This window comes from Toxorhynchites rutilus, chromosome 3, assembly GCF_029784135.1.
Source record: "Toxorhynchites rutilus septentrionalis strain SRP chromosome 3, ASM2978413v1, whole genome shotgun sequence".
NCBI lineage: Eukaryota > Metazoa > Arthropoda > Insecta > Diptera > Culicidae > Toxorhynchites > Toxorhynchites rutilus.
The window spans coordinates 247325129-247397217 of record NC_073746.1 but is presented as its reverse complement, the minus strand read 5'-3'; the positions used below and the strand labels follow the sequence as shown (position 1 = coordinate 247397217).

General features: G+C 38.1%; 1 protein-coding gene across 1 annotated transcript; it reads left to right on the top strand.

The window, feature by feature from the left end:
- Nucleotides 1–36430: 36430 nt before the first annotated feature.
- On the top strand, nt 36431–71705 carry LOC129774109 (cathepsin M-like). The gene is made up of 4 exons (XM_055777809.1): nt 36431–36554; nt 71157–71203; nt 71284–71441; nt 71507–71705. The coding sequence occupies exons 1-4, from the start codon at nt 36431–36433 to the stop codon at nt 71703–71705; spliced, it is 528 nt and encodes a 175-aa protein (XP_055633784.1).
- The last annotated feature ends 384 nt before the right edge of the window (nt 71706–72089 follow it).

The following is a 72089-nucleotide window of genomic DNA, read 5'->3' as shown; positions in this document are numbered from 1 at the left end:
CAAAATTGTATATAATCGAATCACATATGATCGAGTCTGTATATAATCGAGTCCGACCTGTAGTACCATATATTTGAGTCCTTATATGGTACACCATAGGATCTATGGTGAAAAATGCACCTTCTTGTTTTTTTCACGCCATTTTCAATAGCTTTGAGACAAATATATGGAAAAAATACTGGAAGTACATCTTACTAAGGTGTATCGATAAATATCTTCAAACAATTTTTTCATCAAAAAATGTAATTTAAAAAAAATTAAATATGCGGTACAAAAAAATTTAATATATTTTCTGACATTTCGAAATTTTGCTTCTGTTCTAATTTCAATTTAAATACGTTCGTATGTGTCTTTTTTTTTCTGCTGCATTATTATTTTTATTTTGAAATCGATTATTTTATTGTATTCGTGGTTTTCAATTGTAAGATTAAAATTTTAAAAAAATTATTAAAAAGGATGTTTTTAAAAGTTTTTCTCATTAATCCGAATGATCTTTCCACAAGGACTTTTTTCACAGAGCTCTATCGTACTGCTGACTCCTTTGAATTTGGTAAACCATCTAAATCCAATGTAAAGATAATCTCATATATTTCAAGATATAATAAAAAAAATCTGTGCACAGCAATGCTCTAAATATACTGACAAAATTTAGACAAATAAAAAACAAAATTTGAATAAATATCAGAGCAGTACTGGGTCTCTAAATTCAAAATAAATTAAAAATGCCCAAAAGCCAAAAAAAAATTTTTTTCGCGCAATCCTCTTCAAACTTCAAGAAAAAAGTACGCTACATGTGGAAAAAAAACAATACATACGAATGCATTAAAATAAAAATTTGAGCAAAAGTGGATCTCAAAGTAATATTTCTTTCAAAATTTCGAAATGCCTGAAAATATATATAATTTTTTTTGTACCGCGAAAAACACTCTAAAAATTCTGAAAAAAATTCACATATACCTAAAATAGACGCAGGATGAAATTTGAATACAAACTAGAGTAATTTAAAATTAAAATGAAAATTAATTAAATTTTTTTTAATGTTTGATTTTTTGATGAAGAAATCGTTTGAAAATATTGATCGATACACCTTAGTAAGATGTACTTCCAGTTTTTTTTCCATATTTTTGTCTCAAAGCTATTGAGAATGGCGTGAAAAAACGAGAAGGTGCATTTCTCACCATAGATCCTATGGTGTACCATATAAGGACTCAAATATATGGTACTACTGCCAAAATGTTTTATTTAGCACTCTATACAATATTTTCCATACAGCTGGTGATTTGGCTTGAGAGCACATTTTACTCCCTTACCCAGCCAGACCCTTTGAGAATATAAAAAAAAATGTTTGTACCTCGAAACACTGAAAAAAATCTAAAAAAAATCACACATATCTAGAAAAGCCGTAGAAATACATTTAAATATGAATTAGAGTAGTACTGAATCTCTAAACGCCAAAAAAAATTTCAAAGTTTCAATTTTTTTTGGTACTTCTATTTTTGAATAATTTTTTTTGCTAATTTTTATTGATACACTGTAGTAAGATGCACATTCAGTATTTTTTTTTTCAAATTTTTATCTCGAAGCTTTTGAGGATGGCGTGAAATAAACGAAAAAGTACGTTTTCCACTATAGATCCTTCGTCAAACCACATAGAGGCTCCAATAAACCGCCAAAATTTCTTATTTAATATTCTATACAATATTTGCCATACAGCTGGTGATTTGGTTTGGGGACACTTTTTACTCCCTTACCCGGCCAGGCCCTTTCGGCATTACTCGAGAATTAATCAAGAAAACGAAACCAAGTTTGACATGTGAATGTTTTAGGATGCAATAAATGTTTTAACGGTGGTTATATACTCCTCCCCCTCTCTTAGGGGGGCTGCCATGCTAATGGAACACCATTTTTTTAATTACTCGAGAACTAATCAAGTAAATGAAACGAAATTTGACATGTGGAGGTTTGAGGGTGCAATAAGTGATTCTATGGTGGTTAGATACTCCTCCTCCCTCTCTTAGGAGGGGGAGGCTGCCATACAAATGAAACACACATTTCTGCATTACTCGAGAATTAATCAAGCAAATGAAACCAAATTAGGTACCGTTCTGAATCATATTTCGGACGCTTAAGGCATATGATGCAGAAAACAGATCCTAACTTTATGCACAGGTATTATTTAGTTGATATTTTTAATAAATTATTTCAATATGCTTTTAAGCTTTCTGCCTTGGTACCTATTTGATTGAAAACATAAAAAATCATCGAATAAAATGCTTTTCAAATCAAGCGAATAAAAATGAAACTTCAGACACCATTTATAAAAAATCAAATTTCGGACACTTTATTTTGTAATTTTTTGAACGAAAATTACATCACACTTGATTATATTGTATAGTCAACTGCGAAACACATACCAAGCAATCACAGTAACCTGATAACGATGACGAGAACTGATGAAACACGAAAGAAATTTAAATATTGATGAAGGGGTAAATTCTACGTGCTCACGCTAAGCAAACGTCAAACACAACCGATAATGAGTGGATTTTTGATTTTGGATGGATTTTTTCCTGCTATATAATCATTCAAATGTAATTCTCAAATGAAGTGATAGTGAAAACAAGGGATTACTCTAAAGAAGCAATTGTGATATTAATTTTATAGTTATACCATCAGTGCATTAAGCATTTCAAGATATTAGAACAAAGTGTCCGAAATATGATTCAGAACGGTATATGGAAGTTTTAGGGCGCAATAAATGTTTTCACGATGGTTTGACAATCCACTCCCCTCTCTAAGGGGAGGCTCCCATACAAATGAAACACAAATTTCTGCATAATCCGAGAACCAATCAAGCAAACGAAACCAAATTTGGCATGTGGAGGTTTTAGGATACTATAAATGTTTCTATGGTGGTTCGACACTCCTCCCCGTCTCTTAGGGTGGGCTGCCATACAAATGAAAAACAAATTTCTGCATAACTCGAAAACTAATCAAGAAAATAGAGCCAAATTTGGCATGCGAGGATTTTAGGGGGCACGAAACGTTTCTATGGTGAATAGACACTCCTCCCTCATCTCTAAGGGGAGAAGAGGGGAGGGGTCTGTCTTTATTCTATCATATTTTCTGTATCAAACATTTATTCCATGTAACAGAGAAACATGTTATTTGCAAGTGGTTGAAAAATCTTGAACGAGAATTGTGTCTGAAAATAATCTAATTTTATAATGATGAGCTTTGGTAGAAGTACTAGGAATTTTATAGTAAAAGGTTAAGTCAACGGGGTCGATTAAAAGATCAATCAATGAACAGTTCTGCGATTGGGCTCATGAACTTGCGCTTAGTACGAAAACGTGAATGTTTGAAGGTATTGATAACAAAAAAACAAATGTTGGACGGGACGAAGTTTGCCGGGTCAGCTAGTAACATATATAACCATTGAAACAATCAGAAAAGTTGGTACATTATTTGTACGTTTACACTATATCATACTCCTTCGCCATAAGGAAAATCATTGAACCTGGAAGCCGTGTTGAAATGATTTATTATTCCGCTTATCCCGGTACTGCCGTTGAAAGCCGTTGAGCGGCCATTCGAAGTAGATCAGCTCCGCTTTAGCATCCACTTTTCCCTTTATTGGACATTGTCAAACGCCGCATGCTCGCGGGCAATTTACGTCTTGTTGTGACAAATTTATGCCTATTTAATTTATACTTGCATTGATACACACCAATGCATAAATTTATTTATGAATAAAAAACGATCAGACTCGATCGGCCATCTCTTCGCTTCGCCTCGCTTCATCCTCAACCGGCTCGGGCAAAGATGAACTTTTGCACGAGCTGTGAAAAGGTTATTTGTGGCTGGAATTCATAACTAAATCATTGCCATTGGGGCAGATGACGGCAACAACCAAAACATTGGGACCCGTTCCGAGCACGCGAGCGAGCGCTATTGGTGGCAATAAGTTCTTCGCTGCTGCCAATTTTATGAGCCCCTCGGATCGATCCGTGGGGCTAACGCCTGTCAAATTCCTTTAAATTGTTGCCCCGAAGCTATGAGTACCTGTGAACATGATTCCGCATTTCGCTATGGTCGTATGTTTTAATCAATCGCACGCTCCGGCAGAGAATGGTTGTGGCAAGTGTTGGGAAAATATACTGCCGGCAGCAATTTTGCCCGTTGCAGCGGGTGGTGGCGGCCAACCAATGGGTCAATAATTCAGCGGGAAATTATTGGACGCCAAAAGGTGGCGAAGCGCTGTGGATATCGGATCAAATGTTATAAAAACAAAACCAACATGTAGATATGGTTTACAACCTGTTTACGACCGCTGAAGGATCGAATGCATTCTATTTCCGATTATCGGACCCTACCGGGGCACGAAGGCCAATTTATGCGTATCGAATGCAACTTTCTGAAATGCATTAATAATTAGGTTGTTAAAGTAACAGTCGGGGGTGTGTGCCCAATAAATGTGATATTTGAGAAATGGTTTATCATGGCATGACCCCTCTTTAATCATCCGAGTAGCGCTGTAGCACCAGACGACCGGTTCACACGAGGCACTGTGCCTTGGCGGACAGATTGATTTCTCGGTCTGAGACAAGCGCTCGTAAATTTGTGTAAGTGATCTTATTGACGGGGAAACTGAAAGCTGACGAGGGGTTCCTACCTCTTAGATTTTCTTCCTCAATGGATCCAATTGAGGGTTGCCACATTCAATTCTGTAAAATTTTCTGAAAAAATCTGTATATCTGTATTTTTAGCAAAAACAATCTGTATAAAAAATATGCAAAGAAAAATAATGAACAAAATAAAATTAAGGTTTATTTTCCTTTTGAATTATTCGCATTAATCCAACAAAATAATACATAAAAAAGTTTTTCTCATAATCCTCTGAATTGGATTTTGTTGAACTTTGTCTTCAAATTTTTCTTCAATTTCATCCTTGAAGCTACGTCTTGAGCCACATAGTTCTTCGCTCTCAAAATAGATTCTATAATTGTGGGAGCTAAGCGATTTCCGGACTTTGTTTTGTTGGCACTGTATAGCGAAAATATTTGCTTAAGACACGCTGATGAATGTTATCACAAAGTGTCTTACAAACGACCTTAGCAATGGATGCAACAATTTCTCATCAGGCCTTTTGACATCCATCAGCTCGGACTAAGTTATATCTGAGTCACTAAATTTTTGCCCTATAAGATTCCTCTTGAGTAGCCTGAATTCGTTATCCAAGTCTTGTCTATTACCTGCTTCAACGAATGGAGGAAATTGGCGCATCAAATCATTAAGGTTTGGTAGCTTGACAAAATTTTGAGTGATAAACTCGCAGTTTCGATAACCGGGCAGCTGAAATCAAATCGCTTTGAAATCTGTTTCACGAGTTCAATATAGAAGTCACGAAAATCGATATGAAGGTCAGCTTTCTAGACGAATCCAATCGTTTTTCAGCTTCTTCTTCTGTATTGATATCAACGTAAACATCCTTAGGCTTCTCCAGAAAGTCTTTAAAATATTTCACATCAAGGTCAGCATTAGCGAATCGTTGCACGTAGCTCTCCAAACATAAGTTACCCAAATTATAATTATATTTTGACTGAAAAGGGGGATTGACGTTATTTATGAGCAGTAGAACAAAGTTTAGGAACAGCATAATCGGTTTAGTAATAGGATCGTTTAAATAATTCAGTATACGATTGGCAGATTGATTATGGTCATACTTAACTTGGAACTAAAAGAATAATTTAAGCTCTTCAAATCGCTTAAGAAAGCTATCTCTTTGCTTTGCGTTCAACGTTTTTGTAAATCAAGGAATCTACTATGTACGTACTGTAATAAATCCAATATTTAAAATTAAATTTTGAAAAACCGGAAGTGGGTTATATTTGGGATATAACCGCAACCGTGGACGTAGGACTAACGTTGGCTTAGCAATCAATAAGTAACAAGCATATAACTCTTAGACATTACATCTTTCGAATGAAGTGATTATCATACCACTTCGTTAAGCCGGAAAATAATTACTAACTCTCAAAGGAGGAATCGAATCCTCCTCGGAAAGCATTCGATAATAGAACTGCTGATTTCATCAAACAATGCGGTTCGGTTCAATTTGGGTGCAGAAACGAAATGGAATTGGGAGAGAACAGCATAATGCATAGGCGTGTGAGCGTGACCTTCCGTACTTCACATCGCAATACAATTAAAAGGATTTCCGAGCGGGCGCCAGCTTATATACGGATTTGTGTGATTTCAATAGCCTGTTTTTGAAGCTTTTTCTAATCTATTGCAATAAGTTTTCGGGTCAATGAACAACAATCATATACATTTGATGGAAATCTTGTCTTTCGAATGAAATGATTATCATACCAATCCCAACCTTCATACCAACCTTCAGCCGACAAATTGGCGTTCAAAACCTTGCAATCCAAGCGTCACTCTCTGGTTTTCGAAACTATGATCTTACACCCTGGTACAGAAATAAAAGACGTAGTCCTTCGTCAGAAATCTGTAAGTTCTATATATTTATTGAAAATCTGTAATTCTGTGTAAAGAGATTCGGTATCTGAAATTTGGCGAAAAATCTGTAAAATACAGAATATTCTGTGTATGTGTCAACCCTGTTTCAATTTGTGGATCCACGTCATATTAACAAATTCCACATATGGTCGATGTTAAGTCAGACCGGACCATGTGACGTTTTTATCGTTTCGAGAAGAACGAGTTTGAAGTTTGGTGCTATGAAGGGTTTCCATTGAGCGTTCAAAACAATTTCGATAAGTTATTTCTGATGTACGCGTTATTTTCCAAATCTGATCCAAAGCTTACAAAATGTTTAACCTAATGCAATCTATAACTCGAAATTTTTAGTTTTGCGACTTCGTTCGCTCTGACTTAACACCGACCATATGATTCAACATAAGTGCTTAAAATTCGTTTAGCACAGAGCGATTTCACACCAAAGTAGCCGAAATACAATTGATTGAAAATGAATGGACCCCGATGAAAAATAATATTTATTTTAAGGGATCCATAAAACAAGAAAAGAAAATGTAAATACAAATGACATGAAACATTGCAACATCGAGATCATTGAGATCACAAAATTTTGAGAGCTAATGATTGTATCCTTTTTTGTATGCATGGCAGTACTCTCACAATTTTGTAATTTGAATGTTTCATGTTCATCTCTTCTTTCTTTTTTTTCTTATGGTCTAATGGTCCCTTTATGGACAATAAAGATCTGAATTTAGTGTATTGCACAAAAAAATTGAAAAAAAAAACATTTTTAAATTTCAAAAAAATCAAATAAAAAAATTATAGAAGGTTGTGTCCAAGATACGACCGCATTGTTGACGTAGAACTACGATTCTACGCTTCTGTTAATATTACTGGTCTCGAAAAAAGTTGCATTACTTCCTCATGCTCAAAGTAAGCGCAGCTGTTATCCTTAGTGGAGAAAGTTTTGCTACTGGCAAGCGAAACCAAATCACATACAAAATTGCAGAACGAAATTTGTTTCTTGGTGACTAAATAAACTGAATAAACTTTTACTGTTAAGCTCAACAACCTCGAAAAGAGTAGGATTGCTTCATTATGATCGAGATTAGCGCAAATGCAATCCTAGTTGGAGGCAGTTTTACGACTGGCACGCGAATCCAAATAACTTTTAACATTCCAGTACGACATTCAAGATGTTTGATATTCCCCAAATAATTTTTAGTGACAGGGCCAATGCACACGGGAGCAGATACAAATGGGGTTTCAGCGTAGCGAAGATGCACTATTTTTACGTACGGGTTATGAAGCACGCACGTACGCACACAAATATCTATATATCGATGGTTTGAGCCAACTAAATATACACATATTTATCTCCGTTTTGCGCTCTTCTCAACAGAAGCCCTTCCTGTTAATATTGCCGGTCTAGATTAGCTTAGCTTTCATCCTTTGTGGAGGGAGTTTGCGAAACCAAAATTCCAGAACATTTATTCTCTTGATGGGGGATTTATTTTCTTGATGGACATATGATGAAGTCGCTAATTGTGGATAATGGAAATCCAACGTGCCCCACGATTTTATTTTAGTCTTATAAATGCCCTAGACTAATGAAGGAGAGGTGTGATAACTGCCTAATTGTTTTCTAGCTTTTAGAACATTATTATGTTTAATCACAATTAAACCGTTTAACTTAAAAAGTTTTTTTTACTTATTTTATTTTGTAGTTTTTAGTACATTATCTGTTTCATTAGAATATTCCTCTACAAAAAACCATTGTACTGTATTCTATCAGTCAAAACATTTCATTTGATACCGATATTGAGTGGATTGCAGAAAATACATAGTGTGTTCTCCAAGTCAAGTTCGTTCGTTTGATACACATATCTCAATCAACTTTTTTTTTAGATGATATGGAATCAATTTCTATTAATGTCTATTAATGTGGGACAACCCTAGAAAAAGTGTAAAATGTGCCGAATCAACAAATCAACAAGACTTATATTGTTAATTACTTTTTCCCCAACCTTATGTTTAGTTTGGCCGCCTTAAGTTTCAATCACGGATTGCAGGCGTTAAGGCATACTTTCAACGAGGTTTCTGATATGTAGGGAATTGATATAAATACAGGCTTTTTCCAAAGCTTCAATTAATTTGACGTGGTTGGTGATATCTTCATTGCCGACATTTTGATCCAAAATGACCAAATTTTCTATTGGGATTAAGTTCAGAATTTGTGGTGACCATTCAAATAGATTAATACGTGAAGCACGAAAGTACGCAGTGGTTTTGTGGGCGGTATGCTTAGGATCGTTGTCTTGTTGAAAAATGAACTTCTTCTCTAAGCCAAATATTAGCGCCGAGTCTTATGTAATATTAGGTTGGAGAAAAAGTAATCCATCATTTTCTCGGTAGCTGGCTTTACTGATCAATATCTCGCGTAATATCAAGTTCAAGCTCGTTGTAAAGGTGAAACTTTACACAAAAAAAAAATTGCTTTTGCTGTTTTTAGTTTGTTCCATTCAGTTGTGAGTAACAATGGAAGTCAACAAAGAGAAAATTCGGTACATTTTACACTTTTTCTTTTATAAAGGCGAAAATGCAAGCTAGGCCGCTGAAATTGTGAATTGTGTTGATGGTGTCGATTCTGTAGCTGGAAAATACGAAATTCATCTCCGAAAAATATCCCATTTTCATTGACACTCTAATATACACCCAGGTTTTTTTTACGCGAAGGATACGTACCTCGTAAAAAAATCCGCGTTCATTCGAAAATCCGCGTAAAAAAACAACATTAATTGAAAAATCCGCTTAAAGAAACCACGTTAATTGGAAAATCCGCGAAAAAAAACTCGTAAAAAAACCACGTAAAAACCTGGATGTACAGGCATTCCATGCTAAACCGATATAATGGTGCCCAGATTTTCGTTCAAATTAGTAGATTTTTTTTCTTTATCACAAAATATAAGACTCGTATTTTTTATTATTTCATTAGGGAGCCCATTTCCATTTTAAGGTGGTCCGAAAAACAATGTTTCTCCTTTTTCTGAAAATTATTTTTTCTCCTAAAATCCATAACTTTTGAACTAAAGGAACGATTCGGATATTCGATATATCTAATTAAATCCAATAAGCTCTGAAGGTGCATGCTAGTCTAGTCGCATAGGAATATTGAACGAAGACCGAAAACATGTTAACTTCGAAAAATCATAACTCAAAAACGATGAGATCACATCTCTGATTTTGGATACGTTATGTAAAAATATCTAAACTTTCAAGGAAATGTATGAACAAATACAGCGCCTTCCATCTAAAAACCATGTAAACTATAAAATACAAATACAATTAATAACTACAAAAACAAAATTCTTTTTTTTTTGAGTATAATATTTTTTCAAAAAAGACTAGCTCATTAACTTCAGTTTGACATGTCAATCATCTAAAACAGTCCAGTTCAAAAGTTATAAAGTTTCGAAAAAAAAGCCATGGATTGAAATGGATTTTTCTTCCGAAATGGAAGTGAAGTGACGAACCAGCCAAAGTGTTGAAAGTTACTATAAAAAAAACTATAAAAAACAAATGCTGAATAATTACCAAATCAAAATCCAATTTTTTGCAAGTGTTATATTTTTTCAAAGAATACTAGCTAATTAGCTTTAATTTGATATGTTGAATGATTTTACGGTTTTCAACAAAATTAAACTTTGACGGCTGGGCGACGCTAGTGAGTGAAGTCCGATTAAAGAGGGGAGGAGGTGGCGGAGGTGGTTCTATTCTAGTGTAGAGGCGCGAATTTCTGAAGTTTTTCCGAGTTCCAAAAAAAAACAAATAATATTTTTAGCATCAATTATATCATTATTTGTTTGTCTATAATTTAACAATAAAACAAAAATTAAACGGAAAAAATATTCGTGAGTAAAATAGTTACAAGCTGTGATAAAGTGAGAGGGTTCGAAAAAAAAGTTGTGCCATGGCGTACACGATTCTGGTTATTCGAAACAAAAAAATCGAATAGATTCTGGATCAGTAAAGATGTCGATAGCGCATGATCCTCGGACAAGTCAAAAACATGTTTTCTGAAAAAAAAAATGGCGGTCGTATGATTTGTCTCTTCAAACTCGATATAAATGGGTTCAGTAGAACTTGAGATATTGTGTACGCAAGTTTGAAAAAACTAGTTTCGAGAAAAGCGCGTTTGAAGTTAATTGTTATAGCCGTACTAGATTAGATACCGCATCACTAAAATGGTTATAACTCGGTAAAAATGGGATTTTCAAAATGTCTGTTCTAAGGAATTTTCCTAAACGCCTAAACATCAGAAATATGAAATATGAAAAATTTCAAGACTAGAATACTGCATTAAGCTGTAATATTGCATAGGGTAATTTTCGTTTTTAAGAAAGTCTCGTTCGAAAATTCAAGATGACCATTTTCATAGGCACTCTATGTGACCGTATACCAGGGATGCCAGGTGATTTTTTTCAAATGTCTCCACTGTCACATCGTACGAGAAAATGTCTTCAAATGTCTTCACTATCACATCGGAGGAAACTATAATTTATAATTTGCTTTTGAACAAAGTTTCATAGCTTATTCAATGTTTATTATGATTGGTATTGTTATATAACGCATTTCATTAAAGTTACCTTGATGTTTTGAAGTTTATTTCAACAAATGCATGTTGTTGCAACAAAGAATATATTGCGCAACTGCGAACTAAGTTTAACTAAATGATAACAAAATGAAATGATAGTTGGCTTGATAATCCGTCGATTGAGTGAATATAGCCCCAGTTCTACTACAAAAACGGAACTGTGATAGCTGTAATAACCTCGATCTATTGTATAGTATAGACCCAGTGATACAATCATTCGAATTCTTGAGCGCAAATGAACTAATGTCTTCTAGAAACAATATGTATTCAGAGTTCTCCAGAATGTGGAGTAAAAGTCGCTTTGTTGCTGAATCCATTCTATATGTTTGTGGATTTTCTACTTGGAAAAGTTTGTCTCCGTTGATTGCTATGAACAAAAGTAAACAAGTGACACTGATGAGAAAAGTCAGCGAATAACACTGATACAAAGGCCCTACTTTTGACGATATCTTCGGCCAATAGTTAGAATTTCATGAAAATAATATCTCTCGAAAACCCACACGTACGCTAGTATACTGTAATGCCTTCACAGTAAGTCAATTGTCTTCAAGTTGAACACATGTCTTCAAACCTGGTATCTCTGCCTTATACCTACATTCTACGACTACGTCAAAAACAAACTTTTTATGCTACGTCGGATTGCAAAAGAAGTTTCGAATAAATAAACATCCGACGGACCCCTCGAACTGAGAAAAGAACTCCTGCCAACCTGCCCGTGTGCTCGTATGCAACTAATCGATGTGATGACGGAGAATCACATTTCAGAGAAGGGGAAAGCAATGATCGCACATCGAGTGAACTAGCAGCGTCCATCCACAATTGGATATAGATCTGGTCGAAGTGCCGAGGGCACAGTATCGTAGTATCGAAGCGATAGCGAGAAAGAGCCGACAAGTTAAATATTTTGACAGCAATCGGTAATTTATGATTCGAAACTAAAGATTCGACAGGGAAATCAATTAGACTAGGAACTGGCAACGATGAGAGTCAGCAAGTAGGGGAGAAGAAATATAAGTAACGAGTTTTTTTTTGCATTCCACCGTGAAAAATGTACGGGAACGAGGAGACGCAGACAGCTACCAGCGTGTGAGCAGGAGTTTCATTGGAATTTTGCAATTTTGCTCAAGGTTGCATTCCGCTGGCGCAACAACCGCAGACCTCGGGGTTCGTATGGAAATATTAATTAAAATAAGAATTGAAACCGTCCCCAAGGAGGCGTAACGGGCATGCAAGATTCCACCCAATATGTGCACCGAAATTTAATTATCGCAAATTTATGTACAGAAGCAGAGAGAAATCTTTATCAATTTTTAGCGTAATTTGCTTTAATTAATTAGCAGACGATAAGCCGAAAGTGATCATATGCATTTAAAAAATCGGTGCGCTTATCTCGAATAATTTGCATCCCACGGAGGATTCTCCCTGAATCGGTGCATTATGCTGTCGGGCAAGTTGGGTCGACGCAAGGTTCGATGGTTTCATATTCGAAGCTCGCTGTGGATTTACGCAATCTTAACAAATGTTATTGGTTGCGTACTCATTTTCAAGAAGGATTAATTGCGATTGTATTATTAAATCCTTGTTGCGGAATGATTTCTGCTTTGTTCGATGTTCGTGTATGAGCGAGGTCATTCAGAATCCTTTCAGCTACTGTCTTAAGGCGGAGACCCCGATATGGAGAATCCTAAAATTTCACTTACCATACAAATGAAACAGAAATTTCTGCATAACTCGAGAACTAATCAAGCAAATGGATCCAAATTTAGCATGTGGAGGTTTTAGGGGGTAAGAAACGTTTCTATGGTGAGCAGACATTCTTCCCCTCTCTCGAAGGAGGGGGGCTGCCATCAGGGTTGCCACATATACAGAATATTCTGTATTTTACAGATTCTTTGCCAAATTTCAGATACAGAATCTGTATATACAGAATTACAGATATTGAGCAAAAATCCAGAATTCACAGATTTTTTTGAAATTCAATTTTAAATATTAAATTTATTACAGTTCATACATAGATACCATGATTTACAACAAAGTTATAACAAAGCACACGAATGATGTATAGGAAAATGTATGGAAAATGGAAACACTAATAGTTTTCATGAATTTTAACAATTTAAACACCATGGGATTGTAATGTACAGCATATCAAAGAAATCTTAGGGAATTTCCAATTCATTTGGTATGTAAATCGCCAAAATCCGTTCGCGGCAAAAAGAGTTATTAACGTTAACGTTCTACGTCAAAAAAGATATTTGATGACATTCATCAGGCCTTCCCATCAGGCCATTTAGCCCCTCTTGTATAGTTTTTATGTCAATGATATGGATGATTGTCTAACTAGAAACTGCACGCTGAGACAACTTGCAGACGATGGAGTTATTTCCATCACGGGTACTAATCCCGCCATTCTGCAAAAATCCTTGCAAGATACCCTGAACAACCTGTTCACGTGGGCTCTAAAGCTGAGTATCGAATTCTCTACGGAGAAATCCGAAATGGTCGTTTTTTCTAGGAAGCACGAACCCGCCCAATTCCAGCTTCACCTATCCGGTAAAGCGATCAGGCACTCGATGTTTTTCAAATACCTTGGAGTATATTTTGACTCTAAATGTACCTGGGACTTTGGCAGGCGTACTCCCACTAAAAGATCGCTTCAATTTATTATCTCTTCGGTTCTTCATCCGATGTAAGGTTATGAACCCATTGGTGATCGGAAATTTTGAGCAGCTGATCGAGCTAAATTCTCACTCTGGATTCATGAGCCCATATCATGAATTCATCTCCATGCAGGTTGATCCTTCTTCGTATATTCCCAACCGTGTTTGTTTTCCTGACTACATCAATTCCTCTATACATTTTGATCTGTCCATGAAGCAAGATATCCATGAATATTCAGATTATCAACGATCGAGAATCGCTCCAACGATCTTCGATACAAAGTATGGGGGTATCAATTGTGATAATATGTACTTTACTGATGGGTCCACTATAAACGAGTTCACAGGATTTGGAGTGTTCAACGAATTTTTTAGCACCTCCCACAGTCTTCAGAATCCTTGCTCAGTGTATATTGCTGAATTGGCAGCGATACACTGGGCGCTGGACAGCGTCGCCTCACGACCTGTTGAACACTATTACATTGTAACGGATAGTCTTAGCTCTGTCGAAGCTATCCGTTCAGTGAGGCCGGAAAAGCACTCGCCGTACTTCCTTGAGAGAATACGAGAAATTTTGAGAGCTTTATCCAGACGCTGTTATGTCATTACCTTTGTCTGGGTCCCTTCACATTGCTCAATTCCGGGTAATGAGAGGGCTGACTCATTAGCAAAGGTAGGTGCAATTGAAGGCGATATTTATCAGCGTCAAATCGCCTTCAATGAATTTTATTCTTTAGTCCGCAAAAATACCATAGTTAACTGGCAACGCAAATGGAACGAAGATGAATTGGGCCGGTGGCTCCACTCGATTATCCCTAAGGTTAGCCTCAAACCATGGTTCAAAAGTCTGGACTTGAGTCGGGACTTTATTCGCACCTTCTCCCGACTCATGTCCAATCACTGTTCGTTAGACGCGCTACTCTTTCGTTTCAATCTGGCCGGCAGCAATATCTGCGTTTGTGGCCGAGGCTACCACGACATCGAACACGTTGTTTGGTCGTGTGAGGTGTATCTTGTTGCCAGATCGAATTTAGAGAACTCCCTTCGGGCTAGAGGAAGGCAGCCCAATGTGCCGGTGAGAGATGTGTTGGCTCGGTTAGACCTTGATTACATGTCCCAAATATATGTTTTCCTTAAATCTATCGATGTTCGTGTGTGATTATCCTTATATCCTTATACCCTCCATTTCTTCCTTTGTGAGTAATTGGTCCGCTTGCTATGAACAGGAGAATGAAATGTAAATTCACAATAGATGTACGAATAGATTTAAGAATTGAGTGTGTGTGATTATCAACATTGTTATAATTTCCTTATACCCCATCCTTTTCCTGAGAAAAATATGTCACCCTTCTAATCTCGAGTTCACCGCGAGTAATCGGTTTCCCACATTACTAACCATAGATTTAAGAAAATTGTTCATATATATAGTTTTAAAAATATATTTAAGATTTTTTCGGCCATTTTTTTTCCCATCAGGCCATTTAGCCCCTCTTGTATAGTTTTTATGTCAATGATATGGATGATTGTCTAACTAGAAACTGCACGCTGAGACAACTTGCAGACGATGGAGTTATTTCCATCACGGGTACTAATCCCGCCATTCTGCAAAAATCCTTGCAAGATACCCTGAACAACCTGTTCACGTGGGCTCTAAAGCTGAGTATCGAATTCTCTACGGAGAAATCCGAAATGGTCGTTTTTTCTAGGAAGCACGAACCCGCCCAATTCCAGCTTCACCTATCCGGTAAAGCGATCAGGCACTCGATGTTTTTCAAATACCTTGGAGTATATTTTGACTCTAAATGTACCTGGGACTTTGGCAGGCGTACTCCCACTAAAAGATCGCTTCAATTTATTATCTCTTCGGTTCTTCATCCGATGTAAGGTTATGAACCCATTGGTGATCGGAAATTTTGAGCAGCTGATCGAGCTAAATTCTCACTCTGGATTCATGAGCCCATATCATGAATTCATCTCCATGCAGGTTGATCCTTCTTCGTATATTCCCAACCGTGTTTGTTTTCCTGACTACATCAATTCCTCTATACATTTTGATCTGTCCATGAAGCAAGATATCCATGAATATTCAGATTATCAACGATCGAGAATCGCTCCAACGATCTTCGATACAAAGTATGGGGGTATCAATTGTGATAATATGTACTTTACTGATGGGTCCACTATAAACGAGTTCACAGGATTTGGAGTGTTCAACGAATTTTTTAGCACCTCCCACAGTCTTCAGAATCCTTGCTCAGTGTATATTGCTGAATTGGCAGCGATACACTGGGCGCTGGACAGCGTCGCCTCACGACCTGTTGAACACTATTACATTGTAACGGATAGTCTTAGCTCTGTCGAAGCTATCCGTTCAGTGAGGCCGGAAAAGCACTCGCCGTACTTCCTTGAGAGAATACGAGAAATTTTGAGAGCTTTATCCAGACGCTGTTATGTCATTACCTTTGTCTGGGTCCCTTCACATTGCTCAATTCCGGGTAATGAGAGGGCTGACTCATTAGCAAAGGTAGGTGCAATTGAAGGCGATATTTATCAGCGTCAAATCGCCTTCAATGAATTTTATTCTTTAGTCCGCAAAAATACCATAGTTAACTGGCAACGCAAATGGAACGAAGATGAATTGGGCCGGTGGCTCCACTCGATTATCCCTAAGGTTAGCCTCAAACCATGGTTCAAAAGTCTGGACTTGAGTCGGGACTTTATTCGCACCTTCTCCCGACTCATGTCCAATCACTGTTCGTTAGACGCGCTACTCTTTCGTTTCAATCTGGCCGGCAGCAATATCTGCGTTTGTGGCCGAGGCTACCACGACATCGAACACGTTGTTTGGTCGTGTGAGGTGTATCTTGTTGCCAGATCGAATTTAGAGAACTCCCTTCGGACTAGAGGAAGGCAGCCCAATGTGCCGGTGAGAGATGTGTTGGCTCGGTTAGACCTTGATTACATGTCCCAAATATATGTTTTCCTTAAATCTATCGATGTTCGTGTGTGATTATCCTTATATCCTTATACCCTCCATTTCTTCCTTTGTGAGTAATTGGTCCGCTTGCTATGAACAGGAGAATGAAATGTAAATTCACAATAGATGTACGAATAGATTTAAGAATTGAGTGTGTGTGATTATCAACATTGTTATAATTTCCTTATACCCCATCCTTTTCCTGAGAAAAATATGTCACCCTTCTAATCTCGAGTTCACCGCGAGTAATCGGTTTCCCACATTACTAACCATAGATTTAAGAAAATTGTTCATATATATAGTTTTAAAAATATATTTAAGATTTCGGCTCCTTTAAAGTTATGCAACTGAGCCTGTAAAAATAAACGAATTTATAAAAAAAAAAAAAAATGTACCTGGGGAATACACATTGCGTATTTGAAACAGAAATGCCAGCAAAGAATCAATTTTCTCCAAACAATAACCGGAACATGGTGGGGTGCCCATCCAGGAGACCTCATTCAGTTGTACAAAACAACGATATTATCAGTGTTGGAATATGGCAGTTTTTGCTTCCGATCAGCTGCCAGGATTCATATTCTCAAGCTGGAGAGAATACAATATCGTTGCTTGCGTATAGCAATGGGGTGTTTGCATTCGACACATACGATGAGTCTCGAAGTCTTGGCAGGAGTACCCCCGCTTACTCTTCGATTCACAGAATTATCCAGATTTCTCAGATTTCTCATCCGTTGTAAGATCATGAATCCATTGGTGATTGATAACTTCGAAAATTTACTCCAACTGACTCCTCAGTCAAGTTTTATGTCTTTGTACCATGATTTCCTTACCCATGAAGTGCACCCTTCACCGGGCATCTCCAACCAATTTTGCTTCCCATACTTTTGCAATTCCTCTGTCAATTTTGATCTGTCCATGCGACAAAAAATCCATGGAATCCCAGATCATCTACGCTCCGATTCTATTCCGCCGATATTTTCGGCAGAATATGGGAAAGTTAGATCTGATAAAATGTTCTCTACTGACGGTTCATTCATAAACGGGTCCACTGGCTTCGGCATCTTCAATGAAAATTCCAGTGGCTCTTTCAAACTCAAAGATCCTTGTTCCGTGTATGTCGCTGAACTGGGTGCGATATACTACGCACTAGGAATCATTGAACCATTGCCCATCGACCATTATTTTATTTTTTCAGACAGTCTCAGCTCAATAGAGGCAATTCGTTCAATGAAAGTTGATAAACGCTCATCTTATTTCCTAACAAGAATAAGACATCTATTGAGTGTTTTGGTCGAAAAATTATTCATGATTACCTTAGCATGGGTTCCCTCTCATTGCTCGATTCCGGGGAATGAGAAAGCGGACTCGCTAGCTAAGGTGGGCGCTTTAGAAGGCACACTTTTTGAAAGGCAAATTGCTTATAACGAATTTTTTAAGATGCCTCGTCAGCACACACTCGTTAGTTGGCAGCGCATGTGGAGTGAAGATGAGTTCGGTCGTTGGTTACACACGATTATCCTTAAGGTCTCGACGAGTGCTTGGTTCAAGGGGTTGAATGTAGGTCGTGATTTCATTCGCGTGATATCTCGGCTTATGTCCAATCACTACAACCTAAACGCGCATCTCTATCGCATTGGGCTCGCAGCAAACAATCTTTGTGATTGTGGCGATGGCTACCACGACATCGAGCATATTGTCTGGTCGTGTATCCGGTTCCATGCTGCTCGCTCTCAGCTCTCTAGAGCACTGAGAGCAAAAGGCAGACAATCGGATATCCCCGTCCGGGATATCTTAGGTAGCCGTGATCCTGATATTCTGCTTCATCTATACCTGTTCCTCAGAAACGCCGATGTCAACGTTTAATGATGTTTCCTTCGTTGTGTCCCTGTTTCATATCCTTCCTATCCGATCTATAAACTTTTACTTAGTCGTGGCAATACATACACACACTCTTTACAGATGCACGGGCCAAAGGTTGTGCAGTCCACTGATCATTCAACAAGAGCCAAAGGTTGTACCGCTCATGACAACTCTACACGAGCTGATGATTGCGCCGGCTAGTGACCATTCTATCCTGGATTCCTCGAGTCGAGAAGACGCACCACGCTAGATATGGGGTACAGACTAGGGGGCGTTGCTGATTAATGGTCAGCTGCATCCCAAAAGGAAGTATCCCGTGTCGGGCACACGTACAGAGCATTGGAGACAGCAACATCACAATTACGAAAACACTTGTAATACTAACCTCGAGCCAACCGCGAGTAATCGGTTACATATTACTAACATAGTTATAAGGCAATCATTGTCGAAATATTGAACTCCCGGCCCCGTCAGGTTGACGCCATATGAGCCTTAATAAAAATATATATTTTGGATAAAAACAGACGGGAGGGTAATGTCGGGGACATAACCGGAGTGACGTAGGACTATACAAAGGGGACAGCTTTTGTTAAATATATATTTTAAATATATTGTTTTATTTTCTTCTCCTACGTAAATAATTACCTATCTACCTGAAAAATGGATTAGTTTACTGTTTACTCTTTATGAATATGTTGATGGTTCTGAAAAGAACCTTTGGTGTTGTGTTTTTGTTATCACTCGATATTCCCATCTTGTTCGGTTAAACCTTCCTGTTTAGCTATTGCGTTTGCCACTCGCCACAGCTTTCACAGTTGGAAAATTTCTTCCCATCCAGCTTGTGACATGTTGTTCAGTAAATTACATTTAATGCGACGTGCCGGAGAAACACTTTGCCACTCACTGAAACTAATTGTTGCCTTGATGAGCGCCGAACCGAAGCTGCTCTGTTCTTGATGCGGGTTTTCTGATTGTAGTGAGCAGCTTTGCAAGCACTCCAACGGCCGAAACTCTATAATCGCTGTTAGGTATACTGGTGCTCCGGTACCAATCCGATCGGCCTAGTTACCCTTGCGGAGCAATCAGTGAATGTGACCAACAGGGAACTGGAGACCTGCACGGTTCGAGTGAGACTTTGCCTTTCTCTTAACTTGTCCTCCTTTGTTACGTCCACGATGCCGATGCCGTACAACCACACGGGTTTACGGTTTGAAAGAAAATAAGATATTTTTTTGGGGTCCGCGTGTTTTATACTCTAGCGGTACACACTCACAAGATAGAGACAAATCGGCAGACTCAGCCAGAGGGGCGAGTCCAACGAGACGAACGAATGAACGTTAAAAGGGAGCGATGGCAAAAAATACATTCATTACGATTTGTTCGCTCGTTGGATTCACATGCAGGTTAAAAAGGGTCCTTTTCAGGATCACAAAATTATCTTCAATCTAAAGAGTTTATTGTTTTGTTATCACTCGATATCCCCATCTTGTTCGGCTAAACCTTCCTGTTTAGCGATTTGTTGCCACTCGCCACAGCTTTCACAGTTGGAAAATTTCTTCCCATCCAGCTTTGTGACATGTTGTACAGTAAGTTACATTCAATGCGACGTGCCGAAGCGCCACTCAGTGTCGCATTGAAGGCGATTTTAACCTGTAATTGAACATTTGCGATGACAGTGGTACAGTGTCGACTTTCAATGTGGGGTCATAATTTGGATCTCTATGTTTACAAAAATGTCCAACTAAATAAGTCGCATTACATGTCCGTCCAATTAGCTAAATGTCGAACTAATTGTAAATTACTGTACTTTCAATCTGGAAACAATTTAAGAATTGGTGAAAATTGAATAATCAGGAAAGTCCCCAACTATCAATAAGCTCAGAACAACTGCCAAATTCACATACTCATCAGATCCTGGCAAACAAATTAAGAAAAAATCAATTTGTGTTTTATTATTATTTTGGATAATGTTTTAGAAAGCATTGAACTGTATTTCCTAAACTCTTTTTTGGAAGGTTTAATGGCCCTGAAAAGCGCCTTGTTTTATGGAATGGTTCCAATTTAGAAAACTTTGTACTCGTGGTTTTGAAAAAAAAACCATTTCGAACGCCCTCGATGCCGCCTTGTTCTGGATTTGCCACCAAAGCAGTTTGTATAAAGAACAAACTTTTTTCTTCTGCTTCCTGATGCCGTTTTGCGATTGCGTTTGCCACTCGTCACTCACTGCAACTGCCTGTTGTCTTGATGTCCACTGAACCGAATGTGTTCTGTTCCGAATGCGGGTTTTCTTATCGTCGCGAGCAGCTTTGCCAGCTAACTCGATCACTTCGGCGGCCGAAACTATATAACGCCGGCTAGGTGGACTGGTGCACTGGTACTAACGCGCTCGGCCTAGCTACCCTTGCGGGGAACTCCAGATCAACACGGTTCGAGCGCGATTTTGCCTTTCCCTTCACTTTTCCTCCTTTACCATGTCCAGACATGGCTGCTTGGGTTGGTTTGTTGATATGTTGTGATGCGAACCGATGTGGTGTACGGTTTGAATGAGAATGATCGTTACGGCAGCGGAGCGGGGATTCTTAAGCTGACTGGCTGGCTCGAGAATTATGCATGTGTGAGACTGCGACCAATGTTTCGTTCATATTTTTCTTTTTCCTTTCCAATCATGCTTCATTCTATTTCGCTGCTGCTCTGGTTGCCCGTTTTGGTCGGTACGATTTGAGGAGCACAAAATGGACCAATCAAAAATGGGCCCATAGTGCATTTTGACAATGCTTGATATTTCACAATTATTCAATTATTTATCTCAAGAAAAATGAAATGTTATTCGTTATGATAGATGCGTAGATATATTTCCTATCAATTGATGCAAAAACCTTTGCGATCTATTGAGAAATGCTCGAGTTATAAGCGTTCCAAATCTTGCATTTTTTCCTACTTGTTCAGTGCCTAGATTTCCATTTCACCCCCTATATCTTCCGGTTAGACGTAGTCCTACGTCAAAAAAAAAATCAGCAAGTGTTGAGCGAATATTTTTGCTTTACAGTTCCAACAAAATAAAGTCCGGAAATCGGTTGGTTGCCACAATTATGGACTTTATTTTGAGAGCGAGGAACCATGTATCGGTTCAAGGAGGAGCGTCAAAGATGAAGTTGAAGGAAAATTTTAAGGCAAAGTACAACAAAACCATTTAAAAACATCGTACAATTTAGAGGCGAAAAACTTTCCTATGATCTATTTTGTTTTATTGACACGACTTTAACAACCCATAAATAAGAAAAATAAGTTCAAATTGAAAATAAATTTTTATTTTCATTTTTTTCCTCTAGCTTCCCGATACAGATTTTTATACAGATTTTTTGGCTAAAAATACAGATGTACAGATTTTTTCAGAAAATTTTACAGATTTAAATGTGGCAACCCTGGCTGCCACATAATTGGAACACAAATGTCCGCATAACTCGAAAACAAATCAAGAAAATGGAGCCAAATTTAGCATATGAATGTTTGAGGAGGAAAAACACGTTTCTATGCTAAATAGACACTTCTCCCCCCTCTCGAAGGGAGGGCTGTCACACACATGAAACAAAAATTTCTGCATAGCTCGAAAACTCAAGCAAATGAAGCCAAATTTGATATGTGAAGGTGCTAGGGGGCAATGTATGTTTCTATGGTGATTAGACACTCCTCCACCATCTCTAAGGGGGGGCTGCCATACGAATGAAACACAAATTTCTGCATACCTCGAAAACCAATCAAGCAAATGAAGCCAAATTTGGCATATGAAGATTTTAGAGGACAAGAAACGATTTCTAGGTAGTTCAACACTCCTCCCCCTCTCTAAGGGAAGGCCGCCACACAAATGAAACACAAAGAGAACTAATCAAGCAAACGAAACCAAATTTGGCATGTAGAGGTTTTAGGGTGCAATAAATATTTCTATGATCGTTAGACACTCCTTCCCCCTCTCTAAGGGGGGGGGGCTGCCATACGAATGAAAGACAATTTTTTGCATACTTCGAAAACCAATCAAGTAAATGAAGCCAAATTTGGCATGTGAAGGTTTTAGGGGGCAAGAAACATTTCTGTGGTGAGTAAAGGGTATGTCACATCAAATTGCATCACGGAAAAAACGCTGTAGAAATTCGCCCAGTAGACCGATCCTTTTGAAAATTTTAGACAGTAAAATAAAAACTATTAAACAACTTTTGGCATTTTCTTTTTATTCATACTTCGAGCCCAAGCCCGTATGCTCGCACCTTCCTCTTTACCCCGTCCATAAGGTTCTGTACAACGTCAGGTTGTAGTTTCTTTTTAACAGAAATCCATTTTCTCTTGAAGTCCGCCTCCGATTTGACAACTTTTGGGTTCTTCCGGAGGGCCTGCTTCATAATCGCCCAATATTTCTCTATTGGGCGAAGCTCCGGCGCGTTGGGCGGGTTCATTTCCTTTGGCACGAAGGTGACCTCGTTGGCTTCGTACCACTCCAACACGTCCTTTGAATAGTGGCACGAAGCGAGATCCGGCCAGAAGATGGTCGGGCCCTCGTGCTGCTTCAATAGTGGTAGTAAGCGCTTCTGTAGGCACTCCTTAAGGTAAACCTGCCCGTTTACCGTGCCGGTCATCACGAAGGGGGCGCTCCGCTTTCCGCAAGAGCAGATCGCTTGCCACACCATGTACTTTTTGGCAAACTTGGATAGTTTCTGCTTGCGAATCTCCTCCGGAACGCTGAATTTGTCCTCTGCGGAGAAGAACAACAGGCCCGGCAGCTGACGAAAATCCGCTTTGACGTAGGTTTCGTCGTCCATTGCCAGGCAATGCGCCTTCATCAGCATTTCGGTGTACAGCTTTCGGGCTCGCGTCTTCCCCACCATGTTTTGCCTTTCGTCGTGGTTAGGAGCCTTCTGAACCTTGTATGTACGCAGGCCCTCCCGCTGCTTGGTCCGCTGAACGAATGAACTTGACAAATTCAGCTTATTGGCGACATCCCGGACCGAACTTCTCGGGGATTCCAAAAAATTAAAACACATATTTCAATCAAACATATTCCAACCAAACCAAAATTTTCGGAAAACCCTGCAAAAAATAGTAAAATTTGCGAAAATTCAATTCCGTATGTTCTACATTTTCATAGTGATAAGCGTTGTCAGTGTATTTGATGTTTGCGTCAATGAAATTGATCTTTGCTCGAAAATGGAAATTGATTTTAATGTGATAAAACTCACTCCTATAGTTTCTTCTATCTATATAAATAAAAATGGATCGCCGAATGTGTTGATAAGGGCAAAACTCGAGGACGGAATTGTCTGATTTAGGGCTGTCTTTATTTTATCATATTTTCTGAATCAAACATTTATTCCATGTAACGGAGAAACATGTTATTTGCAAGTGGTTGGAAAACTTGAACGAGAATTGTGTCTGAATATAATCCCCTAATAATAATATTAAAATGACGAGTTTTGGTAGAAGTACTAGGAATTTTATAGTGAAAGGTAATTTTAAAGGGTAGATTAGAAGATCAAGCAATGAACAGTTCTGCGATTGGACTCATGAACGTGCGCTTAATAAGAAAACGTGAATGTGATAACGAAAAATAAATTTTGTGTGGGACGAAATTTGCCGGGACAGCTAGTTAATAATAAATATTGATCATTAATAAACTAGGTATTCCCATGAAGAACATAAGTCATCAACCACTAGTTCCACTCGTTGCGTTGAATCGGAACAAAAACCATTGCTACAAATCGATGACGACCGGCGGTGAAGAGAAATGGAGGAGAACTCCGTTGTTAAATTCCTCCTCACGTGCCGACTATTGCTACAAATTGTAGCAAATCGATTGCCAGCGCGAGATGTCCAACTCAATTAGGCTGCCGTTGGGAAGCCTATGCAGCAGCAGCGAAAAAAAGTGTACTCTCTCGATCGGAAAGGTGGTGTCTTGCATGAATTAGCACTGTTAGTGCCATTTTTGCTTTGACTCTTCCAGATGGAAACCTTTCGAAGCCACGACACGGAGTGATCGCGGAGCGGAGGAAAGCTGGAGGGCGGTTCGGAAGCAGAAACACGTAAAATAGTAATAATAATTGCAATCGCGACCAGATCTCACGAACGCGCACTTTGAGTAGGTATGGTGGAAAAGGAAGGTGCGGGCTTTCGTGAATTGTGGATTTTTGAAGGCAGCGTGGCGTCAGGAGCTCGTGCGGGTGTGGCCCACTGTGTGGTCACGGTAAAGGCGGCAACGGCGAATGGGTCTACAAGAAGCGGAGTTGAGATATAAATCAAATTTGATGTCAATTTATGTTCTTTCAATTATTAATATAATTCAATTTAGAAAATAGTTTTCTTCGGGGGGTTTACCAGGAGACACGAACACTGGGGATGGGGCGAGTTAATGGGTGATTTGCATGAGAGTGCACAATTAGTGTGGTTCATGATGCATTTAACTTTAATTCAACTGTGTTACATTCATTTAAACGATTCAACGCGGAACGGAATGATTGACTTATGGCCAGTTACCATGATATGTTTGTGAGGGTGGAACGATTATGTCATATGTGTTCCACAAATGAAAACATTTGCTATCGGTCATTTTATAACGTTGAGCAAACCCAACTATACAAACCCTTCTTTCTTGAGTGGCACTCTCGCCATCTCAACGTAGGTATCACTTGCGCCCTTTTCAATGATGGTACTTAGTTGAGATTTCTTTTGCCAAATCACACGCCTTAAATGAATTCTGAATGGCAAGTTCTAAAATACGGGTTACCACAGTGCAAATCGGAAGAAATTTATTTGACGAAAAATCCCACGACCAGACATTGACAATAGTTAATGTGTGACATTAATCACTCGGCCATGAGAGCACGCTATACAAACCCGATAATCTCTGAAATGAATTTGTACGCTTCGATCAACTCTTGAAGAAATAATACTTGATGATTTTTAAAACTAAAATTCGAAATATATTTTCTCACTTTCCAGAAATTACCGAAGAATTTAGCCTGTCATTTGGCAGGACGAAACCACTTTTCCACCCGGAACTTCTTGGATGTGGTAAAAATATGAAAGCTATAACTACGCTTATTATATTGAATTATTGTGTAACGTAAGAACTCCACGGCATTCAATACCACGTGAGACTAAATAAAACACTTATTGTTCTTACTTATAGCGTAGGGGGCGATGGGCCTAATCCGACCCCCTCAATTGCAACGACACACAAACTTTTTTCACAGAAAATTCTTGTTCCTTAGCTGCTTCGGCATTGAAATGTATAAAGCAACTCTTAAACTATGTTTTCTACTTCTCGGTGTCATTCATGAGTGCTTAAAAAGGGAAAAACAGAGACCAAAACGGAAGTCCCTTTTAAGACACCTTCAGAAACGATGGTCCTAAATAATTTGATATTTAATTAATCCATTTAATATTAAATACTTATATATCTCAAAATAGACCCCCCCCCTTTCCCGTTTCCCTTCCATATTTTTCATATATTATATTACCAGCTGACCCGGCTTTCTATTTTACAAATCTGCAGGTGCAGATGGAATTTTTCCAGCCCTGATTCAAAAAGGAGAATCAAAATTCCACCTCTAATCGATATTTTTAAGGCAAGTCTGATACTAGAGTACATTTCTTCGATTAGGAGACTTGTTAAAGTAATTTTCATTCCAAAAGCGGGGAATCGTGACAAATCACTCCCAAAGGCATTCAGACCAATTAGTTTATCATCAATACTGCTGAAAACTATGGAAAAAGTATTGTATGAATACATAAAGTCTGCATTCATGTCCAACTGCCTATTATCTAAATACCAGTTTGCCTACCAATCAGGCAAATCCACAGTAGCAGCGCTACACACGCTTGTAACAAAAATTGAAAAATCTCTCGTCAAAAGAAACCGCTCAATGCGCCTTTCTTGACATTGAAGGTGCCTTTGATAATGCTTCTTATATATCAATGGCACAAGCGATGAGAAAAAGACGCTTCGATAACTGCATAATCAAATGGATCCAGGGCATACTCACACATAGACGAATCACCTCGGAGCTGGGCGGATCGTCAACATATGTGATTGCAACGAAAGGATGCCCACAAGGAGGGGTTTTATCACCCCTCCTTTGGTCACTTGTAGTTGACGACCTTCTGATAAGTTTAGAGGTAAAAGGATTCGAAGTTGTGGGCTTTGCCGATGATCTAGTCATAATGGTACGAGGCAAGTTTGACGATGTGTTATCGAGTAGAATGCAGATGGCCTTAAACTTTACACAATCTTGGTGTATCACAGAAGGTCTGAGCATAAATCCCTCAAAAAAAACAATCACTCCGTTCACCAAAAAGAAAAAACTGCATCTGTAGTCTTTACATCCTGGGGGAGAGGAAATAATAAGCAGCGCTTCAGTGAAATATCTAGGTGTAATCTTAGATGCTAAATTAAACTGGAACGCGCACTTAGATTCAATAATCAGCCAGGCCAACTCAGCTCTATGGGCAAGCTCTAAAATGGTAGGAAGAACATGGGATCTTAAAACAAAAATGGTTATGTGGGTTTACACTGCAATTGTGCGGCCTAGGATAACCTATGCCTCACTTGTATGGTGGCCAAAGACTAAGGAGACTGTAGCTACAAAAAAGCTAAACAAACTCCAACGACTAGCATGCGTTGCAATTACTGGAGCAATGCGAAGTACACCCTCAAAGGCATTGGAGGCTATCCTTCACCTGGTACCTTTGAACCAATATGTTTAGCTAGAGGCTAAAAAAGCGCTCTAAAGCTTAAAAGATGGAAAAAAATACTAGACGGGGACAAAACTGGTCACTTGAGCATCCTGAATCTTTTACCCATTGGACCATTCATTTTTCTGTAAACTTAAAGCTCTAAATGCCTTCAAGTGCTCTTCAAAAATTATCTGGGAATGCATTTCCCGTTTACGGCAATTAAGTCAGATAAGTTCGGTACAATTGTACTGGCCATTGCGGTATAGGGGGCAACGAGCGAGCAGATGATCTTGCCAGGAACGGCACAAGCTCACCATTCACTGGTTCAGAACCATTCTGTGGACTCTCCGACTGTGTGTTGAAAAGCGAGCTGAAAAAATGGGAAGACCGGGAAGTGACAGCCAATTGGATGGTTGCAAAACCTAAACAGGCGAAAAAATTTATTGCGCCGAGTATTAACCCTTTGCGGTCGTATTAAATTTGGACATGCGTGTCGTACTGGTCGGAATTATTTTTCCTTGAAAAAGTAATGATAAATACTAGATTATGAAAAATAAACATTGTTTTCATTTTTTTGTAAACTATGTATATGTGTTAACTTAACAATGTGTTTTGATATGGCGTTTTTATATAAAAATTATATTTCATAATTCGTCTTCGTGTGTAATCTTCCGAGACCCTCCCCAAGAGTAAATCATAATTTTAGTTTTATTATCCGTTGAATATGAGACACTTTTGCCATTGATGTAATAAATGTGTAATTAATACCAGCAATATGTATTCGAAAAGATCAGCACTTTTCTCTTTTAACAAACAAAGTGTTTTTTGTTACATGAGATTATTCAGATTACATAGTACACTTATGCAAACAATTATTTTGCTCTTTAAAAACAACTACTTCAACATAATTTAAACCAGTAGTTACTCAAATAATTATTTCTGTGGTCCGAGATTATCAGAACTTTTCGCTTTAGAAGAACAAAGATTTTGTCGTTTGAGACACTTTTGCGATTATTCATATAACATGAGACACTTATGCAAACAGTAGTTCTGATACTTATGAACAATCTTTTCCATCACAACGAAGTGTTACAATGGCTAAACTCTGCTGTTATTCTTTTTGTCCCACATTCCTATGCATTCAACGCATTGTGCGTTGTTTTGTGTGGGTGACTACTACTGAGTACCGTTATCTATTACTCATAGGAGCACCGTATTGATTCGTGAACAGGTTCACTAGACCTCAAGCTTCGTTTAGGAAAAGCATAATATGATACTTGGTTGAGTAAAATATAAGATTAGCATGGTCCAACGACCAGAACGGTAAAAAAGGTATGGTGAGAACAGACAAACGACCACAAAGAGTTAAAATTACTCAATAGCTGCTAAGCCTTAATAAAAAAAAAACTTAAGCACATTCACTGGTCTTGTAACAGGACACTGCCCGAGTAAATACCATCTTAAGAACATAGGTTTAGCACAAGATGGTATTTGTCGCTTTTGTAATGCCGAAAGCGAAACTTCGGAACATTTGCTCTGTAACTGCGGAGCTCTAACTAGACGCAGACTTCAACACCTTGATAAAGCTATTCTGGAGGCCTTCCATTTTCATTTATATAGATATAGAAGATAGAAGATATAGGAGTGCGTTATTTCACCTGAAAATCCATTTCCACTTTCAAACAGAATCGATTTCGATAGCGCAAACATTGAATGGACCGAATCATGATGTAAATGTTAAACACATGGGATATCAATTTTCCTAATTTTTCAAAGTTTTCCGATTTTTCTCTCCATAAAATTGAACTACGGGCAGAGACGAATACATTAAAAAAGATGGCTTGAATCGGACCATTCCTTCTTCGGGTTTCGCGCTTAGCAACACATTTGGCTTTACATTTTTATTTATATAGATAGATAGAAGATATAGGAGTGCGTTATTCCACCTGAAAATCCATTTCCACTTTCGAACGAAGATCAATTTCGTTACCGCAAACATCAAATGGACTAACAACGCTTGTCGATATGTAATTGTAGAACATATGCGAATTGAATTTTTCGAATTTTCCCATTTTCCTTCAGAGTTTTCCGAAAATTTTCAATTGTCATGTTTGGTTGGAATATGTTTGGTTGAAATGTGTGTATTATTTTTATGGGACCCCCTCTCCCTTCCAGAGGAGGAAGGGATGTCACACCATCATAGAAACATTTCTCGTACCCATAAACCCTCACATCCCAAATTTAGCTCCATTTGCTTGATTAGTTCTCGAGCTATGCAGAAGTTCGTATTTCATTTGTGATGCGGCCCCCATGCCCTTAGAGAGGGGGTAGGTGTGTCGAACCACCATAGAAACGTTTCGTACCCCTAAAACCTCCACAGGCCAAACATGACTCAATTTGCTTGATTTATTATCGAGTTATGCAGAAGTTTGAGTTTCATTTGTATGAAAGCCCCCCCTTTAGAGAGGGGGGAGGAGTATGTAACCACTGTCATATGGTTTGACATCTCCTGGTCGTTTAAACTTACTTACTTACTTTTACTTACGAAAACAACACAGTGCCCTTTTTCATACACGTTTCGAAACTTTTGAGCTTGAAGTTGTAAGTATTTCCCTAATTCCTTTGTGAGCGATTTAGAAATTTAAGTACACCACCTCAGTTAGTAACTAATATGAAATGAAAAAAAAAATGCATACAGCGGGGAAATAAAGGTCTATTTATTAGATAAAATTATGATTTGTCTTCAGATGGTGGTGGGGCACATTCGGAAATCGTTCACGGGGCACATTCGGAGGCTGTTTAATACCTCATAACATCTGATTGTTGTTTACTAACAAACAGCAATTTAGTCTGATTCTCAGACTTAATGATGGCTCGAAATAACAAAAAGAAATTTTAAAAAATCAAAAATCAAATCATTGCGTTTTGGAAACAATTATATATTGCCGAGAAAATTGCACATTTCATGTATCTTTTCCACCTTATGTCACAAATCGCTTACAACCGCTAGATGTTTCAGTTATGGGCCCTTTCAAGCAAAAGCTCTCAGTTTCCCAGAACGACTGGCTAATCAACCATTCTGGAAAAACTATTTCATCGGGTAATACAACAATGCTGCAAAACATTGCGTCTACAGCACAGATAGATTTTACTTTAACAACTTTGTCCCCGGAAAATGTTGAACCTTTTCCAAAAACTTCACCGCGGAAGCCACCACTCGGAAATGGAAGAAAGCAAAATCACGAATTTTTACTGACTCTCATAGCAAGCAGTTTCCTTTAGGCAAATACTGATGAACAGATAAATGCAGAATATGCTGGAAATAAGAGAAAACGGAAGTAATTGGTAATTTTAAAAAATTCGCATAAACTATTCGTAATCGCATCAACGCACACCTCTAACACGCTCATATGATACATTGATGTCCAAATGACAACCAGGATGAATTCAGGATTTTTTTAAGTTTACCAAAAATATTAAAAATCAAGGAAAAAAAAGTGTCCGAATGTCCCCCCTCTCCCATACAACAAAATAAATCATGAAAAGGTTTTCTCATAATCCTCTGAATGTTTATACATGGTTTTTTTGAACTTTGCCTTTAAATTTTTCGTCAATTTCAGCCTTGAAGCTCCATCTTGAGCCGATACATAGCTCTTCGCTTTCAAAATAAAGTCTATAATTGAGCAATTCCAAATGAAATCGACAAATTTTTGATTCGAATGAAAGTTTGTGTTCCGTTTGGGTTGGAGAAAATATGAGTTTTCACAGAAATTGGGATTTTTTTTACCTCAATGTAACTTTTCAATGGGGCGTATCGATTTTGGTAAGAGAAATCTTTGATAATTTATATCTCAAAAACCATAAGTCGTAACGAAATAGCGTCTTGGAAAGCATTATAGAATATTGATGTTTAAAGGAAAAAAAAATACACACTGAGAAAAAGGGGAATTTTTTCGCTAGGATATTAATAATGGATCTTTGCCGAGGCAAATTTTCAGTCTTTTTCTATATTCGAAGCATTGAACATCACTTGTTTTGCGTCATCATAAGGGCTTCGTTAGCGAAACAGGCGTTAATGTTCTGCGCCACACAATTATTTGGGGATTCCTCAAGCTAGACCATCGTGAAGGTCGTGCTGGAATGTTATGTGTGATTTAGGTCCGTCGTAAAACGGTTTCCACCAAGGATGACACCTGTGCTAGTCTTGAGCAAAATGAGGCAATGCAACTCTTTTCGAGGATAATAAGATTAACATAAAGAGATAATTTTGAGAAGAGCGCAAAATGGTCAAAAGTGTATACAGGCAAACCTTTTTTTGTGCGGGGGATAGGGACTGCACAAAAAAAATCGTGCAAAACTTCACCAGCAGCTTTAGAAATCGTGTTCGGTACACATTTTGAAAAAAAAAATTTTGTGCGGTAAATAGGGACCGCATAAAAAAAGTTTCCCCCAAGAAAATACCTCAAATCCACGCAATTAACCGTTCAATTTCCTTTTGTTCCCCTGCTTTGCGATGGGACACTTCGCCTTTTCGGTTGCGCGTGGCGCGTGGCGTTGCATGTCGAAACGTGTTGCTGTTAGAAATCATGTCATGCAAAAACTTAGAGCATTTGATGAGAGGAGGGGAATGATTTCAGAAGTAGATAATTGAGACGCAAATATGCTTTTTTCGCACTGAAATGCATATAAAACATCAGAAAAAAAACTGAATGGACGATAACTTCGTCAAATATGCTTCTTTTCATACACCGCACAAAAAAACCGTACAAGAACAGAAAATCGCACAAAAAGAAATTCGCGCAAAAAAAACGCATAAAAACAGGTTTTACTGTATATATTTAGTCTAATCAAGATATGTGAGTATGTCGCTATATGCGTACCATTTTGATTGATATTTTGTTGCGTATTATGTTTTCGGGATGTTTCTTAATTTCTACAAAAGTCGTAGGTATAAATAGCACATCTTCGCTACGCTGACTGACGCAAAGCCAAAGCAGGCATTAGTGCTCTGCGGCACACAATTATGTGGAGAATCATCAAGCTAGGCTATCGTCAGCTCACTGAACAAATAAATGTCTCTATCATGTTCTGTGTGTGATTTGGTTTCACGTGCCAGTAGCTAAATATTCTTATCTAAGGATGGCAGCTACGCTAATATCAACCATGAGTAAGCAATGCAACTCTTTTCGAGGTCAGTAATATTAACTTCTTGAACGGAAATGACGAGTTCTGCACGTCATTAACTTTCCTGAACAAACTGAGTGTTTTAAAAAGTACCATACTATTTGAAACTTATCAGTCATCATCAGTCATTATCAATCAATTATCAATCATAAAACTAAGAAAATTAAATCGTCTGCCAGGCAGTGCTGCCTGAGTATAAATTGTCCTTCAAGGGATTAGTAGGAAGAGTTTCTTTTGAGAATAGCGCAAAATGGTGAGACACCATTTCATTTTTTGTTTGCAGGCTATTTTAAACGCTTGTTTGGTGCTAGTTAGCTTGCGTTGTCTAGAGGTACGATTCCAATGAGGCAATACTAACTGACATGTAGCATTATATATGATACTTGCATGTATTACCGTTATTGTTGTTGTTTCCATGAGTTACCTAATATAGATTGATGTGGTTATGAGATGATGAGTAATAATGCAAGAACAACAAGAATATAATCGCCTGTAGCCGAGCGTGTATTAAATGCCAGAAAGGGCCTCCGAAATATCGTTCGCGATAAATTTTCTATGCATTGTTCTTGCGAGGGCAAGAATTAATCATCAATCAATTATCGTCAACTGATCCTACAAAAAAAAACAAAAAAAAACAACCCTTCAGGGCGATTAAAATATTCTACTAAACAATTATTTCCAAAATTCATAAGGATTCTGAAATATTATCCGAAGTTTATGACAACCGAATTGAATAAAATAATAGCGTACTCTTACGTCAACAATGTGGTTGTGTCTTGGGGTTCGCAGAATAAACACAGATGGGTATAAACTTTTGTAAGTCACGCCTTGACTGTACTCTAAATGGCAAGTTCGGGAATACGTGTACACTAGGGTGCCAATGAATGTATGGGGAAAAATCGAGCCTAAAATTCCAAAAAGTTACCCTATACAAAATGTTCACCACCTCGAAAAAACCACCAAGGGGGAGTAAAGGAAATCGGGGTTTTCGAAAAAAAAATTGAGACTTAGTTTTTTTTCGGAGTACGAAACGAAAAGTATGGTTTTGGGTGCTAATAGAAATAGTTATCTCGATTCGGATCTTGCTACGAAATGTTGATTTGCACAATAATATACCCTGTGCAAAATTTTAGCTCATTTGGACTTCATTTACTGGTGTCACAACCGTTAAAATTTGAGATTTTTGAAAAACGAACGAAGCTTAGCGCTTTTGAAGAAAATTAGTGGAAGTGCGGATTTTCCAATTAATGCGGTTTTTTACGCGGGTTTTTTTTACGAGGTACGTATCCCCCGCGTAAAAAATACCTGGGTGTATATCAGTGCAAGTCGTAAGAAATTTCTTCGAGAAAAATATCTCGGCTGGAGCTGAAATTATTCGATAGTTTGTTTCAACGAATGTATAATTTTCTATATTACGATGCGTAGAAATATCTCCAATCAATTAATACACACATCTCTGCGAAGAAATGATTTTACGTTTCAAGCATTCATTTCATTAGCAGTATTATGATGCATCCGTTACGCCAACCCTTCAGTGAATTATGTTTGAGACTATGATCCCTTAAAGAAAAAAAGTTCCAATACCAAAACAAATTTGTATTGCAGTAATATTGACTAATTTGGCTCTATATAGAAGTTCATGCGTTTCATTTGTTTCAAAAATTATTACCAAGCTTAGAATGTCAATCGGAACGGGTCATAATGACGCATAAGAAGCACTAAAAGGGGGGTTAAATATTGATAACCGTGTTTATGCAGTTCAGCTTTAGGGGAGGTCGAAGGAAAACAAATGGTTGAGCGACACATTATTATGTCTATTCGGAATATTCTGGTACTTCCTAATGAGCTCATGAAAACGATCGATTTGACGGATTGTGTATTAAGTTTGTTGATATTGTCGTACTTCTCATATCGACACCTCTTCACCAAATTGAGATATTTTAAATTGTGATTTATTTCGTGTTAAGAATAGTACTAATTTTTTGAAGATAACATACTGTTCCAATGAATATTCATTCTCTATTTCGCCCGGTATTGAATCGCTCCGATGATACATTTTCGATGATAGCAATTTTCTAGACTCGAACGCAACAGGTGGAGGGACTCGTCGGTTTTGTCAAATTCCCGCTTGATAGTGCTCCATTGGAATCCGCAGCTTATTTGTTTAATTTAACGGCTTCATTAAAATTCCATTAGTTTTCCATGCTAATCTTGCTTGATCGATTTTATCGATTTATTACACCGTTTCCTGACACAGCGTGCGCTGCGGTGCAAATTCAACCGCCTCTTATCATTAGGTCATTATAATCTGTGAAAACATGGTTAGTGGCCACGTTCAGCCCGCAGCAGTAGAACAAGAAACAACGGATAGAGGAAAGCTTTACATGTAACTCTCACAAAAGAGAAAAAATCTGATAAACGGGATGGTGGAAGGAGGGACTCTAATAGCCCACTGCAGTTACCGCGCTTGACTACGCATAGCTTACATGGCTTATTGGGGATCTTATCATAATGACTCATCAAGCAATGCCCCCTATGCTGTGAAACTGTTTAACAGAAATTGTTGCAATTAAGCGCCCATTCCCCTTCCCGGGTTAGATGGAAAATACAAATAGTAAGTACGGCTAATTGCACGGGATAATGCTTTTAATTATGTCTATCGTCACACTTGGCAACGGTATGAGGTGCCAGTTAGCTGTGACTGGGTGATTCACCGGGAGATTGTCATCAACACCAAATTTTTATGGGTTTCTTCGCAGCATCCGCCGAGTATATCAAGTTATTGGCACCTTTGAACACTGTCATTAGTTGCATTAGCAGCGCTGGCTGGTGTGCAGTGGCACTAGATTTTAATCGATGAAACTGTGAAAAACTCGAGAACATGATGAGTTTATAGATTGGATGCATGTAATATGGAATCTCTTGATTGTTACAACTAGATTCAGAAGAATAATCTATGTTCCAGTGAAAGAAGCCATTCTCTATTTAACACTAGAACTACCGACTATTGTTATATACCTATTTCCGGGGGTATATACCTATTTGACCGAGGTGATGATAGTTGTCGAAATATAAAAATTTGAATTTTTTTTACATAAAATAAAATATGAGAAATACATGTATTTGCCTAAAGTATAGTATTTTAATTTGTATTTTTATTCAGATATACACTCGACAAAACAGTTAGAGAAACAAAGTGCAAAGTGCAAAGTGATTTTTGAAATGCTGTAACTTCTTGAGTGGACAAAAATATCGGAAAGTAATAAAAAAAATCGATTCCTTTTTGTTTTTTCAAACTTTTTGTAGACTAACACAATTTTTTGCTAACCAACTCAATAACAAATCCAATTAACCTTATTAAACAGCTTTCATTTGATTTCTTTAACGTTCATGTAGGACCTTTACATACAAAAATATTTTTGTTTTAATGAAAAGTGATCCCTTAATCTTTGATGATAAAGGGTGTTCGGATCAAAACGTGGTCAAACTAAATTGCGTGTAAATCGATTATTTGTTTATTAAAAAAATCAAAGTATCTTTCTTTTTGAAGTTCAATATGTATAAAAGACGGAAGAAATACTCAGTTAAGATTCCGGTCGACTTAGTCCAAATTGGCGAGTCTTTCGATTGACGACTGCCATCAGATTTTGTACAGTCACCTTATCCACTTTCTTCGCCGCAGAACGCCAGTTTGCCTTGAACTGCTTCTCGCTGCTAACATTTTTTTGGGTCTTCTCAAGGTTCTGCTTAACTATCGCCAAATATTTTTCGATTGGGCGAAGTTCTGGTGTGTTTGGAGGGTTCGTATCCTTGGGCACAACCTGCATCTTGTCAGCGGCATACCACTCCATGGCCTTTTTCCATGATGCCAGGATGCCAAATCCGGCCAAAACAGCACAGACAAGTCTTCAGGAAAGGCAGCAAACGCTTTTGAAGACACTCTTTCACGTAAATTTCCTGGTTGACGGTCCCGGTTGTAACGCTTTTCAAGCCACAGGTACAGATAGTTTGCCAAACGAGATATTTCTTGGCAAACTTTGATAGTTTAATATGCTTGAAAATGTCTGCCACCTTTCCCCTTCCGGTTGCTGTGTAATACTCTTGTCCAGGAAGCTGTCTGAAGTCTGCCTTGACGTAGGTTTCGTCGTCCATTACCACGCAATCAAACTTTGTCAACAATGTCGTATAAAAGGTAAACTTTTATCATAGTGTATCCCCAATGAGGTACATATGAGGTGGAGCAGTAGGCAGAGTGTATTTGTGTTGGTAAACAAAATATGGTGTCGTTATTATTTGCATTCAATATGGAATGTATATGGAAGAAACGAAACAATATTTAAATAACTCAGAATTTGATGATATTATAAGCCAAAATGCTCATAAAATATTGTAATTTATTGTTTTTAATAGTTGATAATTGTATAGTGACTTACTTCCATCATTTAACGAACAAAAACGTCCAGAGAACAGTCGTATTCTTAGTCTTCAGAAACAGCAGAATTTTCAATGAAATGTTGCTTGATTCTAAACTATTTTCACCCTTCAGAATATCATATATCATCAGAATATCAGAATATCATCATATCATCGCGAAAATAACAAAAAATTTGTTTGTTTCTATGAAGGTGAGAGAGTGAAAATAACACACAAAAATATCACTTTAATTCATCTTTTCCGACATCATTTCACAAATATCCACTGCACACTGTCACATTATACGCATATTCAGTGGGAACTTCACTGAAAGATCTTTTTTAATTGATAAAAAAGCATTTGAATGTAAACACGTCACAATGTGAAAAGTAGCTATGGTAGCGCAAAGTCTGCCATCTGCTCCACCTGAAAATCCTGCTCATGGGTGTATCCCCTAAACTCCTATGAACATTTCATATAGATACGTTCAGCCGTTTTTTCTAAATTAGAGCAACACTTCACACACTGTACCAAAATTACAAAATGCTATGCGTACCCTCCAAATGAACGATTCGTTACTTCCGTTTTCATGCGTTTGTGGATATGACGATTGTAAGGAGTGATGATACTCGCACATATACTTACGTATTCTCACATTTACACACACTCCAGCCCTCCAATTATTCAATTATTGATACTGGTTAAATTTCAGAATTTTATTTCATAAACATTTTGATGAGGAAACAAACACTTTTTCTCGTATTGATACTGGTCAAATTTCAGAATTTTATTTTCAACTGCACTCATTTCAGCATTACCCATTTCTAACGTATACAACAACTGTCAATGAGAGAATGAAATTGCATCACAACATATTACAAAATTCAAAAAATTTCCCCAATTTTGTGCTTTAGAAGCAGTAATTGTTCCGGAAATTTTGATTGACTGGCACCGTTGTGGCAGATTGACGTTGTTTCTAAGCAATTCAAACAAACATCGGTTTATTTATGTGTTTACACATGTATATCAGAAAAATTGGAAGTTAGAGACCAAAATAATTTATAATATTGATCAATACATGAATTTAGAAAAAGTCATAATATCATTAATTTCAATACAAAATCTTGCGAACAAATTATTTAACCGGTAATTTTGACCGGTTGGTAGTTCTAGTATTAACGCGCCTCAAACATTTATCAAATGTGTCAGAAATATTTTGGCTGTTATGTAAACAATTCAATTCTCAATTCTCGGGTCCACCACGCAAATTGATTCATTCGGCCAAACATTTCTCCCAATAATTCAATTATGACATGTTGCACCGTCATGCGGAAACCATAGCTGCTCCACATTAAGAACACTCAATTGTCATACAAAATAGACGGAAATAGGAAATAGGAAATAGGAAATAGGAAATAGGAAATAGGAAATAGGAAATAGGAAATAGGAAATAGGAAATAGGAAATAGGAAATAGGAATAGGAAATAGGAAATAGGAAATAGGAAATAGGAAATAGGAAATAGGAAATAGGAAATAGGAAATAGGAAATAGGAAATAGGAAATAGGAAATAGGAAATAGGAAATAGGAAATAGGAAATAGGAAATAGGAAATAGGAAATAGGAAATAGGAAATAGGAAATAGGAAATAGGAAATAGGAAATAGGAAATAGGAAATAGGAAATAGGAAATAGGAAATAGGAAATAGGAAATAGGAAATAGGAAATAGGAAATAGGAAATAGGAAATAGGAAATAGGAAATAGGAAATAGGAAATAGGAAATAGGAAATAGGAAATAGGAAATAGGAAATAGGAAATAGGAAATAGGAAATAGGAAATAGGAAATAGGAAATAGGAAATAGGAAATAGGAAATAGGAAATAGGAAATAGGAAATAGGAAATAGGAAATAGGAAATAGGAAATAGGAAATAGGAAATAGGAAATAGGAAATAGGAAATAGGAAATAGGAAATAGGAAATAGGAAATAGGAAATAGGAAATAGGAAATAGGAAATAGGAAATAGGAAATAGGAAATAGGAAATAGGAAATAGGAAATAGGAAATAGGAAATAGGAAATAGGAAATAGGAAATAGGAAATAGGAAATAGGAAATAGGAAATAGGAAATAGGAAATAGGAAATAGGAAATAGGAAATAGGAAATAGGAAATAGGAAATAGGAAATAGGAAATAGGAAATAGGAAATAGGAAATAGGAAATAGGAAATAGGAAATAGGAAATAGGAAATAGGAAATAGGAAATAGGAAATAGGAAATAGGAAATAGGAAATAGGAAATAGGAAATAGGAAATAGGAAATAGGAAATAGGAAATAGGAAATAGGAAATAGGAAATAGGAAATAGGAAATAGGAAATAGGAAATAGGAAATAGGAAATAGGAAATAGGAAATAGGAAATAGGAAATAGGAAATAGGAAATAGGAAATAGGAAATAGGAAATAGGAAATAGGAAATAGGAAATAGGAAATAGGAAATAGGAAATAGGAAATAGGAAATAGGAAATAGGAAATAGGAAATAGGAAATAGGAAATAGGAAATAGGAAATAGGAAATAGGAAATAGGAAATAGGAAATAGGAAATAGGAAATAGGAAATAGGAAATAGGAAATAGGAAATAGGAAATAGGAAATAGGAAATAGGAAATAGGAAATAGGAAATAGGAAATAGGAAATAGGAAATAGGAAATAGGAAATAGGAAATAGGAAATAGGAAATAGGAAATAGGAAATAGGAAATAGGAAATAGGAAATAGGAAATAGGAAATAGGAAATAGGAAATAGGAAATAGGAAATAGGAAATAGGAAATAGGAAATAGGAAATAGGAAATAGGAAATAGGAAATAGGAAATAGGAAATAGGAAATAGGAAATAGGAAATAGGAAATAGGAAATAGGAAATAGGAAATAGGAAATAGGAAATAGGAAATAGGAAATAGGAAATAGGAAATAGGAAATAGGAAATAGGAAATAGGAAATAGGAAATAGGAAATAGGAAATAGGAAATAGGAAATAGGAAATAGGAAATAGGAAATAGGAAATAGGAAATAGGAAATAGGAAATAGGAAATAGGAAATAGGAAATAGGAAATAGGAAATAGGAAATAGGAAATAGGAAATAGGAAATAGGAAATAGGAAATAGGAAATAGGAAATAGGAAATAGGAAATAGGAAATAGGAAATAGGAAATAGGAAATAGGAAATAGGAAATAGGAAATAGGAAATAGGAAATAGGAAATAGGAAATAGGAAATAGGAAATAGGAAATAGGAAATAGGAAATAGGAAATAGGAAATAGGAAATAGGAAATAGGAAATAGGAAATAGGAAATAGGAAATAGGAAATAGGAAATAGGAAATAGGAAATAGGAAATAGGAAATAGGAAATAGGAAATAGGAAATAGGAAATAGGAAATAGGAAATAGGAAATAGGAAATAGGAAATAGGAAATAGGAAATAGGAAATAGGAAATAGGAAATAGGAAATAGGAAATAGGAAATAGGAAATAGGAAATAGGAAATAGGAAATAGGAAATAGGAAATAGGAAATAGGAAATAGGAAATAGGAAATAGGAAATAGGAAATAGGAAATAGGAAATAGGAAATAGGAAATAGGAAATAGGAAATAGGAAATAGGAAATAGGAAATAGGAAATAGGAAATAGGAAATAGGAAATAGGAAATAGGAAATAGGAAATAGGAAATAGGAAATAGGAAATAGGAAATAGGAAATAGGAAATAGGAAATAGGAAATAGGAAATAGGAAATAAGAAATAGGAAATAAGAAATAGGAAATAGGAAATAGGAAATAGGAAATAGGAAATAGGGATAGAAATAGAGCTGGCTAAAATTAAGAAACTTTCAATTAAAAAAATATGGAAACTTCTGTGATTAAACACGGTCATCCGTAAATTACTGACTGCTCTGACAGCTTCAACATGACAGCATCGCGCTGGTATGATCTGATGAAAATCAGCATGACCCTCAAGATACACAGTTTATGTGTTAATTAATGTTAGCTAATCAAAGTGCAACTTTTGTTCCACACGAGCGACAGAGAGAGAGGGTGAGAGTGCCGAACTAATGTGCCATTTTTTCTACTTATCTCCACATGCGACAGAATGGCCATCGGTTGTCCCATTACTTACCACCGGGGACCAGCAAGTGCAGTGAGCTCTCGCGTGTTGACCAACCGCAAGAGTGAAAACCTGTGATAATAAGTACGCTTTAGGTTAAACTTAGGCACGTTGAGTTATGTGAAACAAGTTCCCCTTTTTTGCATAAATGCATATAATCTTCTTATCGTGGAACCGTAATCTACAGCGATCGGGAGGAATGGACATGGACATCACGGGGGCAAAATCGATCGCATAAAATAGGATGGCTCGTTCGGAAGACGGCGTTCGACACGGGGCAGGGTCGAATGAATGTCGATGCGTAAGATGAGCTGCTCCCGGCGACATTCCGCCTAGACTGGATGCTAATGACAAACGCTCCCTGCTCGTTCCGCGAATAAACGCAGGATGTGGTCTCCGAATAGGAGATGGTGCTCCCGTCTCGGACACACACACAAATGGATTGCGGTCTGACTGGTGTTCTGTGTCAGCTACCAGGGGAGAAACTAATTTCGACTTTGAATTTATGCCTGGCGAGATGGGTAAATTGTTGCGAATTTTTCATTTAAATGGGAGTTGTAATTAAATCAGTGCTACTGGGTGTAACCCATTCTTTGCGAGTGTACTGCATTTGAAAGCTAGGTGGACAGGCAGAATATTCTTGATAAACCTCTGCCAATAATGTTGATTAAACGGTTTATATCAGCTATGTTGGGAATTTACAAATTGATATCTGCATGAGACATTTGTAAAATAGATGAAACTACTTCCGCGATGTAAAATTCATACTTGTATACTAATTTTAGACAACGAGCGTAGAAAAATTGCAACAATGGTTCATTTTAACTAGTTGATTCGCGGTCAGATACTCTAGGAATGAGTTATTGTACATGTTGTATCTGACTCTATCAAAAATAATTTCATGACTACCTCCATAATACCTCTTACAAACATTTGGTAAAAAACCATTAGAAATATTTTTTTGTTATGCGAAATAAGTCAAGAAAGGTATGGAAGCTTTTCACAAACATAAATGAAATCGTGTGAAGTTACTAACTTTTTTGAAAAATTATCGACCATTGGTGTAACCCCAATACGATGCAACGTGACATCGAAGAATGAAACCATAACATGTAAGTCAATGCCCTAGTTGCATTCAAAAATATGACTTGTTGCATTGTGGGATAATTTTAGCGGGCAATAAAGTTGGAAAAACACACTTATTTTCTTAGTTACACTGTTAACTTATTTCACTAAATGTCTGTGGCTAAACAAAACGGGGGATATTTCCCAACGTCTGACGTTTCCTCACCATATCGGAAACCTCAGTTAATTGCTTAAGTTAATGATCTGCGCAAACTAACGCGAGACAACGCTGACCGGTATGAATTCCACTCTTCTACTTCACGTATTTTTGCTGCGATAAAAGAAACGTCTGCACCAGAAACTCAACTATTCCAGCTGCCATCAAACGACTCATCTACTGGTGAACACGCTAGGATTGGGCGAATTCAACGTTTCCAAGTATGTTTTGACCGGTTTCGCGACATGCGGCCAAGCATTGTAGTGCTGCAAAATAACTTTATAGTGTCTTTGCTCGTATTGTGACCAGTTTTCATTCAGAGAGGTCCCTCGTAATGGTTTCGTTCGATTTTAGCAGCTCATAGTACACCACACCCAGCCGGTCCCACCAAATAGACAGCATAACCTTCTGGCCGTGAATATTCCGCGCGGCCGTCGATGTTGTTGCATGGCCATACGTTGCCCGACGTTTAGGATTGTCGTAATGGACCCACTTTTCATCGCAAGTAACGATTCGATGCAACAAACCCTTTCTTTTACGCCGTTGGAGCAGTTGTTCGCACGTAAAAAAGGCGTTTGACGTCTAGTGGCTTCACTTCATATGGCACCCAATGTCCTCTCTTTCGGATCATTCCCATTGCTTTTAAACGATCGGATATGGTTTTCTGAGCTACTCCAAGTGTATCTGCAAGTTCTTGTTGCGTTTGTGACGGATCTTGATCGAGTTAAGCCTCCAATTCTTCATCTTCAAACTTTTTTGGCGGCCCGGAACGTTCTTCGTCTTCCAAGTCAAAATTACCACTTTTAAATTAAATTTAAAAACATTTAAAAAATATATTAGGAATTCAACAACCGCCCAAAACTCAACTGACAATCATCTCATAAAAGCCAATTGAGCCATACATCTGTCATTTAGTCGAAGCCGATTCTTGGTTTTGGCGCCAGTTCTAAGAAACAACCTTTCGCCTGTGATTGATCTCAACATCAGATTCAGAGATTCTAGGCGCAACTAATTACAGTACTTCCCCTCATTAGCTGCCACTAGTTCTGTCTCTGTCAGCATTTGTACAGAAACAAAGCGATCGAAATGTTGACATTATGCTTAAAAAAGTCACAGGAGTGTTGTGTCCAAGACACGACCGCATAGTTGACGTAGGATTCCGTTAAGCTATCTGTTGATTTTGGATATGTTTGAAGAATTACATCTTGAAACTCCTTGATGATGATTTGATGGCCCTGGAAAGGGCCGTTTTGTTTGGTTGTTGGGTATTGTTTGTTCGCTCCACCAGTATGTACCGAGTGATGATGACAGAAGGATGGTTAACAGTCGTTGGATGGTGCGTATCAGATAAAAGATACCGAAGTGGAACGAGATATGATGAAAACCGTCGTGTACTCCCAGATGCCTCCTGTGATATGTATGGATGAAATAAAGAAAAAAAAACTCACCAATGTAATATAAGACAATTACCAACACCGAACACAATTATCAACTTTTCTCATCAGTTAACACACTTACACTTGTGCTAAATTTTTCACAATACTCGATCGGTCATTTCACGAAGCAACCAACATTAAAGTTCCAAATTGATAAATTTAGATTGCTAGAATTAATGGTATCACTCACCTTAATTGCAATACAAAAATACCCCCGACTTGCATATATTTGCAATGCCGATTTCCCCCAAGCAGCTTGGTTTTGATATCTCTGTTAAGGAATACATTTCGGTAGGAACAAAAGCTCCCCCTACTTTCATGTCTCTGTTAGGGACCCGCTGCATGTGTCGTCAATTTCTACCAATCAGATGTGGGTATTTCCGTTAGGATAGGAGTTGAGATTTTTCAGTTGTTCGATAGTTAGTTTCATGACATGTATTATTTTCTTCAATATAAAAAATTTATGGAGTGCCGAAATCGATTGACGCAAAAATTTCATCAATCCATCATGAAATGACTGAGCAATAAGCGTTTGAAATTGGAAATTTTCACAATGTACTAGATTTTCGATTTTCAATTTGTACCCCAATATGTTCCTGAAAGACGTTATCCTACGTCAAAAATGTTAGGTGGCCTTTGGTGAGATAAAAAATCAATGTATACTGAAAAACAAATCTACAAAAAGTTTTTCTAAGATCGAAAACATCGAAAGCAAAAAAATTATAGGAGGTTGTGTTCAAGACACGACTTGATATTCCTCCACAATCTTCTTCATCAATCCCAGTAAAAAACCAGGAAGTTATCTGTGTAGAAAATTTAGAAACCATTGAATTTCTAAAAATAACGATTTTTAAAACTATTAAACTGTGTGAGTTTGTAGCAAACATCCGTACGCATCATTGTTCCTCATTTTTCTCTGTACATTTGTAGCAACTACATCTACCCGAACAGCCATGGTGATACCTACACTCGTCATGGTGAATCCATCCATCAAATTTAACAAATGGTCACCCTTGAAGATGTGATCGTAATCCTCGGTGACTATAATCTGACTAGCCCGAATGTAGTGAGGATCTTCGACGATGATTTCAATGCAATTTTACCTCTTAACGCATCTACGGAGCAGAAACTAGTATTTGTAGAACCTATACTGTCATCTGGGTGGTATCAAATCATCGTCCTTCTGAATGCAAACGGCTGCGAAACACAAAAAAAACACAACGCGCAGAACTATTTTGACGTAGAACTACGTCTTTCATTAAGGGTGCCAAATCAGAAAAAAGGTCACGTTTTTATGAAATAAAGTTAACGTTAATAACTATTTTTGCCGCGAACGGATTTTGGCGATTTACATACCAAATGAATTGATCCCCTAAAAGATTTGTTGTACAGCATATCAAACAAATCCCCTAAGATTTGTTTGATATGCTGTACATTACAATCCCATGGTGTATAAATGGTTAAAATTCATGAAAACTATAAGTGTTTCCATTTTCCTATACATTTGTTCTGTTCATTCGTGTGCATTCCCGAACAGAGCTGTCAATAACGAGCAAATTATGGACGAGCAACTCGTAATCGTAAATCGTAAATCGGAAATCGTAAGATTTAAAGTATAAGGGGAAGGGGAATATTTTCCTAGAGTATAAACAGTGGATCTCGCTGAGGCAAACTTTCATTCTTCGGGAGGAAATCGACTGAACAACATCCTTGCTGGGCGAGCTGGACGGCGAGGGATCGAATGCCTTTCTCAAGGCAATGCGGTGGAGGAGTAATATTATAGATAAAGTAAAGTTTTCCAAGGGCCTCTTTGAAGATTAGAGACGAATGAACTTAAGATGTTTGGAGTCTCAAGCAAGGAAGTAAGGCAAACCTTCAGTATCGTTCAATGTCTCTGGCATTACAATCTTTGCATCAAACTGACGCCATTGCATTAAGGGTCTGAGCTACACAATTGTGTGGGAAATCATCAAGCTAGGCTATCATCTGCTCACCAAGAAAATAAATGTTCTGGAATTTTGTCAGTGATTTGGTTTCGCATGACGGTAGGAAAACTCTCCACAAAGGATGACAGCTAGGCCAATCTAGACTGGAAATATTAACAGAAAAGGCTTCTGTTGAGAAGAGCGCAAAACGAAGATAAGTGTGTGTATATTTAGTTGCTTCAAGCCACCGATATATGGATATTTGTATGCATACGTGCGTGCTTCATAACCCGTGCAAAATAGTGCATCTTCGCTACGCTGAAACATTTGTATCTGCTCCCATGTGCATTGACCCTGTAACGATACAACAATCGCCTATTTTTTTTATGCTATGATTGACGATTGACGAGTGTTGCAAATTATGCATTTTTAATGATAAACATAAACAAGGAGGGGAGATAGCGGGAGGAACATATTTACGCTAGGGTATTGATAATGAATCTCTGAATTAAACTACAGCGTAGTTCTACGTCAACAATGCGGTCGTGTCTTGGACACAACCTCTTATAATTTTTTTCCATACTTTCCCGGAAAAATAGTGAAAACGCATCGGGCAAATGGAGGATAACTACAGTTTTATCAAAAACAGAAGTTTAACTCATCGCATCTTTATAAAATGGACATTTATCGGTTATTTAGCGGTTTACAGATTCGGTTCCAAAAATGTATACATTACTGGGCAAAGTGTTGAGCATTGCGATGAAAATTTACAAAATATATTCATGCTTCAAAATCTCAAATAAACATAATGCAGGGCCGCACTAACGGTAGAGAAAAAGGATCATGATGTGAAATAATGTGAACCAAGATCCGCTGTGTACGCTTCAAAGGCGAATTTCATATGAATTCATTTTCAAACTATGGAATATATACAAATAGGGAAAACATGATTTTCATGAGGATGTTACACTAAAGTTTGGAGAATGAGGGTTATGTAAATGGAATGATCCTGTTCTTATATTCAAATGATAGAGGGGATGACGCACTACCAATCTGCATTATTAAACTCAAGATTTTCGTATATCAGAAAAATATTGAAAATATTTTGTTTATTTCAATTTTTTTTCAAAAAATTGATCCATTAAATTTTGGAGAATGCGATTTACGTAAGAGGTATGATCCATTTCTTATATTCAAATGATAGAGGAGATCACGCACTGCAAACCTGCATTATTAAACTCAAGGTTTTCGTGTGATATCAGAAAAAGATTCTTCCGATTTTTCGTAAAATCGATCCACTAAATGTTGGAGGATGAGAGTTACGTAAGAGGTGTGGTCCAGTTCTTATATTCAAATGATAGAGAAAATCAAGTCTGCAAATCTGCATTACTAAAGTCGAGATGTTCCTATGATATCAGTAAAAAAAATTCGAAAATATATTTTTTTTCTTTCGATTTTCCATGAAATCGATCCACTAAATATTGGGGGATGACGTGAGTTACGTGAGAGGTATGGTCCAGTTCTTATATTCAAATGATAGAGAAAATCAAGCACTACAAATCTGCATTACTGAAGTCAAGATTTTTTTGTGATATCTGTAAAAAATTCCCAAAAAAAATGTTTTTTCTTTCAATTTTTCATAAAATCGATTTAGAAGGATGAACGTTAAGAGAGATGTATGGTCCAGTTCTTATACTCAAATGATAGAGGAGATCACGACCTACAAATCTGCATTATGAAACTCAGAATTTTCGTGTGTCATCAGAAAAAAACAATCGAAAATATGATTTTTTTAATAAACAATAATAAAAAACAAGAAGTGGGTTATATCTGTGATACAACTGCAAGGTAGACGTAGGACAACCGTTGGCTCGGTAATCATTTATTTGAAATTGCATCTGAATCAATTCTAAATGAAAGAATGAATGAATATTTCGAATTGCTGAAAGTTTTTCTTGTTAGTGTGTGGTTTTATGAGTATAAGTATGGAATTGTTATTACCATAAAATTCAACTCTTTCGAACTTGTTGGTGGTCCCGAAACGAACCGATGTCATTTGAGTGGCCTTGTAAAAGCAACTGAAGATGTTTTATACATGATTCATTCTTGTTTTCGTGAGAATAACACGAGATTTTTCATGATCACTCCTTACGCAGAATAGAAACTGAGGGCGCCACTTCACGGTGAAAACGAAATAAAGTCTATATAATCTTGCATAAAATCAATTTCGTTTTTATCGTGATGTGGCAATTTTTCATGATTGTTCCATGCGAAAGCAGAACAGAATTTGATGCTATTGATGAATTTACGTTAGATTTACAACCAGATTCCGCGGCGATCTGCGCTAAAATACTGCAAATCCTTTTTGTATCGGCCCTTACATTATCAATGATATAATCCAACTTAATATGATATCGATTTCATCACCATTATCCACGGTATTCATAACCTGTATATAATTTGGTCCAATCGCGTGTTGAAATCATCGTAAATATACAAAGCCTTAACATTTTTTTTACCATATACTGAGGACATTTAATGGTTGAAATGAATCTAAATAGAAATAAAATGAATAATCACGACCAAATCTTGCTTTTCAGTGCGTAGAATAAACAAACATCATCACTTTTGTGGTTCTGAACTCTAATGTAGGTGTCGCATGAGCTGATTCAGCTTTGCGTAAATTCGTCAATTGGATTGCATCACGGGAACACCAAGTAGAATGCGTAAATGCGAATATTCCTTCGCTTGGACGCATTCACACGCAAACAATATTTCATGACTGTTCCATGCGAAGGCAGAACAGAAACTGATGCGAGTAAAAGTACTCACGCCTTGCATGTGTCCGCTATGGTTTCCTAAACACTAATGCAAGCGAGCAAAACAAGTCGCAGCTTGCATGTATTCGCTATGACGATTTCTCCAGATGCCTAGATTTTCCGTCCGTGTTCGGGAACACATTGCGATCATCAATCATCATCAATGAGCAATGATGATTTCGATAACTTGCTTTCAAAGCAATTTTTAAGTTATTGAAACGTTTTTTGGACGAATAAGTGGCAATCATATAACTCGTTGACATTTTATCTTTTGGATGAAGTGATTATTATACCGCTCCATTCAGCCGGTAAAGAGGTATTAACGTGCAAAACCTTGCAGTCCAGCGTCACTCTCTCGTTTTCGAAACTCTGAACTTACACCCCGGTACAGAAATGAAAGACGTAGTCCTACGTCAAAAGTAGAAGGGTCTGAGCCAACGGGCACGGACGGAAGTTTGACGTAGGACTTTGATTGTTCAGAACACTTGGTTATTTTAAATGTAATTCTTTTCATTGTTCAAAAATCTGTTAGTTTAACTCTTTTGAAACTCTAAATAGTAGCCCTGGAAAGGGCCGTTTGTTGTAAGTACTCATATCCTTCAAACGGTTTGTAACGAACAATGAAGGACAATAAGCTTCTGGCAGGAAGTTCAACTGTCTAACTGAAAATGATTAATGAATATCAGTGTGACACATAACAGGATGGAATGGTATATGAAATATATGCGAAACGGTAAACAAAAAAAATTACATCGTCATTGATTACATTGTATATGACATTTATGGGGAAGAAACGAAAAAACAAGTTGAAAATACTCACAGTATCATGATATTTTGAGGTAAAATATACATGAAATCATGAAGTTGCTTTATTTTTTTATGGATAGCTATGGTATTGTGATTTCTTTCCATTGTCTTATTCTTATTATTAGGCATCGGGTACAGTAGCTTTTTCGGTGCAATAATGTTCGTTTATAGACTATCACAATCAAGTCGTATTGGTTCTACTGCTCAATTTATCATAGAAGGAATTGAGTCATTGAGAATATTAATATTTCATTTCGTTTAATTTTTTTGATGCGATGATATGCCGATTTTAATGCCTCCTCCTAATTAATGAACGATCACTGTATGGGTGACACTTTCCTCGTTGCTATGATGAAATCTTGCATGAAGTTTGAGTGATGCATGAAATCTTGCATCTGATTACTTTAACAGCTTGCTAATTTGTTAGATAGAACGAATTATTGCACGCAATTTCGTGTTACATACAACAATCATGGGAACGAAGTTGGAAGAAAGAATGCATAATACATGATTTATCTTCGCATCCGCTCGCAAAACATCTCTCTTTTATTTGTTAAATTGCTCACTTGTTTTATTATTTCCACTGTGGATGTCTCAGGCGAAAAAAATGCTGGATAAATTTGCCGTCTAATGGTATATATTATAACATATATCGTAAGAAGATTTTTCGTAGAGTGGCCTCGCTATATAGAAATCAAAGACGTAGTCCTACGTCAAAATGCTTTCTTCTGGTGTTTCAGCAATCAAATATTTTGCAGTTTAGGTATCATTAGGAAGTAAATACAGGGTGGGCCATTTAGAGTGGAAGCATCTGGCAACCCCATAACTTTTGACAGAGATGTCAGATTAACAAATGTCATACCGCGTTGGAAGCGTCATTTCAGTACAATTTTAACCATGGAACAATACACACCTAAACAACGCGCTGAAATTGTTCAGCTGTACATTCAAAATAACTTCTCAATTGTGTTAACTAAACGTGCGTGGAAAAATAAAAATAAAGTTAAAACATCGTCTGGAGACAACACTATACGTCGATTATATGCCAAATTTATATCGTCTGGTAGTGTTGGTTGCTGATATATCATTTCATTCAAAAACCATGATTCTACTCCATTGTCTTTCAGTATTTAAATATTTAGGTATTTAAGTATTTAAGATCACGATATTATAATTTTAAAAGTTACATTAAATATAATTGTGTTTATTTTACAATTATATTTAATGTTACTTTCAAAATTATAATATCGTAATCTGTTTTATTATGCAATGTCTGTTCATTATTATTACAAGAAAAAATATTCGCTCGATTAATCGAATACTGAAAGACAATTATTCGAATGAATCGAATATTTAAAAATGATCCGACAATTAATCGATAATCGAATGAACGAAAAATTTTGACATCTCTATTTAGATGAAAGATCACTCTATTTATCAGGATATAATATTTGGCCGAATGATAAATAAAGCACAAGATCAAAAAAGATTGCAATTTTGTTAATAATCCTATTAATAATCCTGATAATCAGTTGAACACCACCATGAAAGAGTAGCTCGTTTGTCAAAGAAGGATTATTTTTTCTAAAATTATTGAATTCAGATTTTTAGCTACATTTGGTGAATTCTTTTTAAATAAATATTTGGAACGAACAAACGATGAACATGTAAGAGGAGCTCATGTATTAAGAATATTAGCCCAAAAGAGGAATCGTGGTCCTTCAAGATAACACCAGACCACATAGGTCCATATTGACTCGTCCGGCTTTCAGCTCGAGCAATGTTTAGCAACTGTACTATTGTCTATTGCGAATGATTTTACATATAAAAAATGACACCTCAAAAGAAACTTGTGAAAATCCACTGTTCCAGCTGTGTGTGAGTTTGCAGTTTGTTGCCTTAGAAATAGCAGCAAGTTATAGAACAAAACGTATTTAACTTAAATCATTCATTCAATTTATATAAAATCAATGGATTTCTTTTCACTTCACCTGATATAGTCGGTGTTAAGTCAGACCGGACCATGTGACATTTTTATGAAAATATAAGGTGTTTTCATTGAGCGTTCGGAACAATTTTGAGACGTTATTTCTATTGCAAGCGTGATTTTCCAAATCTGATAAGCTTACGAAATGCTTAACCTAATGCAATCAATAACTCGAAATTTTCAATTTTGCGACTTGGACTTGGTGGTCGAAATTCTGATTTCACACCGACCATATGATCTACCTCCTCAGCCTTTCCATGTCAAACCGATATAGTGGTTCTCAGGTATTCGTGGTGACATATTAAATTAAAACCAATTAGCCTTTTTGGAAAAATATTACACTTGCAAAAAATTTGGATTTTGTTTTTGTAATTATTGATTGTATTTGTTTTATACTGTTTGCATGGCTTTGAACTGCAGGGCGCTGAAGAGTGTGGAGACAGAAATTTTGAGTGACTTTTGACATGCTGTAACTTCGTGAAAAATCAACGCATGCCGATGAGATGCGCATCATTTTGAAGCTACAACTTTCAGGTGTTTTATAATATTTTACGTACATATTTTTATCTTGGTGTGTGTAGGTGTAGTGAGCAACAATATCGGGAAGAAATGAAAAATATATTTTTCTTTGTTTTTTTCAAGAACATTCTGGGCTAACACAATTTTTTGCTTACCAACTCAACAGCAAATTCAATTTACCTTATCAACCAGCCTTCATTTGGATCCAAGAGCGTTCCTGTAGGACCTTCTCACACAGAGATATTTCAGTTTGAATGGAAAATTACCCCTTCATCTTTGATGATGAATAATCCAATAAACAACCATTGCATCGCCAATCGGAAGGCAGTTTTGAAAACATCAATAAACTCTACACAAGAATTTTACTTTGATGAAAAAAAATTATTTAAATTTGTTGTATCGATTTCAAAAAAGTACTTTACAAAATCCACTGTAATTCTGAAAATATCGTAGTAAGTTCAAATGTTTGCAGGCAAACTTTTAGCCTAATATATTCCCTAAACATCTGTGAACGTTTCATATTAATACTTTCAGCCGTTTTTATAGTGTAAAAGCACTAGTCAGTAAGTAGACGCCGTGTACATAGACTTCTCGAAAGCTTTCGATAAAGTACCTCACAACCTTGTCGTATCGAAACTGCCTTGGTCTTGGTCTGCCTAGATGGATTGTTCGCAGGCTGAAGTCTTATTCGTCACGTAGGAAGACCAATTCTAGATTGCTACGCGCTTCAAACTGATATTGTTCGGGTAATAAGGTGGTGTCAGATGAACGGCATGCAAGTAAACACAGCTAAATGTTAGGTCATCACCTTTACCCGTGGCCAGTCGCGATCAGATTTGAATACTCGATGAACCAATTGACGCTTGCAAGAGTCGATTCTATCAACGATCTTGAACTGATGTTAGACAGCAAACTACGATTCAACGAACACATATCCATGTCAATCGCAAAAGCTACTGCTATGTTTGGATTTTTACGCCGCAATACAGCACAGTTCGACAGTTCGACGGCGGTAAAAACTTTGTATTGTTCGTTAGTTCGTAGTGTTCTTGAATATGGAGTACAAATTTGGGCTCCATATCATGCTGTCCACATGTCACGAATTGGACGAATTCAAAAAAGATTCGTAAGAATTGCGTTACGCCGACTTCCATGGTCAAGTCCTGGCAACTTGCCTTCGTACGAGCAGAGATATGCGATCATCGGATTGCAAACGCTATCGAGTCGACGAGACTTTTTACAGAAACTCTTCGTTTTTGATGTCATTCGTCATTATACTGACTGCAGTAGTCTGCTACGGATGTCTATTTTCATGCTCCAGCCCGTCAGCTTCGCAGTACTAGCCTTTTATGGGTTCCAAGACACAGTACTGCCTATGGTTACAACAGCCCGCTTGACATATGCCGCAGACTCTTCAATGATGTTTGTAGATATTTTGATTTTATCGTTAATAGAGTAGTCTTTAAGAATAATATTAAGTGTCCGTAACCAATCTGTGTGACCTTGTGTCAAAGATGTTGATGAATACATAAATATACGAGTAGACTAAATCCATGCGACTAGAATAAAATTTTTCCGCGAGTAAGGAGTGTGTCACATCAAATTGCATCACGGGAAAAACGCTGTAGAAATTCGCCCAGTAGACCGATCCTTTTGAAAATTTTAGACAGTAAAATAAAAACTATTAAACAACTTTTGGCATTTTCTGTTTTATTCATACTTCGAGCCCAAGCCCGTATGCTCGCACCTTCCTCTTTACCCCGTCCATAAGGTTCTGTACAACGTCAGGTTGTAGTTTTTTTTTGAACAGAAATCCAGTTTCTCTTGAAGTCCGCCTCCGATTTGACAACTTTTGGGTTCTTCCGGAGGGCCTGCTTCATAATCGTCCAATATTTCTCTATTGGGCGAAGCTCCGGCGCGTTGGGCGGGTCCATTTCCTTTGGCACGAAGGTGACCCCGTTGGCTTCGTACCACTCCAACACGTCCTTTGAATAGTGGCACGAAGCGAGATCCGGCCAGAAGATGGTCGGGCCCTCGTGCTGCTTCAATAGTGTTAGTAAGCGCTTCTGTAGGCACTCCTTAAGGTAAACCTGCCCGTTTACCGTGCCGGTCATCACGAAGGGGGCGCTCCGCTTTCCGCAAGAGCAGATCGCTTGCCACACCATGTACTTTTTAAGAAACTTGGATAGTTTCTTCTTGCGAATCTCCTCCGGAACGCTGAATTTGTCCTCTGCGGAGAAGAACAACAGGCCCGGCAGTTGACGAAAGTCCGCTTTAACGTAGGTTTCGTCGTCCATTACCAGGCAATGCGGCTTCATCAGCATTTCGGTGTACAGCTTCCGGGCTCGCGTCTTCCCCACCATGTTTTGCCTTTCGTCGCGGTTAGGAGCCTTCTGAACCTTGTATGTACGCAGGTCCTCCCGCTGCTTGGTCCGCTGGACGAATGAACTTGACAAATTCAGCTTATTGGCGACATCCCGGACCGAACTTCTCGGATCACGTCTAAACTGCTTAACTACGCGCTTGTGATCTTTTTCACTGACGGAGCATCCATTTTTGCCGTTCTTCACCTTCCGGTCGATGGTTAGGTTCTCGAAGTATCGTTTTAGTACTCTGCTGACCGTGGATTGGACGATTCCCAGCATCGATGTCCCGATGTGACAACTCCGGATTCTCGAAATGAGTGCGCAGGATTAATTCACGACGCTCTTTTTCGTTCGACGACATTTTTCCAAATTTACGAAAAATTGACAGGTAGGGTACCCAATAAAATAAAAAGTACGGGTTTAATATTCAGCGATGAGTGACAAAACCACCACTTTTTACCGGAATCTGAGAACCACTATATTGGTTTGGCATGGAATGGCTGTCCTATCGAAAACAACCTCTCAAGCCATTACTTTCAGAGCACGTCGCCATGGTCTTCAAAAGAAAATCAAACTTACTGGCCGTAAATTAGCTTATTTGTCGTATGACAGAAACCCTAACTCATCAAAACAAATAACAACTCATCAGTGAGACAACGCCGAACATATCTTGAAATCAGTGAAAATCGAACATTGGTAATCAAATCGAATCACATTATCGTAAACACATCGGCCTATAAATTGTTCGCCGTTGTCCAGCACATCTCTCGAGCTGAAGAAGAAAATACATAAGTATGCTATACAATGACACAATCCGATACTTTCCTACATCGGTACAAAGTTGCTCTCGAAGCGAAGCAAGGGAAGAAATCAATTCGATTAATTGTACTTTTTAGGCGAAACTTCCGAAGCCTAATTTATTGCCATTCTTGTAGCTTGTCGCCAAATTTTATTGGGTTGACCGAAATACTGGCTGCAAGCGCAATGCCAGCCGGCGCAAATGTATTGCCTTTAATGCTGAATTTTATGCTACACGTAAATTTCAAATTTACGCTGCACGTAAATAAATTGAACCATAGGATCCGAATGGGTCTTGCGATGGAATTTTAATGCATTTCGAAGCGACTTTTTTTCCTGCGAAGCCATAAAGTATTCAACGCGCAAAGGAAGTGCAAGAGAAACAAAACATATCGAAGCATTAAACGATGCGAAGCTTACAAATAATTTCGTCGACAATCAGTCATATCGAGAAATGCTAGCTTTTTGAGTTGTTTTCAAACTCATCCTTACCAGCTTCCAACATGATTTATTGCCGTTGACTAGAGTCGTCTTGTGCAATGGAAGGCTACCACCGCCAACAGTTGCAGGTAAATTCAGCGATTCCATAATGTACTCTTATGCCGCTTATCGTCGGCGCATAAATATTCATTTATGCATAATCCGCCGCCAGGCCAGGAGAGCGTTTTGTTTCGTTAAATAAATTATTGACATGGAACCGCCAGTGTCAGCAGTGTGAGTCCGGTCGCTTAGGCTAAAAGAGCATTCCCTTCGCAGAAATCGCTGATAACGCTGATTTAATCAGCCTGCAGAAGCTCCATTTGGACATAGTTGAGTTGGCAAACTGCGCGCGGTTTAATCGTCAGCGCGACATCATAACTGTTGATGTCGATTTTTTCCATTTTTTTTTTTGCAACTTCAAGCCAGGAGCCTTGCTATCTGCTTCCAGTAGCCTAGCAGTTGTCGAGTAATAAAAGCTGTCGTCGTTGTGGTACTTTATGCTATCCGTCCATTACAGTTGTTTATTGTGCTCATATTTTGCATTTTTCATGAATATAAGCATACAGATGCACGAGAAAACAATGTGGTCTTGTCGGATGATTCGGGAACAGAGATTGGGCTGGCAAGCGGGAAATTGTTTGTTCATGGGAAAATGGCTAGTTTACATCCGAACGAACATTCAATACAGTATGGGAATAATGATAATCGACCATACGTTTCGCCGTAGGAAATTTCTGTATATTTTTTGAATACATTTTTATAACACCACTAGCAGACCCGACGAACTTCATCTCGGACAAAATTGTGTTTTCTCTCGAAATTGTTTTTTGTCGTACATTCGGTAACGATAACAGCCAACGCCTCTCGAATTCCAATTAGTGAATGAATGAATGAATGAATGAAACGATTTTCGAATTCAATTCAACACCTTTTATTCTGTAACCATTTTCATTTTTACTACTTATATAAGGCCTATTCTGAAATATTGTAAAAGCCGTAATGCCGTACATGGAAAACGCATTGAGTCAATCCAGAAACAGTTTCTTCTATTTTCACTTCGTAAGCAGAACTAGATTTAATTTCCACTTTCTTCATATGAAGCACGCTGCATGTTAATAAATATCCAGGCACTAAAGGAACGCCGGAAATATGACCTAGGAACACGCAATGGATAATCACTGGATGAAAATTAGAAGAATGATGTCCAAGACCCGACCGCATAGTCGCCGTTGGACTACGGAATTATTGTCAGTCAGAAATTTAAAAATGAATTTCTATTACAAATATTTGGTAGCATTGACAAGGGTTGATAAATGAATGCTAGCACTGAGGAACGAGCGATTCTCAAAGCAATAACAAGCCAATTTGAGCAAATTCGCAAATAACTCCCAACATCAACATGTACCGTCGATTGCTCGCTGTCTAGAGTGAAACTGAAACACTCAACTTGTTGAATAGTAGTTTTTCAGTATCTCTTACAAAAACTACAACTCCACGCTCCCAAAAATATCATTTCCCAAAGAAATAATCCAGAAATAGTACTATGTAGCAACTTTCGTAGAACGGCAACAGAAAATCCAAACCGAATCGATAGTGAGATGGCGATGACGGCGGTGCAACAGTCGGTTGCCTTAGAACATTTCCTCACTCGTAAACAGAAGTACAGGCAAACCTTTTTTTGTGCGGGGGATAGGGACCGCATAAAAAAAGTTTCTTCCAAGAAAATAACTCAAATCCACGCCGTTCACCGTTCAATTTCCTTTCGTTCCCCTGCTTTGCGATGGGACAGTTTGCCTCTTCGATTGCGCGTGGCTGTTTTGTGCTCTTAGTTGCATGCCGAAACGTGATACTGTTAAGACGCGTCCACATTACGCCAATCGGCCTTGGCCGCCCGGTAAAGCCGGCTAAATGTGGACGTACCGCACGGGCTTGCCGACGTGTCGAAAACCGACTCGAATCAAACCGAACTCAACCCGAAACAGGTGGGTCCGGTTCGAGAAAGTCGAACCAAAACAAAACGAAGTAAATTAGCGTTGACGACATAGTGCTTTTTGTGTTCGTGACGGCTTCGTGCATCCGATGGGACTTCGACTTCGTGCACCCGATGTGGCGTCCACATTACATAACGAACCGAATATGTCGCCTGGTACAGGCCGATCGGCATCATTCGGCATAATGTGGACGCGCATTTAGATATCATGTCATGCAAAAACTTAGAAAAACTTAGAGCATTTGATGGGAGGAGGGGAATGATTTCAGAAGTAGATAATTGAGACGCAAATATGCTTTGCACTGAAATGCATATAAACCATCGAAAAAAGCTAAATGGACGTCAAATATCCTTCTTTTCATGTACCGCACAAAAACCGCACAAGAACAGAAAATCGCACAAAAAAATCGCACAAAAAAACGCACAAAAACAGGTTTTACTGTACTTTCGTATGTTTTACACTTCCAGGGGATCTCACACAGCTATAGGTGCCACCTAATAAGCCCACGCACTGAATTCGCTTAAACGTCTGCCCGAGAGTCCGGCGGACGACAACAATAAAGGGATAGTGGTCGTATATGAACACGATTATGTTTTTTTCTGTATCCACAATGTTTCATCTCTCTTTATTCTTTCTATTCTCGATTTCCTTTTCACCTGTCTCTATTTTGTCTTTCCGCTATTTATCCTGCTTGCGACATCACAACTCTTCATGCGTTATGATTGCGATAACTGTGGGCTATGTTTTTCTCTCTTTCCGTGTTCTGGGAAGCTAGAACTGTCTCCTTAGCTTAGTCTTCCAATTGCCCCCTGCAACGTCGGTGGGGGCTTCGGCACTTTCAGGTTCTCCTCGGTGCGATGGCGGATCAGCTTTTCAGCTTATTAGCTTCTCTCTTCCTATTTTCCTCATCCTTCTACAGTTCTATTATCATGTCTCCTGTGAATCGGAACTAAACTTTTTGATTCTAAAATTTTTGATTCGAACGAAAGACTGTATCCGGTTTGGGTTGGAGGAAATATGAGTTTTTCACAGCAATTGGTTTTTTTTTTACTCAAGCATAAATTTTGAAAAGGGCTTATCGATTTTGGTAAGAGAAATTTTTGATAATTTTTGATTTGATATTGAACAGGCAGCAATCCACACGTACTCCATGAGTCACCATTGCATCCCGAAAAAAATACGGTTTGCTGCGGCTTATGATCCGGCGGCGTCATTGGGCCGTACTTATTCCGTGATGATCAAGACCGGCACGTTACTTTGAATGGGAATCGCTACCGCTCAATGATAACCAAATATTTTTGATATTATGGACTTGGACAATATGTGGTTCAACAAGACGGCGGCACAAGCCACACAGTGAATTTAACAATCGATTTATTGATAACCAAGTTTAGTAAGCGTGTTATCTCACGAAATGGTCCAGTCAATCGGCTGCTTCGGTCGCGCGATTTGACGCCGTTAGACTATTTCCTGTTGGGCTACGTCAAGTCTATGGTCTATGTCAACAAGCCAGCGACGATTGATGAATCTCGTACGAATATAGAACGTGAAATTGCAGCAGTATCGTCCGATTTATGCTTGGAAACCATCGAAACTTGGGTTCAGCGTCTGAACTTCTGCAAGCGTGCCCGTCGGCCTACGGCTGAAAGTCTCTTAAATAAAGACAAAAAAAAATTGTTTTGTTTGGTTGGAATATCTTAGGTTCTCGGTCTCGAGAATACGAGAAGAACCTTCCCCGACCACAAAAACCCCAGCATATCAATTTTCATGTCGATCGGTTCAGTAGTTTCCGACTCCATAAGAATGAGACAGACAAACAGAAATCCATTTATAATCCGAATCCAAAAAAGTCCTGCGGTATTTCCGCGAGGTGTCTTTGTAAGCGCGTAGTTCTAGTTGTATTCATTGTATCGAGTCATACTATAGCTTGTTGGAAAGGTATTTTTGCGCGCTATAATATAGTCCTTGACTGTGTTTTATTTGGTTTGGTCGTTCGTGAGTTATAGTGTCGCAAATATGGAGCAAAACAAAGAGAAAATCCGACATATTTTACAGTACTACTATGACAAAGGCAAAAATGCATCCCAAGCTGCCAATAAAATTTGTGCAGTTTATGAACCCGATACAGTTTCCATTTCCACCGCACAACGATGGTTTCAACGTTTTCGTTCTGGTGTAGAGGTCGTCGAAGATGCGCCACGCTCCGGAAGGCCTGTCTTTGAAAATTGCGACAAAATCGCTGAATTAGCCGAGAAAGACCGGCATAGTAGCAGCCGTAGCATCGACCAAGAGCTGGGAATAAGTCATCAAACCGTTATTAACCATTTGAAGACTCTTGGATTCACGAAGAAGCTCGATGTATGGGTGCCACACACGTTGACGCAAAAAACATCTTTGACCGTATCGACGCATGTGAATCGCTGCTGAATCGCAACAAAATCGACCCGTTTCTGAAGCGGATGGTGACTGGCGATGAAAAGTGGGTCACTTACGACAACGTGAAGCGCAAACGGTCGTGGTCGGAGCCCGCTGAAGCGGCTCAGACGGTGGCCAAGCCCTCATTAACGGCCGGGAAGGTTCTGCTGTGTATTTGGTGGGATTGTCAAGGAATAATCTATTATGAGCTGCTTCCCTATGGCCAAACGTTCAATTCGGACCTATACTGCCAACAACTGGACCGCTTGAAGGTAGCACTCATGAAGAAGAGGCCATCTTTGATAAACAGAGGCCGCATTGTCTTCCATCAGGACAACGCCAGGCCACACACTTCTTTGGTGACGCGCCAGAAGCTGGGAGGTTCTTTTGCATCCGCCGTATAGTCCGGACCTTGCACCAAGTGACCACCTGTTTTTGTCCATGGCGAACGAGCTAGGTAGTCAGAAGTTAGCCACAAAAGAGGCCTGTAAAAATTGGGTATCCGATTTTTTGGCCAATAAGGAAGCGAGCGGATGAATAATAGGGGTATTATGAAGTTGGCATCTCGTTGGGAACAAGTCATCGAACAAAACGGTGCATATTTGACTTAAAACAGATGATTGTAACTAATTTTATTAACAAATGAAAATTAAAAAAAAATACTGCATGACTTTTTTGACAGCCTAATATATATATATATATATATATATATATATATATATATATATATATCTCGACATCCTTTCCCCCCCCCCTTTAGAAAGGTGGGAGGAGTGTTGAACCACCTAAGAAATATTTGTTGCCCCTAAAACCTCTACCTGCAAATTTGGTTCCGTTTGCTTCATAAGTTCTTGAATTATGCAGAATTGTATGCTTCATTAGTATGGCAGTACCCCTGCACCACCCCCTTCCTCCCTTGAGAGAGAAGGAAGGAGTGTCTACTTACCATTCGTGTCCCCTAAAACCTTCGCATGCCAAATTTGGCTCCATTTGCTTGATTAGTTTTCGAGTTATGCAAAAATTTATCTTTCATTTCTATGGCAGGTTGGGTGTTTTACCACAGTAAAACCAGTTATTGCACCCTTAAAACTCCATATACCAAAGTTGGTTTCATTTGCTTGATTAATTATCGAGTTATGCAGAAATTTGTGTGTCATTTGTATGGTAGCCTCTCCTAAGAGAAGGGGAGGAGTATCTAAGCACCATAGAACCATTTATTGCACCCTAAAACCTCCACATGCCAAATTTCGTTTCATTTGCTTGATTAATTTTCGAGTTACGTAGAAATTTGTGTTTCATTTGTATGGCAGCCCCCCATTAGAGAGGAGGTTGGATTGTCTAACCACCACAGAAAAAAATTCATTGCACCATAAAACTTCCATATGCCTAATTTGGTTTCATTTGCATGATTAATTCTCTAGTAATGCAGAAATTTGTGTTTCATTTGTATGGCAGCCCCTCCTAAGAGAAGGGGAGGAGTATCTAACCACCATAGAACCATTGATTGCACCATAAAACCTCCACATGCCAAATTTCGTTTCATTTGCTTGATTAATTCTCGAGTTACGTAGAAAATTGTGTTTCATTTGTATGGCAGCCCCCCTTAGAGAGGGGGTGGGGTCTCGAACTATCATAAGAACCTTCCCGGACCCCAAAAACCCCTACATACTAATTTTTATGTCGATCGGTTTAGTAGTTTCCGAGTCCATAAGAATCAGACAGACAGAAATCCTTTTTTAAATATATAGATAGGCGCTTTTAATATGTTTGTCGTGTTATACCATCATGTTCATGAGATTTTATGAATTTCCTTATAATTTCCAACAACTTTTCGAAATACATCATTATGGTAAAATTATATGTTTAGGAGTTACGTTTAAAAACATTTGAAGACATGTGGGTGATTACAAAACGTAGCGAGATTGAAAAATCTTTGTTTTATCCCTTTGGTTTATTTTAGGCTCATTAGCATTTTAGCTGTAACAGAGCCGAATTTTAATCGTGTACATGTCATATGTTTATCATATCTATAATTAGCACATTACAAAGTTGACATTTTTCGGCGTTAGAGTATTCACTTCTATACCATTGCATATGGTACACATTTACACAGTAGCCATATAGGCGTAAGAGTTTTCCTTCTGTTCTACCATTATCCAGTTAAACCGGACAGCGGAGACAGTTGATTGATCATTGTTGAGTTATTTATAGAACATCAGCCCGATGTGTCTTGCAGTCAATGAGGGCCCTGAGTTTTCCAACTCACGATCGATCGCTTACTAAGAGAACGCGCAACCAATGTGGCTACGGAGACCCCCATCTTTTTTTTATCTCAATACAAACTTTTAACATATTATTCGGTTGGGGAAAAAGTAATCTATTATTTTTGGGTGAAATTCAAACTAGCATATTCAAGCTTCGGATATGCACCGTTTTGTTGCATAATTTGGTAGCTTCATAATGTCTCTATCATAGAGGACTTGGCCCTTATTGTCGATAAACTCTAACAGTAGATTTTTATAATCTTCTCTTCATCCCAATCTCTAATCACTCTGGAAATTTTGCAATGGGAGGAAAAGGTGGTAATCGCTTGGTGCCGGGTCCGGATAGATTCCTAAAAACGATCGATCGATCGTGAGTTCAAAACTCAGGGCCCCCATGGACCATCTTTGTGTTGTTACAGAATAACTACGTCCACGCAACAATCATCAGCGATGGAGATCGATCCACGGTCGAAATAAGATCGATTCATCCATACAACTGCTCTGCTCTGCAAGAAACATCGGGCTGCTGTTCTATAAATAACTCAACAATGGATCAACGACTGTCTCCGCTGTCCAGTCTTAACTGTGGATAATGGAAGAACAGATAGAAAACTCTTTCGCCTAAATGGCTACTGTGTAAATGTGTACCATTTTCAATGGTATAGAAGGGAATACTCTAACGCCGAAAAATGGCAACTGTGTAATGTGCTAATTATAGATATGATAAATATGTGACATGTACACGATTAAAATTCGGCTCTGTTACAGCTAAAATGCTAATGAGCCTAAAATAAACAAAAGGGATTAAAAAAAAAAAAGGTCTCGGAAATCTGTTGTCTTGTGTTGTGCTGATGGAACACAAAACCTCTTCTTTCCGCCAGTTTTGAGCGTTTCAGGTCAATCGCTAGCTTCAAACGGTCCATGCGTTAACAGTAGAGATTTCAATTTAGTACATATATTGCACTAAAATGAAAATTTAAAAAAATAAAACAAGTTTAGAAAAAAAATTTAAGAACAATATGAAAACAAATTTGAAAAATAAATTAAGTTGCACGTGTTTTACTGTTGCAGTGTCGACATCATACACACCAATCGCAATTTCAACGGCCTTGCGGTTTGCATTTTTGCATTTATAAAAGAAAAAGTGTAAAATGTACCGAATTTTCTCTTTGTTGACCTCCATTGTTAACACCCTGTAACTCATAACTGAATAGGACAAACAAAAAACAGCAAAAGAATTTTTATTAGTGTGAAATGTCACCTTTACAACGAGCCTATACCTGGAATTGTATGGTCGATATCACGCGAGATATTGATCACTAAAGCCAGCTATCGAGAAAATAATGGATAACTTTTTCCCCAACCTAATATTTGTATTGCTCAACAAGACACAAACAGTTTTTGAAGAAGAATTGAAATCCCAACAATACAAATACACCTCGTTGATTCAACTGGACATTATGAGTACAAAAATAATTAACTTGTTTACGTTATTCCTAGATTACACCTAAAGTCAGGTAGCATAAAGAGACCTCTGTATACGTCTAGTATCATGATACTCAAATTAAAACACCGATAAGCAAATTCATAAAATTTGAAATTGACATGACAGTATAACACGACAAACATATATAAAGGGCCAAAAGACAATAAATCAGAAAGATTTTATTAAATATCTCAAGAATGGCTTATTCAGAAGAAGATTAATAGTGAGCTTTTTTGTTTCAAATCACATCAGGATTCATAATTTGTGACTAAAAATGATTGTTAACATACAAAACTTCAAGGTTTCAAAAATTCATAAAAATTCGATGTTCCACAAAGCTCGCCAAAAATAGTTTTACCATCTTGGACTGATTTTGTAAATTTTCTACATGACTTCTATTTTATATGAAAAAAATGAAAAAAAAATGCATATTTTAGATACAGTGCGGCCTCAATTATATACAGTTTCGGATTTATTTTCACTGTATATAATCAAATCCTGTATATAATCGAGTCAAAAACAATTTTTTTATCGTTTTCTATGCATAAACTTTTTTGTTTTTTGAATATAAAAGAAGAATTTAATGTTTTATATTAGTGTGAAAAACCATCAATAACTTTGAGGAGAATTGATATATCGACAAGTTCTGCATCGCAAAATGTAGGATGTAGAATTTCAAATGGAAGATATTTATTCTCTAGACAAAAACTTTCTTCGACAAAGTTATCACATATTGGGTTGGGTAAAAATAAATATCGTATATTGCCAATATATGGCAACACTCAAACATATCTTGTGTTGTACTTATCGCATCGGGTCATACTATACGGTTATTTAAAGACGACAATCTGTGCTACATGTTTCGTTTTGACAGTGTTGTGATTGTCCTTTTCAGTCTCAAGTTATAGCGCGTCAAAGATTCATTCGAATCAAAATACTCATGTTTTGTCATTTGTCGATTACATTTGGAATTGCTCAATGATGCTATAATAAGTAAATAGAATAAACATCTACATAAAATAATTTTCAAAAAATAAAAGGCAGTCAATCATTTAACCTTCAATAATGGATTTCATATTTTTTACAACTTTCCTGTTTATCAGTAAATCAAAAGTTAAAGCTTAAAAAATCACTCTCTGTATGAAAACCCCGTATCAACAAACATATGCCTTAATTGTGAAAACTGATCATAGGTACATTAACGATTGCAAGCTACAACTACAGGTCGAACTCGATTACACACAGATTCGATTATATACAGAATCGATTATATGTAATTCGATTATATACAATTTTGGACTCGATCATACAGCCATTCCATGCCAAACCGATATAATGGTTCTCAGATTTTCGTGAAAAGTGGTAGTTTTGTTCTTTATCGCAAAACATTAGACCCGTATTTTTTTTATTTTTTCAGTAGGGCGACCATTTCCATTTTAGCGCAGTCAGTGTAATGGGCGAGAACTGATTACAGTGACAGAAGATGCAAAAGAATAAACCGAAACAGAAAAGGGAAATCAGTAGGCTATTGAGCAGTTCATTTCATGAGAATGCTATTGAAATTTGTTCAAATCGATACAGTTTATTCAAATTCGACACAATTATACAATCGAAACAATTAAAAAATATATATTTCAATTGCAATTTCGATATTAAGCTGTAAGTATCTAAAACAAGGAAATAAATCATCAAAATAATTAATAAAAAATTATTGGATGCAGGAAATACAGTAGGAGAGGATTCGGAGAAATTAGGAAAGGACCAGGAAAGATTAATATCGTTAGGAAGGAGGAACCTATTTGAGTGAGTCTGGAAATCTGTAACGGATCCTGTAAAAAAATCAATGAAATGAAATATATATTACAGTTTTTGAGCTACTCCAAAATAAATAGTTCATCCGAACAATAACTCAAAAACGAAAAATACGCTTCCCTGGTTTCGAGATATGTTATTTGAAAAATCCTCAGTTTTCCAGAAAAAATATGAAAAATTATAGCGCCTTTGGTCCCGAGACCATGAAAACTATAAAAAAAATTTTTTTTTATTCATTTACTATGACTCTACATCCCATTGAGATTAGATCTGATTCACTACTCTTCTCCAATAAACCCGGTCCATGGCTGCAGTTCTCCAACTCCCGGCTGCACCGATTCTTGCCAAGTCCTGCTCCACCTGGTCCAACCACCTCGCTCGCTGGGCTTCTCTCCTTCTTGTTCCTACCGGATTAGATGCGAACACAATCTTTGCAGGGCTGCTGTCCGGCAATCTTGCAACATGCCCTGCCCATCGCACTCGTCCAGCCTTGGCGACTTTCTGGATGCTGGGTTCGCCGTAGAGTTGCGCCAGTTCGTGGTTCATTGTCCTTCTCCATACTCCGTTTTCCTGTACACCACCGTACATTGTTCTGAGCACTCGGCGTTCGAAAACTCCGAGCGCTTGTGAGTCCTCTTCAAGCATCGTCCATGCTTCGTGCCCATAGAGAACAACCGGTCGATTTAGGGATTTGTACATGGTACACTTCGTACGGGGTCGGAGCTTGTTGGACCTCAAGGATTTGCGGAGTCCATAGAAGGCACGACTTCCATTGACAATGCGTCTTCGAATTTCACGGCTATTGTTGTTGTCAGTTGTTATCAACGAGCCAAGCTAGACAAATTCCTCCACCACCTCGAGCTCGTCGCCGTCGATCACAACACTACTACCAGGAAGAACTCTGTTGCGATCAGTCCCTCCAGCTAGCATGTATTTAGTATTAGACGCATTGATCCCAAGCCCAATCAGCCCTGCTTCGTGTTTCAGTCGGGTATACAAGTCGACTACCGTCGCATGTGTTCTTGCGATTATGTCCACTTCGTCGGCGAAGCAGATAAACTGACTAGACTTGTTGAAAATCGTGCCCCGCATGTTGAAGCCCGCTCTCCGCATAACACCTTCCAGCGCCACGTTGAAGAGCAGACAGGAGAGTCCATCGCCTTGTCGAAGTCCCCTGTGAGTCTCAAATGATTCCGACAGCTCACCTGAGATCCGCACACTGCACCACACACCGTTCATCGTTGCCTGAATCAGTCTTGTCAGCGCCGTGTTCGTCCATGATCCTCCATAGCTGTCGTCGGTCAATTGTATCATATGCGGCCTTGAAGTCGACGAAGATGTGGTGTGTAGGGACCTGATACTCGCGGCACTTTTGGAGGATCTGCCGCATTGTAAAAATCTGGTCCGTCGTCGAGCAACCGGGCATGAATCCGGCCTGATAACTTCCCACAAATGTACTTACTTTTGGCGATAGACGGCGGAAGAGGATCTGAGACAAAATTTTGTAGGCACCATTCACGATTGTGATGGCACGACAGTTCTCACAATCCAACTTGTCGCCTTTTTTATAGATGGGGTAGATTACCCCGTCCTTCCACTCCTCCGGTAGCTGTTCTGTGTCCCATATCCTGACTATCAACCGGTGCATACACTCTACAAGTTTTCTCGGACCTCCCTTGAAGAGCTCCGCTACGAGGCCATCCTTACCAGCTGCTTTGTGGTTCTTGAGCTGATTAATGGCCTCCTTAACTTCACCCATCGTCGGGGGTGGTACGTCGTCGTTGTTCATTGCACCGGTGTAGTCCTCCTCAACGCCGTCTTGGTCCCTGTCTGCGCGCTGTTCAGGTGTTCATCGTAGTGCTGCCTCCACCCTTCGATCAACTCGCGTTCGTTCGTCGTCAAACCATTCGTTCCGTTGTCCTCGTTATTCATACCCGATGACGGTCTCTGCTGTTAATTGCTGCTTTTAAGGTGTTCCAGCATTCATCGAGGGGAACAGCATCCAGTTCGTCTACCCCCGGTAACGCAGCTTCAAGACGCTGCGAGTATGTTGCAGCAATGTTCGGCTCCTGTAGTCGTCGTAGGTGATACCGTGGTGAGCGCTGGTTATGTTATTGACGACTGCCAGTTTAGAACGCAGTTTGACCATCACCAGGTAGTGGTCTGAATCGATGTTAGCGCCCCGATAGATTCTGACGTCGATGATATCTGAGAAGTGCCGACCGTCGATCAAAACGTGGTCAATTTGTGTTTCTGTTTGCTGTGGTGATCTCCAGGTGTAACGGTATTGGAAACAGTGCTGGAAGAAGGTGCTACGTATGGCCATGTTCTTGGAGGCAGCGAAGTCGATAAGTCTTAGGCCGTTTTCGTTGGTTGGCTGATGGCCGCTGAACCTACCAATTACCGGTCTGAACTCCTCCTCTTGGCCGACCTGAGCGTTCAAATCACCGATGACGATTTTGATGTCGTGTTTTGAGCAGCGATCGTATTCACGCTCTAGCTGCGCGTAGAATTCTTCTTTATCGTCATCGGTGCTAGCTAGATGGGGGCTGTGGACGTTGATAATGCTGATATTGAAGAAGTGGCCTCTCATTATCAATCTGCACATTCTTTCATTGATCGGCCACCAGCCAATCACCCGTTTTTGCATCTCCCCCATCAATATGAAAGCTGTACCCAGCTCTTGTGTGTTGCCGCAGCTCTGATAAATGGTATACCCACCATGGAACGATCGCACCATCGAACCTTTCCAGCACACCTCCTGCAGCGCTACGATGTTGAAATTGCGGGTTCTCAATATTTCCGAAAGAATTCGGGTACTCGCAAGAAAATTGAGAGACTTGCAGTTCCATGTTCCGAGTTTCCAATCTCTAGTCCGTGTTCTTTGCGTGGGTCTAGTCCGATTGTCCTGTCTCGAATTTCTTTGTGAATTTTCCTGTGCGTTTTATTTCTACGGATGGCTTGCAAGGTCTGCACCAACCCCCTGTCTCGCCGGAGGACCGTCGTGCACAGCACTTTATAGAGTCCCAGCTGGCACGAAGACAGTGTTCAGCCGCCCCTAACATGGTGATCAGACGCTGTTTTGAGCCGCACCTCCATGGTGAACAGACGCTCGGATAGGCCCCCTTCCCTGTCAGCATACGTCCCACCGGGGTTGGTTACCCGATCTTCACTATGGTTACTCGTACCCCAGCCGGCACCACGGGGAGGTAGGGATAGGAGTTACTGGACAGGGAGCTAAGGACCACGAATGGGGTCTATTTTATGCCTGCAGGTACGCGAAGTACCGATGGTACGCTTAGTCCAGTCATTTACCAACATTAAAAAACAAATACAATCAATAATAACGAAAACATAATTCAAATTTTCTGCAACCGTAGTATTTTTCCAAAAAAGACAAGGTGATTGGCTTTAATTTGATATGTTGATCATCTGAATCGGCCTAGAATATTTGAATCCTCAGTTTTCCAGAAAAAAAAATTAAAAATTATAACACCTTTGGTCCGAGACCATGAAAACTATAAAAAACAAATACAATCAATAATAACGAAAACATAATTCAAATTTTCTGCAACCGTAGCATTTTTCCAAAAAAGACAAGGGTGATTGGCTTTAATTTGATATGTTGATCATCTGAATCGGTCTAGAATATTTGGAAAAAGGTATTTTTGGAAAATAAAAAAAAGTTGATTTTTCGGACAACCCTGAAATGGAAATGGTCACCCTACTGAAAAAATAAAAAATACGGGTTGATGTTTTGCGATAAAGAACAAAACTCCCACTTTTCACTAAAATTTGAGAACCACTATATCGTTTTGGCATGGAATGGCTGTACACCCAGGTTTTTTTTACGCAGGGGATACGTACCTCGTAAAAAAAACCGCGTAAAAAACCGCGTTAATTGGAAAATCCGCTTAAAAAAACCGCGTTAACTGGAAAATCCGCGTAAAAAACCGCGTTAATTGGAAATTCCGCGTAAAAAAAACCGCGTTAATTCGAAAATCCGCGTAAAAAAAACCATGTCACCTAATGATAGATATCAAAAAATGTAAACGTCTTTACGTAAAACGGAAGTAAACGTCTTAAAAGTTAAGTTGTTGCTCGCTTCCGAAAACCCGTAGTTTTTTCCTGCAATTTCGTTGGTTACTGGTAGCTATAGTTCGGTTTTCCTCACGAATGAGGTCATCTGCTGTTGCTAGAAGATTCCCTAGTTATTTGTACACTCTTCTGCCGATGCACGTGCAGTACCACTGTTGGACCGTCCAGAGCTAAGTAGACAGGTAAAGACATTCACGAATAGCTGCCCGTAAGACCCCCGTCCGGTTGTACCGCTCGGCGAGCTCCCCGTTACCCAACACCTAAAATCCACGTAAGAATCGTGATAAGATGCGGCACTAAGCGCTAAACTTCATTGCAAGAACTAATTACCGTAATTTGCTCTGAGGGAACATGAGAGAAAAATGTGAGCTGAGAGGGAGATGTGATATTGCACTGGTCTTTACCGCGTGAAAAAACCGCGTTAATTGGAAATCCGCGTAAAAAAACCTCGTAAAAAAACCGAGCAAAAAAAACCGCGTAAAATAACCTTTTTTCATTTCAAATATGGCTTATTTCAAGGAAAATTGTAACCTTTCAACGTCAAAATGAAATTTAAGTGGCTATTGTATTGTATCTTAATTTCGCTGCAATATCTAAATAAACAATTCCTAGTGAATATTTAAGCAAAATCTTCACAAATCACGATTTTTACCCCACTGTACGTAAAAATCGTGATTTGTGAAGATCTTGCTCGAATATTCACTAGGAATTGTTTATTTCGATATTGCAGCGAAATTAAGATAGATATAAATTGGGTGTCGAAGAACAAATTGTAAATCGATTAGAGAGCTTTAATTTAACTGATAGAAACTATTATGTTTAATATGAATTTTTAGGAGAAAATTAATAATAACACATTAAAAATTACTAACTTTGAAGTTTTTCACTTCCAAAATGTTATTTAAATCCACTAATTTAGATGTTTCACAACTATATCCTGTGCTAAATTTTCTCATATTTATAATGGAAGCAACATAATCGTCTTCTGTAGCGTACTTTTGAATGTAGCGCCAGTTTGAGGCAACAGAGTCCAAAACAAACAAACAAAATCTATAACTCTGTCATGGTTGAAATTCGAACATGTGCGTAGAAGGATTTTTTTTACAAATATGATCCTCTATCACCTCCCGAATGAATTAGGTTTTTTATATGAGAAAGGTATGTTATGACTTCAGGGGGATGAATCAAAAATTAAATTCTTCTTTTATTTTCAAAAAACGAAAAATGCATATGCATATAAAAAATGATTGAAAGAAAAAAAAATTATTATTATATACAGTGAAAATAAATCCGAGACTGTATATAATCGAGTCTACCCTGTACATTGTAATGGTTTTGGAATCGTCAACAAATTGGGTATATGCTACCTGCTCCATAAATATTTTCATTTAAATATGCCTCAGCAGTGTTCATTTCAATTCCATGCGGTGAAGTTGTATGGTGCTGTTTTTCGAGAAATGTTTTTCACTCAGAGAATTACAAGCGAAGATTCGCCATCCAAACCCATCGCATTTTGTTTAAAAATTTGTATTAATTACAATTATTTTCATTTCTCTTCCCAACAGAGCATCCCGAGCTGCGGGTGATTGGCAATTTCGATCGTATTTCGCTTGTATTTGCATATTGTGTTAACACAACGAAGCATACAATCCAACTTAAGCACTAATCACACAATGATTCTGCTCGTTTCAGCAAGGTAAATGCAAATTCAACAAGGATTACGCCATCACAAACATCAGCCAGTGGGCTATTATGCCAAAAAATGAAGATTCACTCGCTTACGCACTGTGGAAGGTGGGACCGATTGCGGTTAGCTTAAACGCTGCTCCCAAATCGTTCCAGTTGTACAAGTGAGTTGGGCTCTTTGCACCAGGTGTAAAATTGTTCATTGATACTATCTCGTCTCTCGGAGCAGAAATGGAATCTACGACGACGAAGCCTCGTGTGATAATACGAAAGTGAACCATGCGATGCTGCTAGTTGGTTACACTCCCACCTATTGGATCCTGAAAAATTGGTGGGGAACCTGGGGCGATGGTGGATACATGAAGTTAGCACGTGGCAAAAATATGTGCGGTGTTAGTAATTATGCTGCTTACGTTACAATAAAATAAATATCATGCAAAAGTTGTATGTTTTCAGTGACTTGTTATATTCTTTTTCATTTTATGCTTTACCTCTGAATGGGTATCACTCTCGAATCGATTGGACACTGATTGGCTGTCAAACAGCATGTCAACTCAAATGAGTACCACCTTTTTTAACATTTATTTCCATGCCAGCAATTAAAGGCTCGAGATTAATACCTGATGCATCAAAATTATAAATTGACATTACCTACAAGGAGGCGATCAACAACCAAAATTTGTCCACCCCTCTGCAATCATACAGCCCCTTTTCATCCGATACCAACCGATGACTGCAGGTAAAGTGCGCTCGCCGAAAGAGCAGATGTGGTTGAAATGTTATCCATCATTCGAACCTTCACCGAGACCGAC

Excerpts from the sequence above, each read along its gene's own strand:
- LOC129774109 (XM_055777809.1), top strand. The coding sequence starts at position 36,431 with ATGCCAAATCCGGCCAAAACAGCACAGACAAGTCTTCAGGAAAGGCAG. Across the intron at positions 36,555-71,156 it reads TAACGCTTTTCAAGCCACAG|AGCATCCCGAGCTGCGGGTG; the intron begins GTACAGATAGTT and ends TCTTCCCAACAG. Across the intron at positions 71,442-71,506 it reads AAATCGTTCCAGTTGTACAA|AAATGGAATCTACGACGACG; the intron begins GTGAGTTGGGCT and ends CTCTCGGAGCAG.